The sequence below is a fragment of the Bidens hawaiensis genome, unplaced genomic scaffold, assembly GCF_021521415.1.
Source record: "Bidens hawaiensis isolate Kalapana, Puna unplaced genomic scaffold, B.hawaiensis_p1.1 tig00021361_1, whole genome shotgun sequence".
Taxonomy (NCBI): Eukaryota; Viridiplantae; Streptophyta; class Magnoliopsida; order Asterales; family Asteraceae; genus Bidens; species Bidens hawaiensis.
The window spans coordinates 186,615-258,703 of NW_027493312.1; the positions used below are offsets into that span (position 1 = coordinate 186,615).

Here is a 72,089-nt window from a genome sequence, read left to right on the forward strand (position 1 = left end):
CGGACATTCGCAGTGGATGAAAATATTTTCCATCTCTTCAAACCATTGCAGCAATTTGGTCGCGTTTTCCTCACCAAGAAAGGATGGGGGTTTAGTGCTCAGGAAGTTGCGGAAATCAGAATTGTTCGATACGGCTAAAGTAGCAGATCCATTGGAGTTGAGGCTTTGGATTTGAGTGATGATTGTGGGCATTGCAGCAGCAAATTCCTTTGTGATTCTAGCAGCCAAGCGGCGATCGCGTGAACCGGATGAACGTTGGTGACTACGGTGGTTTCTTAGAGACGACATTCTATAAGGATTAAAAAGAAATGAGGATTTATAAGATGAAGGATAAATTGAGGAAACCATAAGAATAGTAAAATGTTTAATTATAATAATGTCTTAAGAAGTATGGGGACTTGCACCACAAAGATTAAATGTAAAAGATTATAAGATGAGGGGTACATTGCGTAAATATTTGTTAAATGATGTAGTCAATAAGTTTAATGTGTGGTGACTACATGAGGAGTTAAGTCAGTTTAAAATTTAGATTATTAAGTTTACAATAAACTAACGAAAAATAAATTATGGATGTTGGCCTCCCATGAGCTTTCCATGGCAATTTGAATGGCCCAACGAACTAACGAAAAACAACTGAGTTAGACAGCCCATGAGCGTTACATGGCAATTCGATTGTCCCAACTAATTAACGAATTAACAATGCAATGAAGTTTGTCGGCCCAATGAGCGTTACACGGCGTTTTAACCGACCAAACTAAATAACGAACTATCGAAACAAAATATGGGTAGTCGGAGTATCTTGTGAACCACCACGTTTGATTGCTCCAACAAAAATGCGAAAATAAGGTAAAGAATGGATAGTAGGAGTGCCCATGGGTTCCATGGATTTTCCACCCAACTAACCATTTAAATAACGGAACACAATAATCGGGAAAACCAAGTTTAGCCATGAACCACCGTGAATTCGGTTAAAATCAATCTAAGGTGTCAGTCATATGGCATTTATTGGTCTCGCTCGGGTCCATAGGGTTGAGTACTGTGGTCAGGTTATCACCCAGGTAAGGAATAGCGTCTTACCTTTGGTTCTTGGAACCGTTTTGCCAATGCCCAACTCACAGTTTCTCTTCCCATTTCATTTATCATAGGGACATGCCACATAACCTAGCCTTAAGGTGTACGAGTGAAAACAACAGGTGGGAATCCTTAAGGAATTTCCCGAAAATAAAAGCAATCTAAAATTTGAAAAGTTTTATTTGAATGTTGAGGCATAGCCTTGGAGTTTGTGTGTGTGTGCATAAATATAAATAATAGGTAATGGTCTAAGAAAGCTGTAAACAATTTAAAACTGAACACATAAAGGTAAACAGATAGGCACGTATAGGGTTCCTAAACATGTGTCTAAGGTAATCTCTAACGACCTATCTTAAACCTTCGGCTCTGATACCAATCTGTCACACTCCAACCTAAGGCGGAAATGCCGGGGCAGACTGATTGCTCACAGCTTTTCAAAGGTTACTATCAAGCAATAATATAAGTTTTGATATCTATAAAATAAATTTGCAAGTAACAAACATCCATACAAAATCCAAATAAACAAGTACATATATCAATCAATAACAATATGTCTCCTTAAGTTTTCTTCTATTATAGATCCTTAAGTGGTCCTGCACTTCACATCAAACGAATACCTGCATATGCGTTGAAAATAATATAGTTTTGTCAACACAAGGTTGAGTGAGCAACACACCAGTTCAAAGTGTAAATAAAAATATGTATTTGCAACAAGTCATATGAGAATAACAAAATAACCAAATGAGCAAGTATAACTGAGATGTCGAGAAGCACAAAGCTATAACGACTGGCGTATGATCATACTAGACTGAGATTATGTTGGACCTCTCCGAATGCGGAAGCATACAAAGCAAATAAGCATATAAACAAGTAAGGTATAAGTTGTTAACACATAAGACAATAGTTGCAGTTTTTGAGTACAGGTATATACAAGAAATATAATTTACGCATATGTCCCCAAAACGTGAGAAAACGAGTAAAAAGAGAGGAATGTGGTACTCACCTCGATAGACGAACAAAGGTGATTGAGATAACAAGAATGCGGGAAAAGTCACACGCGAACGTTAAAGCTTAATGAGAAACAAGAGAAACGGATACGCAAAGTACAAGATTTAATTATGACAACTAGTTAAACAATAACAAAATATTATAATAATATAATATCATATATAAGATAAAATAATTAGTTTGTTTAATAAAAATATATCTTGAAAAATATTAATATTGAATATATAAATATGTATATATATATATATAGTTTACTTGGTTTTTATACGTATCCAAAATATTAGTTTTTAAGTTATTATATATACATACATATATGCTTGTATACGTATATACATGGACGAAAACGTGAGAAAAACGAGTATTAACAAGTCGGTTTTCATTAAAATAGTTTTAATTAATTAATTATTATTATTAATATGTTTATTAAATGTTTTAAAAGAAGATATAACAATAATAACCAAAAAACACGAGACCAGGGGATCAAACCCACGACCTGCCCCTGTGACTCAAGTGTGTTAACCAACTAGACTAAGCAGCAACTTACGACATAACCCATAACCAGTTAAGTATAAACAGAGGCAAGAATAACCAGATTTGACATAAACCCTAATAGATTCAATTGATAAAATCTATTGAGGTTAAACGAATCTAACCATAGGGCTTTGGATCTACAAGATAGCGCGAACCAAACCATATAAAACAATTACCTTAACTCGCTTGATTTGATGGTGAACGTGATCCAACAGATGTCGGCAAAAAAAGCTTACGAACGAGCAAGTAAACGTGAAATTTAATATAATTAAGTATAGGGCTAAAGAAGGCGACGGCTTAAGGAAGCTAGGTGTGAGTTCAATTGCAAAATTATCATCGTTTGTATAGAAAACGAGATTAGGGTTCATAGCGTGGATAATAAGCTACGGCCCAAGTTCTAGAACCTTCTAAACGTAATTGAATGAGGGATTAGGGCCGACTAGATGCGAATTAGGGTTTAGGAACACCTAATTAGGCGTTGGTTGATGGATTTGGGCTCAAGAACAAACTAGGTTTTGTATTAAACGTTTTGGGTTAGGGTTTGGTTTGGATCCAGATTCAAAAACGGGTTAAACTATATGATTTGGGCTATAAGTGTAAAAAAATAAATAAATAAATAAAGATTTAATTATATTAAAACAATTTTGCTCGATAAACGCCAATTATATTTATTTAATAAAAAGAAATAACTCGAGCATTGAACCGAGTCGGGTAAAAGAATAAGTTCGAAACCCGAGTTGTTACTGGGCGCGACAATATTTGAATCATAGCTTAAAGACACTAACAATAATAAGTGTCAATATCTAAGTTATTTATTCATAATAATCGTACATAAAGAAATAGAAAAAAGAAATAAATACAACATTTACTTTATAATTCTTATTTATTATCCTAAAGTCCAAACCAAATTCTTCACCTCGATTCACTTCATATAACAACCTGCATTATGGTTAAAATATTTTGTCAACAACACATGTGGAGCGAGTAACCACCGTTGGTATAAATATAATAATATTGATGATAAATAAAACAATTCCTTGTGTTAGTGAATAACATCAATTAACATAAACAAAATAGACGAGTCTTTTCAACATGTCATTAGATTCGTACATAAGGGTGGCAAACCCAACCCAAATGGATTGTTTTGGGTCAAGATGAATAAACTTTAAAAGTAAAATGGATTAGGATGGATCATAAAAGTTCTTCAAGTGGGTCAGGATGGGTTGGAAATATACAAGTGAGTTTCATTTATAGGTTTAAATGGGTCAAAACAAAATACCCAAGTTATCCAAAATTTATCTAATTCAAAATACCAAAACTATCACGTGCATCCGAAACCCAAAAAACGATCAAAACGAAACAAAAACCCCGAACCGACTAAAACGAAACTGAATCGAAATATAAAAACGACCAAAACGAAACAAGAAAAAACGGGAATGAAATCGAGAAATTGACCTAAACGAAACAAAAAAAAACTAAATGCAACTGAAAAGCTAACCAAAACTAGACAAAAACACCAAATCGACCAAACTAAAACAAAACTGAATCGAAATAGAAAACGATCAAAATGAAACAAAAAAACGATATAAAACCGAAAAGTTAACCAAAACGAAACAAAAAAAACGAAATGCAACTGAAAAGCGAACCAAAACAAAACAAAAACACCGAACCGACCAAAACGAAACAAAAACACCGAATCGACCGAAACAAAACAAAAAAAACAAAACGAAACTGAACCGAAATAGAAAAACGACCAAAACGAAACAAAAAAAACGAAATGCAACTGAAACCTGACCAAAACAAAACAAAACAAAACAAAAACACTGAACCGACTAAAGCGAAACAAAAAACCGAAACGAAACTGAACCGAAATAGAAAAACATCCGAAACGAAACAAAAAAAAACGAATTGAAACTGAAAAACTGACCAAAGGAAATATAAAAAAAACTAAATGCAATTTAAAACCGGACCAAAACGAATCAAAAACACTGAACGGACCAAACGAAACAAAAAAACTGAAACGAAACTGAACCGAAATAGAAAACGACCAAAACGATACAAAAAAACCGATATGAAACCGAAAAACTGACCAAAACGAAAAAAAAGCGAAATGCAATCAAAAAACTTACCAAAACGAAACAAAAAAAACTGAAACGTAGCCGACCAAAATAAAACAAATGAATCGGAACGAAACAAAAAAATGAAATGAAACCGAAAAAGCTGACTGAAACAAAACAACACTGAAACCGAAAAAACCGAGAAATCGAAACCGAAATCATTGAAATCGAGCAGATACCTAAACCGACTGAAATAAAAAAAAAACAAAACCGAACCGCAAAAAAACCCCCGAAAAACTCGAACCTGAACCGGTACAAAACGTTTTTTTTATGAACGATGATGATGGGGGAAACATTTTAGTTATTTTATATTTTGCGTTTTTTATTTATATTTTGAGATATTGTTTTTTTAATAGTTTTTTTGAACATTTTTTTGAGGGGTTTTTTAAACCCTTTGTATGTCAACACTCTCTTGGGTCAAGATGGGTTAGTTTTACCCATCTTGACCCATATTCATCCTAACCCTCTATTTTAAAAATCCATCATGACCCCATACCCATCCTGACACATCACCCAAATCCAACCCAACCCACTCCCATTGCCACCTCTATTCGTACATGTTTACTCGTATAAGTTCGCAACCAAAAAGTGTGTCCTTTTGAACAAGCCACTAGATTCGAACATATCTATTCGACGATGTATGATCATACTATGAGGATGAGGATGTGAAACCAACCAACCATAAAAACAGTAAACACATAAATCATATAGCAATCAACAATTAATCGAGCGATATCACCACAACGCAAATATGGGAATTGTGTTTGAGTAAAATAATAATAATAACAGTTTCTAGTACACATAATGCACCAAAAAATAAAGAAAAAGAGGATGTGATTACTCACCTTAGAAAATGTAAAGGCAGACGGTAATAGGAAAAGGGTTAACAAGTTTATCAGTTCCACAAGGAGTCTCGGCGATAAGTCCTAATTACAAAATTATGATAAAATACTTAGCCTAACGGCATAAACGAAACAAGACAAGATTGCAAGGGTTTTGTAACGGATTTGGGATAGAGAAGGCGTTGAATATATTTTACATTAATTTTATAAGGTTGTAAAATAATAACTAAAATATTATTACAAGTTACATGTTGATGTTAAATTAATAATAGTCATTTTAATATTACATATATGTTGAAAAAGAAATTAAACGAACATTCGTTTTGCAAGTTGAGCAAAGATCGGTTCATTTAGGCGAGTACAACTATCTAGTTTACTTATTTATTTATAAAAATATTGTTATGTTAAGACGGGAAATATATATTTATAAAAGAATAGAGTTAAATATAAATATATACGTACTAATAAATAAATATATATATATAATACATATTGGAAAGATGATGTTGAATTAAGAGTTTTATAAGAGGTCGTGCATAGGATACAACTGTTTGTTGCATACTAAACCCTAAATGTTAGAATTTATTTGAATCATGCACTCTTTCTTGTTCCTCAAAACCCACCCACTTATTATTTGAAATTCAAAATCGATCTGCACTCTCCTCACTCCCCTAATTCTAGCACTGCTCAGAAGAAACTCTCTCTAAACAAGGACGTTTTTCGATGGTTCACTGTCACTACCCCCAACAGTGGATCTGTTTAACGGAGGCAGGGAAGGAAGTTTATGGTAACAAACCAATGGCTAGAAGTAAGTTTTTCCCCCAACAGTGGATCTGTTTAACGGAGGCAGGGAAGGAAGTTTATGGTAACAAACCAATGGCTAGAAGTAAGTTTTTCTTCAACCAGTGATGGTTTTATTGCGACGGCTAGGGTTCTGATTTAACTCTATTTTTCCGACGTCCATCTCAGGCCACCAGTGAGGAACAAAAAAAGATCGGTGTAGATGAAACTGAAACATATGTATTTTGGAACTAACATGAAACATCACCAGGCAATGTAAGTGACATTTTAGAATTTCCACATTATAGTTTACCTCAATTGATGTTTTCAATAAGTCAAAATCACTAATAAAACCTTATTGCATTTTGATGTGGTGGTGTTCGTACTATTTTGGTGGACGGTACGATTTACCCAAATTTGTGAAGACACTTGTAGATGTTGGTTTGGTTTTAATTCTCCAGATCGAGCCACTCGTTGATTCCGAATAAATTCCCTTGTACATAAACTGGTATTGTACTGACATTGTGGCCGGGTAGAGTGCCGGCATACAGAACCAATATAGTAAATCTCAACGCATAACTATGTGACTTTTTAACCATGTGGCTTTTATTATTATTATTATTGTTATTATTGTTATTATTATTGTTGTTGTTGTTGTACGGAGTGTGGTTTTTTTAACTCATGTGGCTCTTTTAGTATCGTTTTTGTATTTAAGATACATAGTTTTGGATTTTCTGTTAAATCTTTTAATGTAGATGAATTGGATTTCTTTATATATATACTATTATCTTTTGGTTGATAATAACTTATACAATATGTCCAATACTACTTAGATTTTTCTCTTTCATTAACATAAAAGGAACTTTGTGGTTCATTGATTGAATTAGAATTCAATTGAAATCTTCTACCTTGTTTTAAAATGGCAAATGAAAGTTAGAGTCACACAAGTTACTTCTCTGCTAGAGTTAGGTTGTCAATGGAAACGAAAATGAAAGATAAGTGCTTCGATAACATTGTCAATATAAAAACAAGTCATAGTTTAGATTGTTATTATTCAATTTGCTTTAATATATAATGTTTTACATAATATTTGAAAACAACTTGTTAATTTATATCTATATTTTGACATTAACTGCCAATATAATTTCTTTAATCTAATGCAATACGAAATTATATGTAGCATAAATCGACATAACTGTTATAGAATCAACCAAGTTTTAAGTGGACCATTCCTATCCATCAAAATGGTGTGTAATTGTTCTCTATTAACCAAGCCTCTAGCCATGAAAACACAAGGATACAAGATCAATGTCAAAATGATAAAAGTCTCCACTTTGCAACATTGCCAATTCTACTAAACGAAAACGACACTGGTTTTTAAACCGACACATTAATGTAGTTCCAAACATCTTGGATCGCGCGTAGTGCAACAATTTTCTCAGCAACTTCCATGTCTTCGGGAAGAACATATCCAAACACAATGCACATGTTTTTCCACTATTCACGATTCGCTAAATTGATTTCGGGCCCGAATCGATCCATCCAACCGAGCCATGTTGGATAACCGGACATTCTTCGGTTGGTATGTTTTTATATGCAACTCATTCAGGTTCAAGTGTTGCTTGAATCAATGCAAATGAAAGTCCAAATAAAGCCTGCAAAAGAAAACGAAACAACCAAATGTGTTAGATTTTTTTATCAAACATGTATAAGTAATATGTAATTGTAGAAGATTGTTAAGTTTTACGAATTTTGAGTGGTTTCCTTTTGAATCTCAAGATTGATTGTGGCCTTTGGCGCGATAAAGCTGGCAACCCGTGTAATGACGCATGGTTAACAATTCAAGAAGGTACATGATTGTCCGTGGTGCACATTCGGGGTGAAGCTGCACGAAACCATGTGATTTTAGAATAACGTGAACCAAAAACAACATGAAAATATACATCACTTTTAAAAGTATCCAATTTTTATTATTAAGATATACATGTTAGACTCTTGAATACCAATATTTGAGGTTTTGAACTTATAAACCAACAAGCTTCCCGCAACCTTTTTATAAAACGACTAAATTGTATTTTGTATAGTACAAGCCTCACCAGCAGAGTTAAATTCAAACCGAAATAATAAGTGAAGTTTGGGCTAAAACCGAGATAACAAGTTCGTTTGGCTAAGTTTGGGCTCAACCCGAAATAATAAGCAAAATATAAATTTTAAAAACCTGGCCAGTTTGGTCTCGGTTTTTGGTTTCGTTTTGTTCAGTTTTTGGTTCGGTTTCGTTTTTTTGGTTTGGTTTGGTTTAGTTTTGTTTCAATTTTCCAGTTTTTGGTTACAGTTTGGTTTTAGTTTTTCCAGTTTTTGGTTTCAGTTTTTTATTTTATTCCAGCTTTTTTTTTTTCAGTTTTAGTTCAGTTCGTATAGACGAAGAGATGAAACATGCTCGTCATAACAAGTTAGTACCAAATGCCCATAACAATAAGATTTGACTTTCTAAAGTCAACTATAATATCACTGTAATATTATTTACATAACAATCTGGTTTGGCGAAGTTCGGGCTGAAACTGAAATAATAATCGAAATATCTGTTTGACTTTTAGAAAACTATACGTTTGGTTTCGTTTTGGTTTTGTTCAGTTTTTGGTTTTTGATCAGTTTCGTTTTCTTTTTGTTTTGTCTTGGTTTCAATTTGACAGTTTGGTTTTAGTTTTTCCAGTTGTTGGTTTTGTTTTGGTTTAAATATTTTTTATTTTTATCTCTTTCTTTTTTTGGTTTCATATCGGTTCAATTTTCTTTTTATTTCAGTTTTCTTTTTGTTCCATTGTTCACAGTTTCGTTTAGTTTTTTTTTTAGTTCCGTTTTAGTTCAGTTTCGATTTATTCAGTTTTGGTTTCGGTTTGAATGCTTCAAATGAGATTCATATATTAACCCTTGTAGTTTTTGGCTCACATGTCAATATATTCTGTTGACTGAAACTCTGCCTAATATGATGTTTTAACAATGAGAATAAGCGTTACAAGTGAATATGTAATCCAGATTTACACAACTTATAATAAGAATAATATTACTCCACATGAGTTTCCCACATTTGACTAATAGGAACTCCAAAGTTGTTGACTTTTACCTTAGTCAAATTCTTAGGTCAAGTGTCATACCTTAACCAAATATGTTGGATTTGCATCTATGCCTGCTTGAATTGCAGAAAGCATAACGAAGATTAATGTTGTATCTATCGCAAAAATACTGAACAACATAGATAATAGTTGCGGTTTCATCAGGACAACTAACAAAGTAAATAAAAAAGAGATTAGTCAAATATAGAACAAAATATACACGATCACATGTATATGTGGGCTATATAATGTTGATCAATCACCAAACGAACTGTTTGCATCTTTAGGTGGATTTGAAGGAATATAAACAATTATTTTGTCTCTCTTTTAAACCACCTAAGGCTGAAAAAAAAACAAAAAACTCATCATTAAACACACAAAATAAAAAACCATTTATTACTTGCATGCCTAATTAAACTTTCACAATTAAATGTTTCTTTTGTGTCAAATTTAACTTATAACTTAATATCAATAAATTAAACCAAAAACGGGAAAAAAATATTATTCCAACTCACGCTAGCTGGTTAATTGGTTGAATCATTAGTCCTAAAACATTGTAAAGCCTCATGTAATTTTGGCGACAGACTTCCACCCTAAAACCTAAGATCTCTTTTTACCTAAAAATTTCAATTACCACAAAGTCAACTATGAAGTTAATATGCATAAGGTTAGTAAACAACTCAATTGTTAGTGAACACCTTGATTCGTTCTTGGTTTGTAAGTAGTCTGGTTAAACCTTTTTAAAAAACTCTCCAATAAAATCAGAGGCCAGCATTTGTTCATAGAAAGCCCTAGCGGACACATCTAGATAAAAAAATCGGTAGCAATTATAGTATAACTAGTCAACACGAATACAAAGCACAATCGGTAATAAACATATACCTATATTTAATAGTAAGCCCCTATGCGTTGGTCTTAGACTTTGGTAAAACCATTTTTTAAACTCAATGCCGCCACTAAGCACACCATGGCCATGTTCTGTGTCAAATAGTGAACACCCAACAATTTCACGACTGCAATCAATTAAAAAAGTGAAATTAACAACAAATAGAATGATCGCCCAAAATTAATAAAAGATATTGTAAACAATAAAATTAAACAAAAACATACATACAATGATCGTCCAATTTACCAAAAAGAACACCGAAATTAAACAAAAAGACTCATGTTATCCAAATGAGGTTGATTCCTTTAGACCCAAGAGCTTACATAGTTTCTTAAGGACTGTCATGTTGTCTACCACTCAGAAACTGCCTTAGATAGTGTAGATTATTTTTAGCAGCAAACTTTATTGTAACCTTGAATTCATGTCTTGCCTGGAACACATAGCAACAAGTACATAAAACAATGGTTTTAAAAAACAAGAACAAAACACAAGTTAAAAGAGAATTAAGTATACCCATCCTGCTCAGTGATTTTAATAGTAAATTCATTTGACTCAAAGGTCAACGACCGAGCAGCAAATGCACTCTACTTTCCATCAAAAGCCAACCACAAATTCCTCATGTTTGAAGCCCGATACAAAGAGCTAAGATTTTTCATGATGTCCCTGCATTTAATCTTTTAGGTAACCTTAGGGGAAATTGCCACCTGAAAACAATATTGAAATAACATGAAACAAAGTCCATTATCATGAGCATAATAAACAACTCCATCAAAATGTGTACATGTACTTCATTAACTTTCGTTTATAATGACTCAAAATATTAGTGTGTTCGTTCGAATTAATACCTACATGATAACATTTTATTTCAAGGGTAGATGTTAAATTACCGAAATATTCTTAGCTTTAAAGAATGAATAATTTATATATTACCTTATTTGAGGATCTTCTATTCACCCACGCCCCATCACAACCTTCAGTCTACTCTATCAATAAACGCCCGTTCACGGTCAAATATGTCAATCTCGGGATCCGCAAATTCCCCATGAACCTTGCCATATCATCAACATAACCATACTAATATATTTTATAAAAAAATAATTAGAAGACACTTATTATTGGATGGTAAAGATGCAGCAACTATAAAATACCATAAGGGGCATAAAATATATATTTAACAATCAGCTCAAATCCAAGAGAACCCTCGTATATAACATGAAACGCAAAAAATAAAAGAAGTTAACCAACGAATAGATTACTGTAATGCATGAATTGTTGTCTGAGTTTACATTTTCACTGAGTTCATATATGAATTTTATTCAAGACCCCACCTGTTGTATATAGAGTTATGTATCTGCACAAAAAGAGTAGAAGTGAGTATTCGAATCACAGCTCACAATCTGGATCAAGGTATAATTCAATCTAATACTAATGAAAATTCATACTCTACTATTAAAAAACTTAAATGTTCACCTCATCAATTTGGCAGCACGAGCGATTTGCCCAGCTAGCTGCACACAGTATTTAGTCCAAGAATCATAAAATTGTAGAATAAAACATAAAAAGTTTTCAGCTTCTTTTAGTGAGGCTAATTGTCGAACTCAACAACGATATAATCAAAACACATATGAGCTTGAATAAAGTTTGGGCAGACTGCCAATCAAAAAGCTAAAAGTGAACACCTAATCAACAAAATTAAACCATAGGAAACACAATTCAAATTGAAACCATGGAACATATTGTAATCCGAAATAGAAAGGTGTGTAATTAGAATGAGATAAGTAAGTACCTGGATTCAATCGAATGGGTTGTGACTGCCAGAACCTATGAGATGATTGTCTCCCTCTTCAATTGCCGTCTCACACCCCCACCATTACATCAATTTATTCATTCGATAATCATTTAATGGTCGCAGTTACGAATTTAATGGGAGGGAAGGTGAGAGGAAGTGCAAGTGTAGAGGCGATGGCATTGAAGGAGAAAGCCAGATGGATTTTGTAAAGTTAGCATGGATAGTTGCTGGCTGGAGTTTAATGACCCATTTAATTTAACTTAACACGGAGATGAACATTGAATTCAACATTTGTAAAACACGTAATAAACCCTTTGCATGTCCAAAAGGAATTAAAAAGTAATTTCTGAAGCTTGAAATACAAATAGGGTTATTGGCAAATTACTTTTTATACCCTATTATGAAATGTCCGTCTTGTCCTCGTCCTTTAATTGTGAAATTATTGTTTCGTCCATCACTCTTCCTTAATAATATAATATAGATATAGATATTGACGATGAATTATTCAGGGATATTATGGGGTGTTTTGAACGTAAGTTTTCCTCTTCATAAATTTATGAAATCTACTTTGTTTTTTATTATTTTTTTTTTCTAAATGCTAATTTATGATCACTGCTTTTTTTTGTCCCATAGTTGACCTCGAAACACCTCAAGTCAATCATAGAAACTTTCTTAAAGAACATGTTCTTTTTAAGAAGTTATTGATGCTTAGTCTTCAAGATGCACGATATTCTTTTTTGTTATTAATCATGAATAATATCACAAATTGCATTTATAATTTCCGGTTGCAGTTCATAGTAACTGTTTTTATATCTATTTTGCCAACTTTATTGCAATTTTGCTCAATAATCCTCACTCTTTAGATCTTTGATAAATATAATGACGCTGAATTAATCATGGATATTATTGGGTGTTTTGAATGTAAGTTTTCCTCTTCATAAATTTATGAAATCTACTTTGTTTTCCTTTTTAAATGTTAATTTATGAACGCTCTTTTTGTCCCATAGTTGACCTGGAAACACCTCAAGTCGATCATAGAAACTTTCTTAAAGAACATGTTCTCTTTAAGAAGTTATTGATGCTTAGTCTAGGGATGCAAACAAGCCGGGCCAAGCCAGAGTTTAACCAGGCTGAAGCTCGTTGAAAGCTAGAAATTTATTGGAAAGAACTAAGTTATATATTAAAATGTTATTTGGCTTAGAGTTCTTAATGGGATGTGTTGGTAATGGGATCATTTTCCTAAAAATGAATATTATAGATATTTCAATTATATTTTTTACATGGGCATGTTTTGACCCATACTTATTTTTGTCCAAAGCCATTTAGTAAGGCTCTATTACCGGTGCCCTACATTGGACGTTGGATTTACTCATAAACGCAGTTCTAAATACTAGAGTTAATTAAAACTTTCGCGAAATAATATAAAACATCAACCATTCGTTACAAATATTCTTGTCTTTTTAAACATAACATAAATTATAACATTCAAAACATCATGACAAACTTCGAATGCCAGCCTCTTTAATCCTGCCATGTGTCCATCTCAAACCAGCTACCTCAATCTGTTAACCTGCGTGCATAATAAAAGTCAGTTACGCTGAGTGAGTTCTAGTTAATTATATAACTTACTTTACATACACAAATACGTGCCCGAAGGTACGCATTACATACATAACCTGTACCTCATTCGTCCATACATATTCATAGCTAACCTTACGTTATAAAGGGCATTTCACCCTACATACCTCGGATATTATTAGGGTCCGGTACCCTCCATCCTCGGATATTATTAGGGACCGGTCTCCCTTCATCCTCGGATATTATTAGGGTCCGGTCTCCCTTCATCCTCGGTTATTATAAGGGTCGGTACCCTCCATCCTTGGATATTATTAGGGTCCGGTCACCCTTCTTCCATACCTTCATACCATAGCTTTCTATATATATAATTGTAAGTTTCATACCTACATCATTCATTCTTCATATACAACAATGTTATCATCAAACCTTTACATGGCAATACACGCAATATCCGAAGATCGTTCATGTACCGACAAGCAGTCAATCATACCTTTCACATAAAACATATATGGCATACACTTATCACTTAGGATAAGTGTATTAACTAATCACATCGAGTATACACACAGCCCCGAAAACATAACAAGGAATAGGGCTAGAAACTCACCTGAACGCGGTTACGTTCACCGTTAATGGTTATTCCCCTCTTTAGTTGTGCACGACTAACTGTATAACAATTACGCATATTAATTACTATCACTATCCATATCATGTTTCAAGTCCAATTATAACCCTCAACGAACGGGGGTCCGGGGGCAACTGTGACAATCGTCAATTTCAGGTTAACTCCGTTAACTCAACTCCGTTAACTCAACTCCGTCAATTCAAACTTAAGATCACTGAATCTATAACGCACACTTCATTACATTTAAACTAGGGTTTAAATGACGCTTAACACTTACTACATGTGTAGTCTTTCGGGAATTGCACCGAAACACAAACGAGTTGACGCAAACGATTGATGAATAAACGAAAAACGTCAAAACAGTAATTATGTGATAATTATGTGATAGACTTATGTGTTATGTGATAACATGATTATAAACGTTAACTCAAGATGTAAACTAGTTAGTTAAGTTAGAAAAACAACAATTGAAAGTGGAGGGACTTGAGTGTAACTTATTATGTTTATAAATATATCATTAACTAAACCCTAACTTATTCTTCTTTCCCCCACAAGTCCGATCGGAACCCCACCCCCTTGCTCCCTTGGCTGCCGTCGACCTACACACACATATACATCATCAAATCAAGTGTTTGATTGAAGAATTAGGTGCTAGGAAGGTATAATTGATTATCCTATACATCTTTACTACTTGATTTTGATGTTTGTTGGGTTAATAACAAACCGTAAGCTGCCGATTTCATGTGTACATTTAACCAATATGATTGTTGTTGATTTGTTAATGATTTGATAACTAGATTGATATTGTAACATGTTGATTGTTGTGTCTTTGATTTGAGTTCAAAACAAAAACCCTAATCATGTATGTAATGTGTAATTGATGTGCATGGATGGTGTTTATGGAGTCTAGAATGTTATATGAATGCATGATAGTTCATAGATTGTTAATATGTTGAGTTTGGATGCAAACAGTTTCTGGACAGAATGTGTATTTGATGTTTAAGTGACTGTAACGAAGTGTAAATGTGAAAATTGGTTGAGATTATTGGTACTACAGTAATCTAGGTTGAGTCTAGTTTCTATAGAGTATAAATTTGTAATTTTTGGACAAGTAGAGGTTAACTTTTATGATTTTACAAAAACGTTGTGCAAAGCTGAGCTGTTAGACCTGCTGTTAGGTTGTTTTGTAAATGTTATATCTCATGAACTACGAGACCAATTGGGTTGGTTCCACTTCTGGAAGTTGACTTATTGAGTTAGGAACCTAACCCAAGTGGTCTTGCATTTATTGGATTTTTCGTTTAACGGGAATTTCAATTAACATTCTGTTGCGCATGAATTTGACTGTTGTGAGTTTGCTGTAATGATTTGATGATTGTGAGAAAACTATGTGGAATAAAAATATAATAAAATATGTTCTGGAAACCTAAGACATATATGCTTCTGTGATGATTTTTGATAAATTAATTGAGATGCTATGATCGGTGTAATAGTACAATCTTTTAAGTAGAATTTCTGTCTCGGTGAAACTAGCTGCTGAGTTTTGTGAAAATGCATGGAATATGATACTTGCTAATTTATTATCGTGTTTTGACCAAATTGTCCTTGAGGGGAATGATTGCAAGATAATTGTCGTGTTTTGACTAAAATGCCCTTGCGGGGAATAACTGCTAATTGATTGTCATAATTTGACCAAATTGCCCTCATGGGGAATAATGGCTAGTTAATTGTCATGATTTGACCAAAATGCCCTTACGGGGAATAATTGCTAGTGATGTACTTTATGAATACATGACACGTATATGATTGCTTACACATGTAATGTGTCACAAATACACTTGTTAAAGTCACACACGATTCACAAACGAAACACGAAACATGTTATGTGCATAGGTATTATGTGCCGGGTCTAGAGACTCGATAATATTCCGACACTTAGAAAAATCTCTTTGTTGTTTTAGAACGCTAGAGAGAGTTTTTCTGTGACGCGCATCTTGGTGATTTAATTTGGGAAATTCTTCGCAAACAGTGAGTTTCACTTACCCCTTTTAAACTGTTTTAAACGCTTTTCACTTGGGGGAGATAACATACTCCAATAAACGCATTTAAGATTTTGTTAGTAAATTATATATCACTTGTAAAGGCTAAGTGGCAAACGAAACAATTGAAGTCCTACACATCGAACCGGTTAATATTTGGAATAGCGAGTCACTGTTGAGTAGTACTACTGGGTTTGACAAACCCCACCCAACGCTAAACTCGACTGGAGGTCGAGCGGGTGTAATTTTGGCTAACACGTACCATGGTCTGGATGACCTGGTGACAAGGCACTTAATAAACAGTCAGCTTCGGTGTCGAACACTTAGTAATACTTGCTTTATAGGCTAGCTACCTATAGATATATAATTGACATAACACTATCTGGTAACGCAAAACGCTGTAACGCAAAACGCTGAACGCAAACGCTAAACATTTATTTTTATATAACTTGTGAGCTCACCAACCTTGTGTTGACACTTTTAGTATGTTATTCTCAGGTAGCCGAGGCGGGCGCGCGGTTTAGGAACATGCATTGCTTGAAAAACTTTTAACTATGCAAACTTACTTTTAACTGTTATCATTGGTTTTAAATCGTCCTGCGTGACGTAACATTGGTCTCTATGGTTTTACGCTTCCGCATTAAATTACTCGTAAACGTTTTTCATGGTTTTGAAACTTTGTTTTATGGTTTGATTATAACTGATGATTCTGATCTTGTTAGTTCACACCCTCTGACGGTAAAACTCCGTTAGTGGATTTTGAGGGTGTGACAGCAACGCCCCTGGCAATGGGGTCTAGGGGCGGCAGCCCCTAGCAGGGTCCAAGGGACAAAGCCTTTGGCTGGGGTCGAGCTGCCAGGTCAGCTTGGAAAAATTTTATTTCCATTAACTGTCTTATCACATTTTCCATTAGAATTTTGAATCATTAATTAATTTACTAAGTTAAAAGCTCAAGGGCTTATTTGTAATTAAATCATTCTTTACTAAGTCCAGAGACTGTTGTTTTCATTCCACTAAACTTCTAATTCGTTATTGGTTCATAACGAATTGGCTTATCTTAGCGAACTGGTTCCTATAACGAATTGAACCCTTTAACAAATTGGACTCCTTAAGGAATCAGTCCAGAGCGGACCAGTCCATATAACGAATTAGTCCATCTAATTCGTTAGCTCTTCTAACGAACTGGCTATAACGAATCAAGGGTGATTCGTTATCCATTTTCCCTTAACGAATTGAAGACGAACTAAAGCTAGTTCGTTATGTTTTCCTTTAACGAATCAACTAGCGAATCACCCCTAGCTCGTTAACTTCCCGTTAACGAATTAGGGTTAGGTCAGAGAATGTCAGAAACATTCTCTGACATTCCCTTACCTCGTATACTTTTCCGGCGCCATCGCCGGAAAAACGCGGTTTCGCCGGAAAAACAAGTTTTGACTCGTTTTTTTCACCGTTTTTCGCCCCGTTTGATCCAGATCTGAGCTAGGGTGATCCCTAAGCTCATCTTAGGCTCGGTTTATACCCGATTCCACCCAAATCTCGTGACTTAAACGGTTTAACGGTGTCGGCTCGTCGTTTCGTGATTATATCTAATGGGTTTAAGCTCAAACAACATCATACTATCATTACCTTGGATCGGGTTTGGTTTTCCTTGGTGATTTCGGCTAGAGAGAGAAATAGAGAGAGAGCTTAAGTGTGTGTTTTGGTGGTGTATGAAATATGTGTGAAATGAATGATTAATGGGTATTAATGACTTATATAATTATGGATCATGGGCTTAAGCCCATGGTCCTTTCCTCTTTCTTTCATAACCCAAGTCCATAACCCATATCCATTTAACCCAACACTAGCCCGACTCATAATAACTCGTATTTCATTTATTAACCGAAACTAGAAAACGAGATGTTACACGTTTTGACCCACATAAATTCACCTTTTTTTTAAAAATAACCCGTTGACTCAAACAAATTGATCCTTTTAATAATGGTCTGACTCAAATCACATTTCTTTAAAAATGATCGGTCTAACCCAACTCTGATTGACCCGAACAAATTGACCCTTATTAAAAAGTGGCCCATTTTACGTTTTGATCGAACTCGTTCTGTCTCAAAGAACACGAAGAACATGTTCACTTTTTAAACAAATGAACATGAACACAAATATTTCTATGATTAACAGTCTGTGTTCGTTCATTTAATAGTTCATGTTTTTCTTTGCAAAGAACATAAGGTTTCTCATGTTTTGGGATTAATAGTTTGTGTCTGATTAACAATCAAGTGTTTGTGTTCATTTAAAACTTAATTTAAAATAGTAAAGTAACATTATAAAAGAACTTGATTTTCAAAATCAAGATTGAATGTATCTATGTTCTTGTTGCATGAACAGTAGGTTTGTTGTAAATACACATTTAATTTAATTAAGGTTGTTTTGTTTTTCAGGTGCTATCTCAAACACTCGACGCTAGGAAACCTCTTCTTAAGTCTGAATAGACATCCTTCTTCAGCCTCTTTTTGGTATATAAGGTCTATCTACTTATGTATTCATAAATGAGTTTTGTTTTCAAAAAAAGTCGGGTTTGATCATATTGCTTGTTAATATATGTCGTGATCGTAATTACTATTTTGTGGAAAATACTCTATAGGATTTGAGTGGTCTTTCACATTTTGGTATTCTTATAGAGTAAGATCACTTTTGCTTTGGAGCATGAAGATGACTTACTTACATGAGTTAGATTTTTTCTTTTTGTGGGATATGGTTTGATTTTACTTTTTTTCTACCCTTTTTAAATGTAAGTTAGCAAGGGTAATAAACTCATTTAGTAGGAGAAATGGTTCAGATTCAGTTTACATAGGGGTAATAAAGTCAAATGTTAAAGATTCGTACATTATGTTTTGACAACTTTATTTTTATTATGAAAATGGTTAAAAGATTATTGGTTGGTTCTTATAATTCATTTTCGTTTGTTCAAAAGAAGAATAGCACGTAAAACACAACTTTTTTTTTGTATATTTCTTGTTTTCTTTTTCTCAATATCAAGCCAATATAAAAGGATACAGAAAATTGGGTCATGTTGCTCAAACCTCCCAAAATGTATTGTTGTGCAGTTCAAGTCTTTCAAGTCGTTTACACTATTCTAGGTCAGATTTTGGTGTTTAACATCAAGTTCATAAGCATTTCAATTGCATTTTGTTTATTTCTTCTTGTGCAATTTTGATTTCAGGATATAAGAAAGTGATTCCACATCACAGGTAAACACCCTTACAAATTAACTAATCATGCAGTTACTTTAAAAATGTATTTAGAACAAGGCGAGTGACTTGATAAATGTATCAATTCCATTCGGCTCAAAACGGGTCGTTTTTAAAATGTCATTTGATTTGGGTCAAAATGGGGTTTTTTTTAGTACCAACTTGCTTCGGGAAAAAACGACTTACAGTTAATACATCTATTAAGCAATGTGAATTTGGATCAAATCGAGTCATTTAGAAATGTATCTATTTTAGCCTGGTCAAAACATGTTCTGAACAAAAATATATGAAAAACTAATTAATGTAAAAAAGGGAAAATACCATAAAAAACCAACAAACTTTCTGTTTTTGCACGTTAAAGTCCCTCAACAATTTTTTGCATGTTAAAGTCCCTCAACATGTTAAATTTGAACAAAAATGTGACATAACTTATAAAAACATTTGAGATATAAATAATATTCTTTTTTCTGGTTGATAATTTTGACACAGCTCAATAACCTATTACAAATCCTCAATTTTGCAATGGAATTGTCTACTCAAGATCACATGGTGTGAGTTTTTTCTTTTGATGATGGAACACATATATTATACAATTACATCACATGTATCATTGTATGAAAATGGAGCATTATGAATCTGAATTATTTACTGTCATTTGCTGCAAGCTAGAACATATTAAAGTATTGGTAATAGTATTAGGAATTTTGAATGGTTCACCAATCATCTTAATTCAAGTTTCTTCAAAAAAGTAAAATAAAAAATAGAAAGAAAACAAAATGGAGTTAACAGTATAAATTCTTTTTGATTAATTAGGGATGGATTGGTTTGGAAATGGGCTATGAAGTTTGTGTGGGATGTTGAACTCAATTGCTATGCTCGATGTCACTGTTCAGAGTTCTTGTCAATTCCGGTTTTCACATTGTTTTAAATGGAACCTTAAAAGAATTTGATTATTTTTAATTTTTTTAGTCATATTTAATCAAAACAACGTGGCTTTGATGGGTTTTGCATATGAGTTAGATGTTTAAAAGCCACATATACACCTTCCCATATATATTACATAAGAAAAAATAACCGATAAGCAAAAAAAATCAGTTTCATATTGTTTTTAATTTTTATGAGTAATGTCACATTTTTGTTCAAATTTAACATGTTGAGAGACTTTAACGTGCAAAATATTGTTAAGGGACTTTAACGAGCAAAAACAAAAAGTAAGTTGGTTTTTTATGGTATTTAATCATAAAAGGTTCAAGCCAAAATAAGTTAAGTTTTAAGGTAATATCAGTTTGATTTGTTTTATAAATGTAAAAAATTCAGTCGCATTAAAATGGTCTGTTTTAAAAAAAAAATATTAGATACAACTTAGGTTACATCTGTATGTTTTGCAAATCATTAATGAATGTATGTATCTGCATTAAGATGGTGACTGCGGGTGTTTGTATCTGCCGACAAATTAACAAGTCACAAAAAGGTTTTTGGGTCAGTCGGATCAAACTTCGGCTGCTAACAATTTATAAGTCCAATGCGCTATTGATTACAGTCAACTAACGGGTCAGATTTCATTAACCGGTTAAGTAATTTCTCAGGGGCATTTTGGAGATTAAATAATTTATTAGGGGCATTTATAAGTCGCCATTTAAAATAAGAACAAGGTATACACTTTGATTTTGTTATTTGACCTTCGATGATAAATCTATAACACAAACATATAAACGAACCGACCAATTTTTATATTTTTTTTATTTGTCATTACCCGCCCAACCTCTGGTTAGAACTTTATTGATTGAACGTTACATGTTTTTTTATTACTGAGAGAAGTACATAATTTTTTAGGGGTGTTTCGTGTTGGTATTTCCTGTTGGTGGTGTCATTGCTTTTGCTGCGGGGATCTACACAACGTGGTATACACTAATACACTTTGATATATATATATATATATATATATATATATATATATATACTAGTCTATAAGCCCGTGTATTACACGGGATTGAATATATAAAGTTCATTTTGTAAATTTCCAATGTTTATTACTATAAAGTCCAATACCAATATATGGTAAGTAGAATTTTAATTTATAAAACTACTGCAAAACATTTTAAAAGGAAGATTGAAACAACGGGTCAAGTTATTCTACAAAAGGTAACAAAAATGAGAAGTGTGAGAAGCTATAAATAATTTGACATGTGACAAGTGTGGACCAAAAGGAAAAGGGTATAGAGGTAATTGTACATATTTTCTCTCTCCACATGCATGGCACATGTTAATACCCACATCATTTTAGAACGTCTATAACTTTTTCATATGATATTTTTTTTAAAAAAAAATCATCATAATAACAATCGTTTTTTTATCTTTAATATGAGTATGATTTTGTTATATAAAATTTAAAACAAAAATTACGTCATTGTGTCTTTTCGCACACCATTGTGTCTTTTCGCTTATCATTGTGTCTTTTCGCACACCATTGTGTCTTTTTTCGTCATTATGTCTTTTCGCACACCATTGTGTCTTTTCGCTTATCATTGTGTCTTTTTTCGTCATCGTGTCTTTTCGCACACCATTGTGTCTTTTCGCTTATCATTGTGTCTTTTTTCGTCATCGTGTCTTTTCGCACACCATTGTGTCTTTTCGCACACCATTGTGTCTTTTCGTACACTGTTGTGTCTTTTCGCTTATCATTGTGTCTTTTTTCGTCATTGTGTCTTTTCGCTTATAATTGTGTCTTTTTTCGTCATTGTGTCTTTTCGCTTATCATTGTGTCTTTTCGCACACCATTGTGTTTTTTCGGTTATCATTGTGTCTTTTTTCGTCATTGTGTCTTTTCGCGCACAATTGCGTCTTTTCGCTTATCATTGTTTTTTTTTTCGTCATTGTGTCTTTTCGCACACCATTGTGTCTTTTCGTACACCATTGTGTCTTTTCGTTTATCATTGTGTCTTTTTTCGTCATTGTGTTTTTTCGCACACCATTGTGTCTTTTTTCTTCATTGTGTCTTTTCGTTTATCATTGTGTCTTTTTTTCGTCATTGTGTCTTTTCGCACACCGTTGTGTCTTTTCGCTTATCATTGTGTCTTTTTTCGTCATTGTGTCTTTTCGCACACCGGTGTGTCTTTTCGCTTATCATTGTGTCTTTTTTCGTCATTGTGTCTTTTCGCACACCATTGTGTCTTTTGGCTTATCATTGTGTCTTTTTTCGTCATTGTGTATTTCAACTCATCATTATGTTTTTTAAATATTAATAACACCGTTGTGTAATAATTATATGTAAAAATAATGATAAAATAACAACAAATTATCTAATACATAAAACACAATGATTAATACATGTTACACAATAACTTGAAAGGTAACACGATGGTGAGTATAACACAATGACCTAAAACATAAGACACAATGGTGAATACGTATAATACAATGGCCTAAAAGGTAAGACATAATGGTGAATATCTATAACACAATGACTTGAAACATAAAATACAATGGAAACAACATATTACACAATGACACAATGAACAACAAAAAACACAATTAAAAAAAACCCATTAATTTTTTTTATTTTTATATAACATATGATACTCATAATAAAGATAAAAAAAAGCTTATTATTATGGTGAATTTTTTTTAAAAATAATGTCGTATGAAAAAGTTATGAAAATTTTAAAATGATGGGGGAATTGACTTGTGTCTTGCATGTGGAGAGAAAAAGTCAACAAAAGTGAGTTATTACCTTCATGCCCTTTCTATCAATTTTTATTTATTAAATTAATCTCAACCATTCAAATATAAGATTAATGGACTAGATTTCTTCTTACCCTTCTCATTTTTATTGTCCTTTGTATTTTAACTTTACCCTTTACCCTTCAAACAATATCAATATATAATTAAAACCAATTATATTTAAATATAATATAGATGAGTGGAAACAGATCTCCCCTAACCAACATACAGGCTCAAAGAAAGTTGAATTGCACCTGATATCAGAGTTTAATACAAATCAAGTATGCCAAACTTGAAATCTATTTGGTAAAACCCCTCTCCTTGCAAACATATTTTTGCAAGATGATTAAGAATAAAATATTACCAAACAGATGTAGAAAACTAACATCCTTAAAACAATACTATAAATGTCAGAAAATCATTTTTGTATAGATACATGAATCATGAAAGTAGTTCAACCAGCGCCCCAAAAGCCTTGAAAGAAAATGAAGACCAAAATAGGCACCCAAAGAAGGTATACCAGCCTTACGACTGGCCCAAACTGCAGAAAAATTGGTCAAAAAATATTAAAACTTGTCTTTGAAAACAATATGCAATTACAAACATCTAACATTAAAAGTTACAATAATAAATTTGTAAGTGTCACCAATGCAGTCACGCTTTCGTGGTCATTCAATACAGACTCTTCCATGTTCTCATGTCTTTGTATAATGCTAAGGAAGATAAAGAAACAAATTTGAGATACAATTTATAAAATACTGATAGGCATATTGCAAAGACATATTTTGACTATGCAGGTCAAACGAAGTACAATTTAATCAAATTTTACATGATATATCACCTGCCATAAAAGTTAATGGTGCAGCCGGCCCAATATTACGCCCTTGCATAGAAATATAAAATAAGTAAACATGGATAAACAACTAACAATCATATGGGTAAAAAAAAACCTAATTTAGCATATAAGGTGTGTAGGTTAAGAGAAATAAAAAAAATATATATCAAACTATCATTGGTGACCATAGAATGAATTAAAAGTCTACATCAGTATGAAAAATGGCTGCTTTGACAGACTCTCCAAACCAACGCCCACGTGTAATACCAAACTATCATTACATACATAATTTAGAATCAAATCGTGAATGGTCATATAGTATATATATTAAAAGTCTACCAATAGATATATTAACACATATTCAATATACTGAATTATTGATTCAAACATGCCAATATTACTTTTTGATTCCCACATGATACCCAAGAAGGTTCCGGTTCTATCAATTGTTTCCACTTAATATGAATTCATGAGAAAAAAAGCTTACATATAAATTAAGAACTTATAACCATCAAGAGTAAAGAATGAATATTACCTCTGCATAATCTTGTGTCTTATAAAAACCTTTTGTTCTCTCTCTGTGCAAAACATATTCCATATAAAAAGGCATTAAACATTTTATGTAATCAAACACATTATTTGCTTTCCGTTTCAATGTAGCAAAAATCAAACTCAAACTTAAAAAATGTTTAAATAATATAAATCGAGCTGTGCTTTTCCTTTTAAAAACAGAAAAAAAAATTTATACCAGCAGAGGATGTTAATACACCCACTTTAAACCCCTCATTAAAATGTTTCTTGCATGAGTTGACATTAGAGTGAGTTGACATGGGCAAATAAACCGGTTAAGTGAACCGGCCCTAAAATCAAATCGAACCAGTTTGAAACCAATAATGTAGAAACCGATTTGGAACGACTGAAACCGCAGGTTTGGAACTGGTTTGTAATTTTCTCCACCAAAACCGGTTAACCGAGCAAAACTCGAATCGAAACCGGTTGTAACGGGTTAAAGACCGGTTTCAATCGGAAATGAAACCGATCATAAATCGGTATTGACTTTTGTTGACCAAACTGGTTTTGAATTTTAAACCGGTTTGTGAGCCTCTAGTTAATAAACAGGATAAACTAAAGAAAAATTTAACACAAATTTATTGACAAGGCATCCGCCTGCATTGTTACAATCAAAGTAATTAACTAACAACGTGGATGATAAAATTAAGATTATGCTGAAATCGGAAGTAAATAATCATTTGAATGTAACCCTAGATCTATAGAATTTAAAACTAACTCTACAAAAGGTGCAACAATTTTGTCATCCAAAACACAAATAAATGGGTTAATCGAGTTATTAAATTGTAGGAATTCGTTGATTTATGATGAAAAAGTGCGAAAAAGATAGAAGACTAATGTACCTGAGTGGTTGCACTGAGAGATTAAATATCGGAAGTGAAGATCAGCCTTCAGCACACATGTCGCAGACAAATGATATGAAGAACTAGATCCACGGAATCGATTATTAGGGGGTGTTTGGTAGAGGGAATTGAGGGGTGAGAAATGGAATTGGAAATAATTCTCTTGTTTGTTTATGAAAGAAAGAGGTGAGAAATGGAAATAAACCATTTCCATTTCTCTGATTTTGTTTCTCTAAAAAAAGCGGAGAATTGGATTTCTCGACGTTCATTTCTCCCATTTTCCTCCTTTTCCTTTCAAACTCTTTCTTCTGCAAATGAAAGGCTCTCTCGACGTTCATCTCTTCCGATGACGGTCGTTGCCGGCTTCCATTTTTGAATCCTAGGCAACAGAGATGACGGAGGTAAGATGGTGATGTTTCATTGGACTTCTAAATCTGCTTTCTCCATCGATGATGGCCGTTGCCGGGTTTCGTTTTGGAGCTCTAATCAACGGCGGTGGTGGTCTCGGGTAAGCAGTTAGTTCTTAGTTTTGCCTTTTTTTCTTTGATTTGTTTGTTGATATTTAAAAGACATTTCTACGGTTTATGGACTCGCTGATGATTTTGTTTGCAAGGTCGCGGACCTGGTTTCGGTGGACATTCACCTTCAAATCTGTTATTGTGGATATGGATCACGTAATGGTAACCAACTCTGTTGAATCAAACTGATAAGATGGTTAGTGTTTGTAGTTTTATATTGGTTTTCGTTTTTACTTTGGGATTTGATCGAACAGGTGACGAGGCAAGTTCTAATTTGGCGAATGTGTGTATTTGTTGGAGTTTCTCTTATTACGTACTGAAATGATGAGATTAATCTCATTATAGTGCTGATTTTTGGATGTTTATGGATTCAATGGTGGTCGGATCCGTTTGCTTTGGGTACTTTAAGGGGCGTTTATGTGGTTGCTTCCGCGGTATGGCTATTTTTGGCCTTTTTAAGTGTTTCTACACTTTGTTTCCACCTATGCACGCGATTACTTGATGGTCCGTTTCTTGAAAACGTTTTCGGTTTGTTGTGATGATGAACCTGGCCTCATCTGAGCTTCATCATAGTGGTAGACAATGGCCTTCGAAACTTAGATTTGGGTTAATTTGATTAGATAAATTGGTTTGTGGATGTGATGATGATTCAGTCTTTGGCTTGTCGACTTTTATTGTACTCATGATATGGTTCTGAGCCTTTTTTTATTACACCTTTCGACAGTAATTTTGCGGCTATGATGATACTTTGTGAGCGACTTGGCTTTGTTGTATATGGTTTATTAATTGTTGTGCAAGTTGTGTGCAAACAAATGATATGTTGTTTGTTAAGTCCATTGTTTATATATTATTTTTAAGTTTGGTTGTCACTCACTCACGATTGTACCATCTCTTCACATTGGTGCTTAAACAGTTATATGGAGTGCATTGTTGTTTGTACTTATTTCGTTGTATTCTTTGGCTTACACGTTCATTTACATGTACAACCGACGAGAATTTGACTGTCATGATGATCTGAGTATGGAATTATTTGATAAACGGTTATGATGATCATGTTTCCGTCGTCTGAAACTCCATAGCTTTCGTATGTATCAGTTAGTTTTGACTCTTGAAAGTTTGATGAACATCAGTTTTATCGTTGATGTGACTGTGATGATGATGTGCCTGTATCTGTGTATCTGTTTGATAGTCATTCATTTAACATTGGGATCAATATCCTATCCATGACCAGGCATGTCTTGGTTTCAGGATAATGTTTGTACGTGATTAAATTCGGGCATGTATTAGTTCCTAAATATTGTAGCATCTAATTTCAGTACTTATGTAACCTCTGATTAGAGCTAATGTTTTCCTTATCAGTTTGATTTTTTTATATTGCAGATTTGCGAAGCTTTTCTGATGACTGTCAGGCCGTGCATGTCTTAATTTCAGGATAGTTTTGGTTCATGCTACGATTCGAGTATGCATTTGTTCCTAAATATCGCGTCGTCTAATTTCAGTACTTATATACCTCTAATTTGAAGATACTTTAATCACATTTATTGGATCATACCTTTTAGGCAGATTAACTTTATTTGTTGCTGATCAGAAGCATTTTTTTAAATTAAAGGCTGTTATTTGGTGTTTTTTAAACAAAAAATAGGTTAAATAACAGCCCAAATTGATTAAAGATAGTCAAAATTGTTGCAGTAGACTTTTGATGATCAAAGTTGATCACTGCAGGTTTACTTTTGTTATTTAAACTACTAGAGTTAAATTGAAATAGATTACATTTGTAATGGTTTACTTTTGTAATTTAAACTACTAGAGTTAAATTGAAATAGATTATGTTTGTAATTCAAATGAGGTTTAGACTGCTAGACGTTATTTGAAATTGGGTCAGATCCACAGAAACTTACAAATATAAATTGCATATTGTTAAGGGCATATTTGGTATTTCTCTTAAAAAGTTGAGTTGAAGTAAAATGTCAACTTTGAGATTGAATTGGTCAAATGATAATGTGGTAGCCTAAAAATAGTCAGTGATGTGTTATATAAGTTTTAACATTGACATAAACGTTACACCAAATATAGGGATCTAAATGGGTTTGAGACTTTGAGTTAGCTTTGATTCAAATGAAACCTATCTCACAAAAGACTTTTTTGCACAGGTTGGCATGAAAGTGAAAAAATAATGAGATAGCCAATGACATCCAAGTAGTACAGGATAGGAAATCCTTTGGTCGATAGGGACTCTTTTAGCATGCAAAAAAAGCATTAGCATGGGTTATAAACTCTTCTGGTGTTTACTTGAAATTCATTGTGTAACAACTGATATTGTGAGTTATGATAAAAACGGTTCAAAGCAGCTCATTTGATTGGTAAAGATGTGGATCTAGGACGTTCTTTTCTTGCGTTGACAATAGAAGAGAAAATTGAGATGGTCGAGTTGTATACCGATGGTTCAATGGGATAGTTGTGTATGGTTGAAGTATGTTTTGTATGTGAATTGGTTTTAACTATGGTTGATGTTTTTTGCTTAAAAACTATGTTTTGTATGTGAATTGGTTTGATCAATGCATATTTTGGTTGGAATTTATGCATCTTTTTATATGTTTTTTATTTTTTAATAAATATTTGTTATGAAAAAAATACTTGTGCTAATGATAAAGTTGATATAATTCTCTGTTTATTTTCTATGTACCAAACAAGAGAAATGATTCTCAGCTATATTTCTCTACTGAAATCTCTGTACTACCAAACAGAACAGTCAATTCTCATTTTCCATACCAATTCCCTTTCTCTGCAATTCCATTTCTCTACAATTCCATTCTCTGTACCAAACACCCCCTTAGTTTCTTTTATGAAGCAGAGAGAGAGAGAGACGATGTAGTTGCTTTTATGGTTTTTCTTATTAAAGCTTTCATAAAGCTTCTTCGGGAAGATTTTCAAAACGCTTCTTCAGAAAGATTGATAAGAAAAAAGCAGTAGACAGTCTTTATGAATGACACATAAGCCAAGTGGTCTCTTTAGCTGACACGTATGCAGTTGTTGTGTATGGTTGACAAGTGTGTAAAAGGATTTTCTTTTATTATATAGAAAAATATATATATATATTCTTGGTTCAAATTAGTTTCATGACATTTAAAAATATTAACATATTATACACTTTGATATATTATTGTTTTTATTAATTATTTTGTAGTTTACTGTTTGAACATGATCTTTTGTTGCTATTCACATCCTGTGTGTTACAGTCAACATAAAACCCACACCTGATTAATGTTATTATTGCTAAGTAAAAAAAGCAATCCTGCAACATTGCTGGCGTTATGCTAGTAGTGGGCGTATGGTGATGTAGGACTAAAGGTAATTACTGATCAATGTTGTTTTCAAATATACATTGAGACTTTTAAGCTATTTGTGTGGTTCGAAAAATCAATATTTTGTTTTTTGAAGTTTCAACAGGATATGGTGGTAGTTCCTTACAAGGGCAACCTTTTGTTATTTGGCAGTTATATGCATCAATTGGTCATGGAATTCCTTGGGAAGAGATTTGACGTTAATGATGTTAGGATGCACTTCATCATATGTACTAGCTAATGTGTTTGAAGAAGACACTATGATTGGGATAGTAGGTCGTTAACTTTTTGAAAGACTTTATAATAATATGAAAAGGAGAAATGTAGTGTGATAGTTGAGATATAGTTTCTCTGACTTATGTCGAAAATAGATGGTTTTAATGCAGCATTAGATAACCAATCTTACTGCACGTTTTATCATAATTCTAATAAAAATCAAAATTTTCTTATTCAAAAATAAAAAAGTAATTGTTACTACCGGTTGAAATAATATGGCCTTTAGACTATCCACTATGGTGACCATTTCTCACAACCGGTTGCAAGGTGGCACAAAATGACAAAAAAACATTTAATTAAATAATTGTAAATTCATTTTTGTCCACAACCGGTTGCAACCTAGGTTGTTCTAGCAACCCAAGTTTGCAACCAAACTTTTACATCTAACTTGGTTTTTTCATAAAAATTACAATTTTTAACATTTTTTTAAAAAATGTAACAGCATGGTTTTATTTATAAAAAAATATTGAACATTTTGATATAAATTTGATAAAAAATGAAGCATATTTTTTTAATAAAATATTGGTTTAGGTTGGGTTGTGATAGTGAATGAAATATTGAATTGGGTTGGGTTGTATAGGTAGAAGAGAAAGAAATTAGTTTTTTAATAAATGATTGGGTTGGTTTGGGTTGTGGTAGCAGATAGTCTTACAAAACTAAATACCTTGTTTCGCGTTAAAAGTGGAATAAGTCAAAAACATTTATTGTGCAATATGTAAAGTCAAAGAATAACAAACGCTTTTTATTCAAATGTTAATGCCGAGAAGACAGACTTAGAAGTTTTAGCTCTATAAAAGCTTGTTCTTGATGTACTCAATGAAGCTATTATGTATCCTAAGGGTATTCGTAGTGGAGCGACAAATGCACACAAATTGATTGATTTTATGTTTGAACATCGCTCCCAAGGCGATGGTGGGGGGAGGGGGCAAGTGTTTTCGTCGCTGGATCTTTTGAATATTATTATTATTATTATTATTATTATATTGTGTTGTGTGTGGTGTGTGTATATATATTGGACTACAACAGCACTACACATTTATAACAAAAAGCCACTATTTTTAATTGGGAGTCACATGGCACAAAATGACACATTTTGTAGCCCCTTCACTACACATAGCATAATGTTTAATTCCTTAATCATCAATAATTCATTTGTTTCGGGAGCCTCATTTTAGATATAGTGTGAAGAAATATGAATACATCATTATGGATTTATGGCTATGACAATGTTAAAGTGGTTGCCAAGATGCATGTTAAAGTGGTTGCCAAGATGCCCACAAGCAAGATATACACTCAAGGTGGTCTCCTTTTTATAAATTTCCACCTAAATCTCAAGTTTTTTTTTTTTTTTTGTAATATTTAATTTGTTAAACATGTTTTTAAAACAAGTATTTTATAACAGTGATTCAAATGTTCGAAAATTATGATTTGAGTTTGTATCCCGTTGTAATATTTCATTACACCGGTTGGTTGTTCATTGTAAATATTTTGATAACAATGGTTAATACCACGTTGTATTTGGTTCTTTACAACGGTTAAGAGCCCGTTGTAAATAAAGCTTTATAACAATCACCAGCCCGTTGTGATTATATTATATATACCGGTTACAACCATTTTTAATATCTTCTAGGATACACGCCGGTGTTGAAACCATTTTAATTATATTTTGCAACGCTTCGTTTATAACGGTTTTGAAACCGTTGTGTTTACACTATTTAACTGTTTTAAAATAGTCATTTTCTGTAATAGTGCTTAACCTTTGCATTTTAAGATTAAGTCTTCGCAGTTAAAATTTCAATAATTATTTGAAATTCAAATAATATTTATTTATACATACTAGACGGGTGCCCGCGCGATGTAGCGGGTGTTTAAACCTGTTAATCACGTACAAATATAAGTGTTTATGGTTCGGTTAAAACCTTGCAATCGTTTAAATCGGTCATTGGTTTGACTTCTTTTTTCTTTTTCTTTTTTACTTTCGGTTTGTTGTTCGGTTTCAAAATTTTCAAAACGTAGTGAACGGTTGGTTCGCGGTTTATATCGGCAACCGGCCATATGTAACCAGAAAAGACTGTAATTAACTTAATTGCAATATGATTTCTTTTGTAATCTTTGTTGTTATTATTTCACGTCCTAGATCTTCCATTAATATTTACCATTTATGTGGCTAAAATTATCATTTTTTATTTATGATCATCTAAATTATTAATTATTTGTTTAGTTAAAATTGATGGTACATTTAAATTATTAATTTTTTTAAACTAAATTTATTATTAAATTTTAAACTATGAAACCAAACTGGAACCAGGCCGTTAGAAACGATTAGGTTTTAACTTTCAATGGTTGAGTTTGGTTTTGGACGACAAAAAATCAGTATTAACGGTTGGACTCACAAGTTTAACTTAAAAACCATCAAAACCGACACTGAACACCCCTATGTAACATATTAATTTATTTAAAATGAAAAAAAAATTACAACAATATCATATCCAAATTAAAGAGAATAAAATGTTCGTTTTTATAGTGCAATTTGTTTATAAAAATATTAACGCATGAAAAGGCTATAGTCGTTTAAAAATCATGGGTGAGAAGTTAGTTTACAAGTTAAATTAAAAACATAATATGGTTAAAGATGAGGGACCAAACTTGTAAGTTGAATGAATTGTGTTTAAAAAACATGTTTACCCTTACTAACACATGTACCTCATGCTTTAGGTGTTGTAAATTACTTAAAAATGGGTGTCTTAATTTGCCCTTGTTTGATGTATTATATATAGTATAGATTTTTTTAAATAAGTTATAACTTTTTCACAAATTTATATTAAAATAACCTTTATTTATAAAATAAAGTTGTTCTAATCTTTAACTTGTAATCTCATCAACTTCATTCTTTGATTTAGGTTATTTATTAATCACTTTGTTGATTTAACTATATTTTTAGGGACTAATAATGATTACTAAAACAATTTGGACGAATCACGAAAATGACCAAACCATATGACAAAAATGGTAACTTACCCTAAATGAAAATTACAAAATAACCATTCCACCATCGACTTTGAAATATATTCCAAAATCTTTTTGAATATGTAATTGATATAATCCAAACGAATTGCGGGGTAGCAAGTAGATCACTGACCTTTTTTCATATCACTTTACAGTTTGAAATCATGGTGATTAAATAAAATAAAACATATTTTATCTCAATTATAATGAGCCAATTAATAAAAACACATTCAAATTATTACAATGAAGTGACAGGTAAACGGGCAATAAGTTGTGCCACAACTCCTTTTAGATAACAAACTCAATCCTACAAAAAACAAAGTTTTGGTTCTTAGGATCCGAAGAATTACTATGCACAACTCGTTGAACCCTCTTCGGAAAATGTAAGGTCTCGTTACCGGTGCTCTACATCTGACGTTGGATTTACTCATAAACACAGTTTTAAATATCAGAGCTAATTAAAACTTTCGCGGAATAATAATAATAGTCAACCATTCATTACAAATATTCATAACTTGTCTTTTTAAAACATAAATAAAACATAATATCAAAACATCATGACAAATCTTCAGATGTTAGCCTCTTCAATCTTGCCATGTGTCCTGCTCAAACCAGCTGTCTCAGTCTGTTAACCTGCGTGCATACTAAATGTCAGCTACGCTGAGTGAGTTATAGTTAATCAGACGAAATACAATACATCCACATATTTACATATGCACCCGAATGTACGCACCTTCATATTTACTTACATACTTACATACATACGTACTTTCATTCTTTCTTTCATACTTACACACATACTTTCATTCATACATATACGTTTTAAAGAGTATTCCGCCATATAACATTTGCCAATATTATTAGGGTCGGTTCCCTACATTCGCCGATATTATTAGGGTCGGTTCCTTACATTTGCTGACATTATTAGGGTCGGTTCCCTACATTCGCCGACATTATTAGGGTCGGTTCCCAACATTCATCGACGTTATTAGGGCCGGTTCCTTTTCTAACTATGCCTTCCATACCTTTCTATACATTCATAATTCTAACTTCCATACGTTCATACATCACTTATACATCATATATATACCAACCATATCTTTAAACCATCCCTTGACAATACATGCAATATCCGAAGATTGTTCACGTACTATCAATATAACATACATACATACATACATACATACATACATACATACATCATTGATACATCATATATATCAATCATATCTTTAACTACCACCTGGCGGTACATGCAATATCCGAAGATCGTTCACAGCACCGTCAAGCATTCATCATACATGAATCATACAAGGCATACACTTACCACTTAAAGTAAGTGTATTAGCTATCACATCGAGTATGCACACAGCCCCGAAAACATAACAAGGAAGCGGGGCTAGAAACTCACCTGAACTCGGTTACGTTCACCGTTTATGGTTATTCCATTCTTGAGCTGTGCACGACTAACTATATAACAATTACACGTATCAATTAACTATCACTACCCATATCGTGTTTCTAGTTTAATTCTTACCTTCAACGAACGGGGGTCCGGGGGCAGCGCCCCTGGCAGCGGGGTTCAAGGGGCAGCAGCCCCTAGCGGGGTCCAAGGGGCAGAGCCCCTAGCTGGGTAGGGGTGTTCAAGAAATCCGAAATCCGAAAAAAACCGAAATCCGATCCGAAATCGAAACCCAAATAAACCTATCCGAATTCTTATTTGGATATTCGGATCGGATCAATCCGAATATCCGAATAATTAATTCGGAACGGATACGGATATGGAATTTTAAAAAATTCGAATTGTTCGGATATCCGTTTAATCCGAATAAAATACATGTTTTTAGTGGTATTTCCGGTTTGGTATATTTATTAGACCATTATTTGAAGTTTAAACTTTAAATTTGTGTTAATAGTAATTCGTATTTTCCGGTTTGTATGTTTATTGTGATTCTAAACTATTAAATATTATGAACAAAAAAAATAGAAATATGATTTTGGTTTATTTTGGATTATTCGGATAATTTCGGATTATTCGGATATTATCCGAATCCGATCCTAATTGAATTCGGATAGATTCGAATCGGATAGGAATATTCCTTATTCGGATCGGATCGGATTTCGGATAGGATCCAAAATTTTCAAATCCGAATAACCCGAATAATCCGTTATCCGATCCGATGAAGGTCTATGGCTGGGGTTAAGCTGCCAGGTCACCTTGGAAAATTTTTTTTTCGTATACTGTCTTAACACATTTTCCATTAGGATTTTAAGTTATTATTAAATTTGCTTACTTAAAAGTTCGAGGGCTTCTTTGTAATTAAATCATTCTTTTATAAGTCCAGGGACCATTCTGTCATTTTATTAAACTTCTAGTTCGTTACCCAGTTCTTAACGAAGTGGGTTCATAACGAATGAACCCATAACAAACTGATTATTATAACGAATATGTCTTCATGACGAATTGGCTACAGTAACGAATTGGATCTTATAACGAATTTGAACTTATTCGTTTGGCCTAGTTAACGAATTGAACTTCATAGCGAATGACCCCTCCCTTGCAACGAATTGAACCTTCTAATTCGTTATCTCCTTTATAACGAATGGTCATAACGAATTGGGGTTAATTCGTTATCTTTTGCCTTAACGAATTTGGATACGAACTAGGGCTAGTTCGTTAAGCTTCCGTTGACGAATTACCTCTAGTTCGTTAACTCTCGTTAACGAATTAGGGTTAGGTCAGAGAATGTCAGAAACATTCTCTGACATTCCCTTACCTCGTATACATATTCTCTAGCGCCGTCATTGCCGAAAAACAGAAAAACGCATTTTCGCACTATTTTCACCGTTTTCGTCCCATTCGATCCAAATCTGAGCTAGGGTGACCCTTAAACTCATATTTTGATCGGTTGATACCCGATTCCATCGGGATCTCGTGATTTTAACGGTTTATGGTGTCGGTTCGTCGTATCGCGACTAGATATAGCGGGTTTGGATCTATACAATATCATACTATCATTACCTTGGATCGGGATCGGTTTTCCTTCTTGGTTCGGCTAGAGAAAAGAGAGAAACTAGAGAGAGAGCTTAAGTGTGTGTTTTGGGTGGTGTATGGAATATGTGTAGAATGAATGAATTAATTAGTGATTAAGGTTTATATATTATGGATCATGGGCTTAAGCCCATGGTCTTTCCTTCTTAATCCAAGTCCATAACCCATATTAATTTAACCCAACACTAGCCCGGCTCATAATACTCATGTTTTCATTTTATTAACCGAATGAGAAAACGGGATGTTACAGAAAATCCACGACCTCCAGGGCTAAAAAACCAAATGTGTCAAAGGCAAAAGGGATCAACACGTGTTGATTCTCTAAATAAGCTTCCTTGTGTTTAGCAAACTTACCTGATGCCGCCCTCATCGCAACCTGACCTGCCACAAACCCGGTGTCCCTAAGCCCAACAAAAGAGGACACCCCCGTTTGGGTCCATACAAGCGTGTTTCCCTCCTACCCACCTAAAAACATGACCGGCTGGTCGCAAATGGGATAAAACATATAAATTATGGGGTTTTTAATCTTTCTAACAATTCGATGAAATGTTTTGAAAACCTTCTATTATTATGGCTGGAATCCCATGTAAAATCCATTAAATGAAGGAAAGTTATGCAATTTAAATTTCTTAATCCACTAACCAAAACAGAAAATTTTAATTGAAAGTTTTAGAATTTCAATTCCGATAACTCCATAAACCAAACAGATTCTTTTGTAATAAAAGGTTGTTAAAATATCAACAAGTGTATAAATTGGGACAGGCTAAGCTTTCTTCTAAACTTTCAATTCCTAAACTTTCAATTCCTTATAACAATTTTATTTAACATGTTACTTCACTGTAACATTTTTTTTCAATTTATAGTTTACTAGGTTAGGATCCCGTGTGCAACACGGGTTAAAATAAATAAATTTCAATGACGACACAATGTAAAACACAAATAATGTGTTAAATTGTTTATATAAATATGTAGTTTACAGTATAATAAATTACATATTAAACGACATGGTGTGTTTATATATACATGCATACATGTATATATATATATAGCTTTATATTCCTAAATCTCTAAATATTTATATGTATATAACATTTGTAGTTTTGTATGTAACTTATCCGTATTTGTCTCTGCATGTATTTCATGTCATCCGTTTTATTATTGTGTTCTTAACAACAGATATAGGATATCAAACTGTACAACGTTTATAGTCCGGATAACATGAAATATTTTTAAAACTAAGCAATCATACACAATATATCATGAAAGGGCTAATGACAAGTTTAATGACAAATGCATTTTTAAGGTCATTGGGTATACTCTAACCCCAACTTAAATTAAGATTACATGGCACTTTAAAAACGGATTAAACCACTCCTCACTTGTGTTAAATTTGTTAAAAAGAGGTCATGGATTATATGTTTTTAACGGGTTAAATTGCAAAGAAGAATATATTAAATTAACAATTAATAGGAGTGAGATGGAGTTAAAAGGATTAAACCATTTAATTTGGGTGAGATGGAGTGAAAGAGAGAAAAATAAGTGATGTGGTGTTTATATGGAGTTAAGAGGGGTTAGAGTAAACCAATGACCTAATAGTTGGTTTCCTTATTGATTTCTTCCTTCATATGGGATGGCATTAATATAGTTTTTTTTAAATGTATCAAGTGACATAAAATGGTCTAATTAGATGCTGACACCACCACATTTTTATTTATTATGCTAAGGATTAATTATAAAGAATACAGAATTGTTGAAATGATAAAAACCGAGTGCTTATTCTTTAAGCTAAAGTTCTTTTATTTTGTTACTAGGTTATTAACCCGTGTACGACACGGGTGAAAATATTGATATTTACGAACAAACACATTCATTTGAAAGGACAACATAAGTTGTTATATGTTATTCGGGAGGACAACATACTTAAAGTTGTAAATGATATTTGTACGAAAATAAAGGATTGTGATATACAAAGATAAACCCAAATAACATTCAAATTACAATATTTGAAAACATAATAAAAGGTTAAAAATGTAAAATTTATAAGCTACAAAAAAAAAAACATCATTATAAACTATATTTATTCTTTATTTGTAACTTTGTCTTACTTGTTTAATATAAGAATTTTAACACCACTATTCGCTATTGATAAATCTACATAGAGTTGTCTATGTGTAAACATTGGGTCTTTGAGATATATGTCAACTCTTGCTAGAGATTGACCTTGAATTTTGTTAATGTTAATTGCAAAACAAACTACAACTAGAAAAAACTGCATTCTCTTCAATTTAACCGAAAGTTTCTTATCTGAAGGTGTTAGACCACAACGAATTATATAAGTACGATAACCAGTATTAGTACCTGAAATAACTTTTGCTTCAACAAAACGCCTACCCAAATTAATTACTCGCAATTTAGTTTCATTACACAAACCGTTATTCTGATTCATATTGCTTAGTAACACTATTGGCACACCGACTTTTAGAACCAATCTATGAGTCAAAATAATTTCGGTCTTTTTGATTTTATTTAGCATAATGTGTTTATGAAAGTTTTAGTTCAAGTTAAAATATAAAAAAATAATTGGTATGATCTTACTTAAAAACCAAAAAACTGTTTTTTTTATAGACCACAACTAAATTTGTGAATTTTGTTACTAAGTATGAAAACAATATAAATTGAGTAAACCAAATATAAGTAAACAAATAATGGAGAAATATCTTTGCGCTTCTAATTAACATAAACTGATTCGTATACACATCTTAATTAAAACACATATTTTAACTGGTTTTTAAGAAAATAAAATAGTATTGAATAACTGAAAATTATGTTTCGTATCATTTCTAAAAAAATAGAAAAAAGAAATGTGTAAACATACATTCAATGTTATTAAAACTTTGTTTATCAAAAAGGTATAATGTAGTTAATAATAAATATATTAACAATCGTTAATAATTTTTTTGTTACAAGTGCCTAATTTTTAGTTAATAACATATTAATTTTTATTTACTATATTTTAGTTAACAAAAAAATTATATTAACACAACATAGTGTATTAAAACGTTTAAAATAAAACGTTACCGTTCAAAATGCTAATAAGTATTTCTCTTGGGGTTGAAGCTGCACGTTTAAAAAATGCATTCTTAAAAAACATTTAAAGGGTAACTAAAAAAAATATTAAAATGGCTAACCGTTTGAATAACTCCTCTTATTGGAACACGTTGTTTGACCCCAAAAATTCCGTTTCCTTTAATTTTGAACAAATCTACAATATAATATAATATGGTTAGCATATGAAAACGATGAACAACATAAATATAAAAACAGAATTTTATAGAGCATGATGTTTCAATTTTGCTGACTTAATGAAGAATTTTAATACATAAAATAGAAAAATTAGAAAATTTGGAAACCAAATACTATTAACTTTAGTGACAATTGTAGGTTATTTATATTTGGTGTTCATAAAGATATTAAATACATGGAAATTAAAAATATTGCATAGGAAACAACAATAACACAACTTGCTCTACTGGATATGTAGACTATCGGCTAACTTGAATCAACATAAATGATCAGAGATTCACTTATGTAAAAGTATCTAACCCACCAATATATTTCTAGAATAGTAGCCCATGTTAGACATGGGTTGAAAACATATAAACAACAATAAAATTTCATAACAAACATTTTAAATCAACACAAATAGTTAACATAAGTTTGTAACCAAAATATTAAGCATTTAACTTGTGTACATAAAAAGTTAATACTTGCACAAACTTACTATACACCTAAATTAAAAAACCAAACGAAGACATGAACATGTTATAATCATATTAGCCCACCATCAACTTCTTCGACATTTCACAAAAAAAAAAGAGTCATTTTGCTTCACAATCTAAAAAACAAAATAAACCATAACAGCCTAATTAAATATACAATTAAAGTCTTAAGGTATTATGAGTTTCATTTCAACATTAATAAATAAATAAAGTTATATTTTATTATAAATCATTTTGTAATTAATTTTTTTTATTTTGATTCAAAGACTTTTTAGTTAAATGTATTAAATTAAATCGAAACAATAAAGTTTTATTCTACTAATTTCACTAATTAAGTATAATTAAAATAATATATAGATAATTATAATTAATCCGGTTAATTTTAATTTTATTACATAGAGGTCATTCCCTAATTAAAATTTAATTAAAGTGACTGTAATCTGCAGTAAATTATGTTTCAAACTCTTTAACATCATTACTTTATATAAAATCAATTTCATTATATAATTCTTTTTTCAATTGTATACATTAATCTTGACATTTATACGTAATTAGAAATTTGGTAAATATGAAAGATGGAAAGTTTGATGACATTGAATACTATTAAGAACTACCAAAGATTGTTGCAAAAGTCGTCAATTTCGGTTTTGTAAAAACAAAAATAAATAAATCTAAATATTATTATAAAAAAACTTTCCATTTTTCTTGAAAATTCAATAACTAAACATTATACTATTAATTTTTTTAATTATCACGAAATTATTGTCAACACTTTAGCATCATTAACTTATTTAACAATAAATTCATTAGATAATTATTTTTTCAATTTTATACATTAATCTTGACATTTATGCTTAATAAAAAATTGGTCAAATATAAAAGATGGAAAGTTTTTAATTTCTATTTAGTTTATTAAGTTTTTTTTTTTAATTTGGCTGGAATAATTTAGACGAATAGGTAATTCTTGATATTTATGCCTAATTAAAAATTGGTCAAATATAAATATGTAAAGTTTATTGAGATCGAAGAATATTAAAACTAAAAAAGAGTGATCAAATTCAGTTCTTAAAAACAAATATAAATTAATGTACAAATGATTGAAATGTATCAGTAAAATTAAAGATGATGAATATTTTAAAATAAATAAGCAATTATAGTAAATATCTAAGATTTTTTAAATGTAAATTTGAAATAAGTAATACACTACATATTAAATTGGTTAAATAAATTAATGAGTTTTTAATACAAAACTTATTAACTTTCGAGTATAATCAAAAGCAATTTATTTAAAATTTCCAGCTACATTAAATTTGTCATTTATGCTAATTAAAATTTGATCAAATATAAAAGATGAAAAGTTTGTTGAGGTTGAATACCACTAAAAACAACAAAAGATTGTTGCAATAGTGGTCAGCTTTGAATTTTAAAAATAAAAATAAATAATTGTAAATATTATTATAAAAAAACGTTACAATTTTTTGAAAGTTCAATAACTAATTGTTAAAACTTTCAAGATAAGATTCAGAATTTTTAACATAGAAAATAAAGATTGTTGTTCATATAAAATGAATTAATTTACATGAATTGTCTAAGCTACTTAAAAAAAAATGATAGATAATTAACAACTAAAATACATTCGTAATGACCAAAATAAACATAATCAACCTAATGTCCTACAAATACTTTTTCCATGCAATTAGCCAATCTACAAAGTTGGACGGCCATAAATTGAAATTACTAAAAATAAATTAATGTTAGATACACTGAACTATTAAAAAAATAGTAAGAACTATCAATGGATGTAATCGAAATAATTATCATAATAAAATTTCGATAAGGAAATAAATCAATAATATTTTCGCATATCTCAAAACCTTCAACATGTTTATTGAATCTTGGAAGGAGCAGGTGGAACTTTGGTGACCTAGTCCTACCATGGCTAGAGTTAGTTCCAAATGGTCCTTAAACTATAAATATGAATAGAGGGAGGTCTCAACATATAAAAATAAAACCGTAAATATGAATTTTAAGAAATCTTACATCAATAAGAACACGCATTTGGTGACCAGGTCCTACCATAGCTCGAGCTAGTCTCTGAATGGTCATCAAACTTCATGATCTGACCTACCTAAGTAGCAGCAAGATGCGTGCAACATATAAGATGAACTGCAAATAATACCAACAATTAAAATAATTAAGTTTCATTCAAGGTACACTAACAATAAAAACAAAAGAAATATATTTAAGTAGAACTGATAATACAAAAATTTTAACATGAATCATTCACCTAACCAGTTTGCATACATCTAATTCTCAAGCTAACCTTCCTGCATAACAACCAAAAGACCAAATAAGGACAACATAATTAAATTAATATGTGAATTTTCACTTACAAACAATAACAAACGATAGAAATTTGAATACAAAGTCGTAGTTGTAAGTTATAACAGCTTCAAAGAGTGAAAATGATGATATAAACAAATGAATATGGAATACCGAATTTATAGAAATGATTTTCGAATTATAAGACGATGTCAAATAAGTAGTGGAAATTTGAAATTTTAAAAATTGGACATCTAATACTTGAGGGTTTGACAATAGTTATTACACGGTTTTTATTTTTACATGATTTACATTTAAGGTAAATACATTTAGTAAGGATATGAATTAATTATGTTGCTAGTTTTGATCTAAATTTGAATATTAAAATTGAAAATTTATTGTGTTAGTTTCGGTTTAAGTTTGAAATTTAAATTTGAATATTAAAATTGTCGGTTTTAGCTAAAAAATAGTTTATAGATGATTTAAATATCTTAGTATGTGAATTAATTGTAGGTTATTGATTAATTTAATTAATTTTTGAATTATTTAATTGTTAAGAAAATCATAGAATTGATTGTTATATATGGAAACAATAGAGTTTGTTCAATAAAACTCAATTGTTTTAATCTATATATATATATATATATATGTAGATTTAAATAATAATAACAAGTAAACAGAGTATTTCATTTTCTTATACATGAAACAATAATATGCACTCTTACATGTCCATGGAGATAAAAGTCTTAAAATTTAAAAATTACAATTTACAACAACACACATTTATTACTAATTACTAATTAATTAACTCATAATAATAGGAGAAACATATTTAAAAAAGGTTAAGTTACCATTTAACAATTTTAATTATTCTTTTTTTAAATAAATAATAAAAGTTTTAATGATTGAGATAAAACTTGCCAAGTGACACAACCATGGTAAAATTAGATGTCAAGTGACACAAATAGGTTTTTGTTTATTATAATAGTAGATTTATTAACAACACTAAAAAATTTGTTTTAAAAAATTGCAAACTATCTCCAAACACTATTAAAAAAAGAAAGCACTCTCTAAACAATGAAAATATTATAGAAAAAAAAGTGTATTTCTAAATTATAAAAATGTTTATTTTAATTAAGAAAAAAAAATTTATTTAAAAAAAAACAAAAATTGTTTTAAAATTATAAAAAGTAGTAAAATATATTCTTAAAAAATGTTTTGAAGACAATAATAATAAAATATAACAAAATAACAAAGAAAAAGAAATTAAAAAGGTTTGAATTATATAAATTTAAAATTTGAGAGAAGAGCCTGTTTAATAAAAATGCAAACAGAAACGCCAACAAGAAAGACAATCTTAATGCAATACTCCTAAATTTGCATGTCGTATATATTCAAGTTCAAAATTTACACTAGATCGATAAAATAATAGAAATAATAATAATAATAATAATAATAACCATTAATAAGAAAAATCTAGCCATTAATAAAAAACCAAAAACTTAAAATCAACCAGAAATTTGCACGTCAGTGAAAAGTGAAAATAAACCATGAAAGCATAAAAAGAAAAACATAAATTTGATCACCTAAAATGCAACCAAAACTATTCAATCTTAAAAGCAAGCATCAAACAATTTCAAACTTAATTTGTGACCTCCATGATAGCATGGACAAGATCCCCCTCGCAAGCCTTCAAAGCCTTGACAGCTTTCACCCTCGATACACCAGCCTGTGTCATAACCAACTCGATGTCGTTTGGCTCAACACCAGTCTCATCAACCTCCTCCTCTTCCTCTTCTTCATCTGCCTTGGCAGTTGCAACATCACCAGCATTCGCTTTTGCCATAATTGAACTCATATCGGGCATCCTAAAACGTTGAGCGGCTTGAGTTTGCAAAAGATCGTCCATCTTTGCCTCCCCGAATACTACATATGTTTCAGAATTGGAGCTTTTGTACACATCAGGGTTCGAGATGGAAAACACCACCTGCTGCATCACCATACAAATCATATATTTAAATTAATCACAAAACGACGTAACCAAAAACAGTTGGTTTGGTTGTGTTTTCTCAAAGCTGAATTGAATTAACAAAAGCAAAAGCAAAATTGAATTAACAGTTACCTCTTTTGTTTTCTTGATGGTGACTCTGCTAACGCCAACAACCGCCGTCATCCCGAGCTTCAACATTGCCTTACGATTCTTTTTCTCACTTCTGCTCATTATAGAATTATCAGCCCCACCTGCAATCACAATAAACAATATCAATCATTCATAAAATTCTTTCAAATTTAAACACTAACCGCCTTCTTCTTTGTCATCTTCATCGACTTTAACGTCCTCAATGATTGGGTCCTCTTCATGCTGGTTTTCGATTTCTTCAACGACGGCAGGCATGTTTGATTGATTTGATGATACGTGCGTCAAAGATAGACTAATTGTTGTATTGGATAATAATAATATTAATTTTAATTGGAGTTACTATAGTTAGGGTTATTAGGTTACTGTGGTTTTTATATGGGCCGGGACTATCCCTGTTTATTATAATACTTTGTTATACACGTACGTTAATTAAGATAATTAGGTCCAAAATTTCATTATTAAATTATTAAATCTAACCCATATAATAAAGGAACTACAATCACTAAAGAATTTTATTTTCCCGCCTATACAATATATAGGGTTTTTCTTTTCCCCACAAAACTTTTTCACTATTAGGTTTATCTACACTCTGAATTCATATTCTTCAACCAAGAGTTTTTCATGGTTCATCGGCCATAATTCATTAATTCATTGGTACCAAAGAGGAAACTGAAGTGTATGTTATTGAAAGAGAAAATAGAATTGGAGAGATACCCAGTAGGTTTAAAGAATTCATTATGTTGGAACTATATATTGCATTGATCCTTAACAAATACATGAATGTTACAGAGGACAAAAAAAAAAGATAAATAGCATTTGGTGGCCACTATGGTCGACCATTCGGCATGGATGCTGTCCAGATTTAAATTTGAGGATTAAAGTACGTTTATTTATTCTCTGATTCGATTATTTGTTTTTGTATGTTATTTTGATTGTTATGATACTGATTTCACAAGATTGAAGATGTGATTGTTACTTTATATTTAGTGAGCTTTATGCACTTTATGTTACAAACAATAATAATATTATGGACTTGAGGTTTTTAAAAAGATAGTGTTACATATTCAAAACATTCTTTGTAAAGCAGATCCATGAATGTTGCAGTATTGTTTATTTCAAGTTTTGTTTAAAGTCAACTTACTATTTTTATGTTTAATGAGTTGTGTGTTGGTTTTAAAGCTTGAGTTTGGTGTTAAATTTAAACCATATTATGTTTTAAATCTGATTCGTGTGCTGGTTATTATAAATGCCTCATTTTTTTATTTAGTCGATGAATGTTTTTGTAGTTTTGTAGGTGTTAGTATGAACTGATGGTAGAACTTAGTTTTGTAAAATAGGCAAACATATATTATGCAACAAAATTTTGATAAACAATTGAGGAAAATGCCGGCTCCTGTTGCTGATAAATAATTAGGAACATATTATTTGATCCCTAATTTGCCAACATGATATCATGGCAGTATGCTACCCTTTCTTTGTGTGTTAATGATGTTTAACGTTTTAATCTGTCACGAAGTTACTAAAATAGGAAAATGATCACCTACAAAAACAACTGTCTCAACTTGTATGCGAGAACGGTTATATATGCCTAAATTTTAATTAAAACAATAGAACTTTTTGTGCTTTTCATGGTTCTGCAGCTACAGATGCAACTTGTGAGGGGTCAGGATGACGTTTGTCAGCCATCGTCGAGGTTTAATCGAAAAGCAAACGGGCCAGGAGGTATTGGCAGCACGCGAAGCCGCAATGACATAAGCTTTTCAAAATCTGTTGGCGTATGAAATACAGTTAACTTCTTTATTGTTTGGTATAAATATAATACGTTGTTTATCTTTTGTTTAATCGTATATGCTTATAACCATAAACTTGATCAATAATGGTTATTTTTTTGTTCTAATCTTGCAGGTTAGCAATGTGTTTACTCGTGCCATTGAGTATAAATAACAATGATATGTTGTAACTGAAAGTAAGAAAGAAGTACAATAAATGTAGGATTTTTTTTATTATTCTATGTGCACGGTATTTATTATAAGAATTATTAAAAAAATTTGTTATTATATAAATTTAATTGTTTAATCCGTGTTGTACACGGGTACCTAACCTAGTTAATAGTAAAATAACAACTTTGGTTGTTTTCAAACCATATGGAAAGGACATCCTACAAAATCTAAATCTAAATAATAAATAAACTAGATTCCAAAAAATAATTTTTTTAATCTTAATTCTACAAAATATAGTATCAATTTCTTATATCAATATTTTATTTTAGTTTTTCTAGTATAAGTAGGTTTTTTTAATCTATGTTAAGGAATCTCTGTCAAACACGAATTATAATTTAACTAGAATTAAAAGATCACATAAATATAACGACTAATTATAAGCCCGTTTTTCTTTAATCTTACCTCGATAAGACAAGACATGTTGTATCCAGTTTTATTTTGTATGTTATGATAGCAATATCGTTACATAGATCACATAACTAACTTTTGTACTTAAGACAAACTTGGTTCTCTTGGAAGACCAGTTATGATAGGGTATTTGTAATTAGCAATTTGTTTTGCTATGATCGGTGCAACGACAAAGGGAGTTAGATAACCTCATGCAAATATGACTATTTGTAACTTATCATTAACAACATAACGATTATTTGTAATTGCCTAATTAATAATTCTTATAAATTGTTTACGTGTGAACATGAGCTGCTAGAGGTTCAAGATTTATATAGATAGGCAGGTCATAGTTGGTAAAAGGCTTAACCTCATCTAAACAACATACGACTCTCACTATATTTTACATTGTGCCCAACAATGATTCTTCTAATAGTTTGGTCCAAGTGCAATGTTAATCATATCAAAGAACAACATTTTGTATCGTATGGAAAACTAGCTATATTTTGGTAGTTAATGGACTAGTGACGAATCCAAAAATTTTAGCCGGTGTATGCTAAAAAGGTCAAATGACTTAGTCATCCAGAATGGTGGTCAAGGTAATGAACTACTGAATTTTTATGTACCACTTTATGTTTCATGTCACAACTGTTTGTTTTTTGCAGAGGTGGAAGACCACTATTGCTATTGCAGCCCTCGCTTGAGGGTATAAAGATCCTCTTCCGGCGGGAACTGGGTTTTCGGGAAGAGCCTATCCTTACAAGGACTTCTTCTAACTTTGTGTTTCCTCTTTCTATGGGGCAGTCATTGCCGCCGCGGCCGCTGCCACCTTCCAGCTTTGTTAACCCAAAAGAGGGTAAGCTAGCATTCTTTTTATATTAAAAAAAAACCCTTTTTGCTTCCTTATACTTCGCAAGTAAACGGTCTCATATCGTGCGCCTTCCTAAATGCGGCGGGAAAGCGGCATAAGGTAGTGGGTTAAAAGGCGGTTGCGCCTCCGAGAGGTTCTTCCAAAAGAGCTCCCGGGCATGATGACGACGATGTTGTCCTCCTGTCTGATGTGCCTTTTGAGCCTCATGTCGCTTCTTCGGTGACATTACTAGGTTCATCTGGTGCTGCTGTCGGCGTACCTTTACTCCCAACCACTAGTAGCCAGGCTACTGGAGGCATCCCATTTCCTTTAGTCTTTCAGCCTGGAACTATTCTAGACGCTAGTCCATTCGCCGCCGTCCCAACTCAGGCTATTGAAGGTCTTGTGACGCCTTCAGTTTCCTAGCCTGGAGCCATTGTGGATACCAACGTATCCCATGGTTCGTCAAGTGTCTCCGCCGTGAACACCGGAACGTTCACTGTGCCACACCACATGGGGTTTACGGCGGTGGAAGATGATAAGGAAGAAGAGGAAGTTCCTCTCTTCAAGAAGCCCCGCCTCAGCGGGTTTGTGAAGCTAAGTGGGCTGGTTAAGTCTCCAGGTATCTAAAATCATACATTCTCCTTACCTGTTGGATATCCGTTATCTGATTTACTTTTATTTCAGAGCTCATGAAGGCGCTTGCTGCGACGGAAGGGCAATCTGCTGGAGTGTTGTCTGCCGACATTTCTTTGGCGACAAGCGCTATAATTAGTTTGCTTATGATGACAAGTGTGGGCAACTTGTCTGAGTCGATGCCCGTACTCCAATCGGTGACTTTGCTGATGATGACGGGTGTGGTTGGCCTGTCTAAGGCCGAAACCATAGTGACGTCTTTGCCTCTGAAGGCGGAATTGGTTGTTCCGTCTGAGGCCCAAACTATAGTGTTGATTTTTGAACCAGTGAAGGAAACTATGGATAAGTTTCCTGGGGTTTCAGTTGGGAAGCCAGTGGGCGGGGTATCTGGTCCCAAACATTTGCTGACTTCCTGAAATCCAAGGAGTCCTCGCCACGCAAGACATTTGTTCTTGACGGCGATGAGGATGTTCAACCGCCTCCTTTTGACGTTGGGGCGGTTGTTAGCGGTAAATTTTTTGATTTCATAGGTGGTAGCAGTGGCATGCCGGCAGTGTAACGGGGAATGTAGATTTGAATCCCCGCGATTCCATTGAAGCCAATTAGGCTTACCAACCTAAATGGAAGATTACCCGTGGCGCCAATTTTGAGGATCCTGCCACCTGCCTCAATTTTTTGGAACATGTGTTCCCCCTGGTGAGCACATTGCTCGCAATTTCTAAACCCGTGACAGTTTGGCGTCTGATGCCATTTATGATCATGTCCGGGTTCTCTCTAGTGTGGGCGAGCTTATTCATGATAACGAGCTCTCCATGCTGAGAAGATTGAGGTTGTTGCCTCCATGAGAGAGATGGAACTTGCTGTGAAGAACGGTGAGGAGGCCGCTTGGAGGGCGGGCCGGGAAGTAGTAGAGAACCGCCAGGCTCAGGCTGATGTCGAAGGGAAATTTTCCAATGCTGAGGCAGTCTATCCATGAGTGCGCTGAGCGCTATAAATAGTTTCAGGCGGTGTGCAATAAGTCTAATGAAGATCTTGCTGATGAGCGCAGCCGGGCTCATGCTGCAAAGGAAGCCGCTGCCAAGTACGAGTGGGAGAACGTTAATCTGCGCAAGCAGATTGACGAATTAGAGGCTGAAGCAACATTAAGGAATGCGGATACGGGGAAGTTGGTTGATGCGATCGCCACTCGTGAGCTGACTATTAAGTCTCTGACTGCTTAGTGTGCCGCTGCTGCCAACGACCGCAATTGGCTGCGAAGCAAGCAATCCACAAGGTATTTCCCTTTTCCTTTTACTTATTACATTTCTAATTCTGTACTTAAGATTTTTCTTTCAGATTTCCCAACGCATTATTACTGACGATGATATGACCAAGAGCGTTGGCGGTCTTGTCACTGCTGCGCAACAACTGGGGCACAAGTCTGGTTTCCAGGAGGCGGTAACGCATTTGCGGGATCACCTTCCTTTTGAAGCTTATGTGCTCCATGGAATTGATGTAGAAGCGGAGTATCAAGCTGCTGAGGTTGAATATGATACACTCTCGTTCCCCATCTTGTCTGTCATTTCTCAATATGCCAAGGAGGAGGATTGTCTGAAGTTGCTGTGATGATGTTGTAGCGCCGTAGGATCCAGTGGAGGTGAATTTGGACGACATCGTTGATTATGAAGTCTCTCCCCTCGTGGATTAAATTTGTATATATTAGTCTAGGAGTACTTAGACTTCATATTTTGTTTGGCGGATGTTGGTATCCACTTTTTGTAATACTTACTATTAATTTAATGAAAAAGGACTTTCTTGAATCGTGTCCCGCTATATACTTGTTTCCCATTTTGTTTTGCTAAGAATGCAGGGTATCGTTTTCATTCATTGTCAATGGCTCTTGGCCCGTTTTTACCAGATGAACTCGATTTACATGTAACACCTTCGCAGCTACGCTGCGTTCCAAGTTCTAGGGAACGACGAGCCATTGAGTTGCATCAGCGCATACACGCCTTTGCCTAGGAAATTTTCTATTAGATAAGGTCCTTCACATGTTGGTGAAAATTTTCCTTGAACGTGCGCTCTTGATGCGTCGTTGTTGTGAAGGACGTAATCTCCTGCATTGAACTTGCAGAATTTTACTTTTGCATCATAATAATTCTAAAGTTGGCGCTTGTAATTCTGTTCAAGCAATGCGGCCAACTCCCTTCTTTCTTCCAGAAGCACTAAATCTAGGCGCCTTTGCCTTTCATTGTTGTTTGGTAATAGAATCCTTGGGGACGGTAAGCTAAATTCTGCCGGGATCATTGCTTCTGTTCCATAAGTCAGACTGAACGGTGTTTCCGCATTACCTGTGTTTTTTTGTGTGCAGATGGCCTGGTCGATCCATCCTTACTTGTATCCTTCCAACCATCATTTTTTTGCCATCAGCGATGCTATGATTAGCGCGTTCCACTTCGCTATTCCCTTGTGGGTGTGCCACATAAGTGAATGTTTGGCTTATGTTTAACTCTGCAAGCCAAGCCCTAATGCGCTGATCCGTGAATTGTGTTCCGTTATCGCTGACCACGTTCATTGGAAATCCAAAATGACATATGATGAATTCCAAAATGAATTTCTTGATGATGGCGGCGTTGATTATGGCCACAGGTTTTTCCTCGATCCACTGGGTGAAATAGTCTGTTACAACTATTAAGAATTTCTTCCGCCCTTGCTCTTCAGGGAATAGACCTATTATGTCGATTGCCCATTTCTGAAATGGCCACTCAAACGTCTCTGGTATCATCATGTTTTTTGGCTAGAAGGTATTTGGTGCATGGGGTTGGCATGCACTGCACCGGCGTATTTATTTTTCTGCGTCCACGTGCATGCCAGGCCAATAGTATCCTGCATTCATAATTTTGCCCACTACCATTCTTGGGCCTACGTGAATCTCACAAATTCCTTCGTCTATTTCTCGCAACAAGTAGTTAGCGTCCTGCGGATCCACGCATCGGAGGAGTGGTCCTAGGTAAGATCGCATGTATAAAATACCATTTAGCAACTTATAATTGAGGGCTTTGTGGCGTATATTCCTAGCAAGTTCCTTGCTGTTCGGTAGGAAACCTGATGAAAAAAAGTTGATGATTGGGGTAATCCAGCTGGTCATGTTTGTGGAGATTACACAAACTTCTCTAGCAGTGACGTAGGGATTTGCCAGGACTTACACCCGAACATCCTTCACCAGGTGATCGAATCTGACCGATGCCAATTTGCTGAGGGCGTTTTCTTGTTTATTTTCACTTCTCTTTATATGTTTGATTTTGCATGTAGTGAAATTCATCATCAGCGCTTTAGCCTGCACCAAGTATGAGGCCATCCTGTCATCTTTTGCCTCATATGAGCCCTCAATCTGGTTTGCCACTATCATTGAGTCAAAATGGGCTTCTAAATGCTTGGCTCCCAACCTTTTATTCTAGACCTGCCAAAAATGCCTCGTACTCTGCCTCATTGTTCATGCTTTTAAAACCTAGGCGTATTGCGTACGTGAATTCAAGGCCATCTGGGTCTTTGAGTTTCAATCCTGCACCTGATCCTTTGTCATTGTATGCCCTGTCTGTGTACAGTTGCCAGACTTGTTCCCTCTGGTGTTGGGGGGGATCTCTTTGACATTTGGCTTCTCGTGTTGTCGGCACTTCTGCCATGAAGTCCGTCAAAACTTGTCCCTTGATCACCGGTCTTGGTTTGTACTCGATTGCGTATTCTCCCAATTCTATTGCCCATTTGGCTAATCTGCCTGAGAGCTCTGGCTTGCTTAGCACATTTTGCAGCCGGTAAATGGTGAGAACATGAATTGGATGTCCTTGGAAGTATCTCCTGTAACATCCCAAATTTCAAATAAAAACATTTAATATATTATTTGTTCTATGGAAAAGTTTACTCGAGTTAGTAAATAAATAATATAATAATGAAGGAAAGACAAGTAGGCTAAATAGATGGAAATTAATCATTGACCAAAAAGGAAAGATGGGCCTTAGGTCTCTGGGCTTAGGGGAGTATAAATACCCCCTTAAACCCTGAATCTTTCCATTTCCATCCATCTTATCCATAATATTCCCTACACACCTTAAAAACACACACTTAAGCAAAATACACCTCCCATAGCCGTCTGCAATCATCCTAGCCATAAACCGATCATAGTACCTTAAATCTTCGATCATGCAAGCAAGCTAACAAGTCCAAGATCACGCGACAAGCTAACCGTAGTCGGAGGGAACCATAAAGGTATGTTCTTGATCCTAAAGGTTACGTTTTTATGAACGAATAATCATGAACTCAAACCTAGAGTAGATCGGGTCTAGACAAACCATAAAGTTGCAAACTTGATGGTTAAATAGACTTAATAGACCTATGGTTAGATACGGTTCATGAAGGAAACCCTAGATGTAGCCTAGAATGTTTTAAATATGTAAAGTTTAAACTTTATACTAAAAAGGGGCTAGATCTTGGTGATGAACTAATAGGGGGTGCAAATGATTATGAATGGTAGAAAAGGTTGTAGAGATTAATGAAATGGGTACCTAAAGCGGGTTAAGGGTGTTAAGATAGGAAATCAAGCTGAAAGCATCAAACCTAGGCGTTCTCGGTCAAACCTGGGCGTTCTCGGTCAATACGAGGGTTCTCTGCCTGGAGTTCTCGGCCATCCCATTTCTGTTGGGTTTGGGCCTGAACCCAGCCGGGTCCGAATGCTTTACTGGACAGTTGGGCCTGGTCTAAATTAAAGTCCACAAGTTGCTAAGCCCTTGTCTAAATTAAACAAACAAGCCCAATTTAGAAAATACATTGGTTAACTAAATACCAACTTAATTAATTATACGACTAATTAACACACACACACACACACACACACACACACACACACACACACACACACACACACACATATATATAAAACTGTTAGCCGGGCACAATTAAAGAAGGGGATAACGATTAACGGTGAACACAACAGGATCCATGTGAGTTTCGAGCCCCATTTCTGGGTTATGTTTTTTGGGGCTGTGTCCATACTCGATGTTTTTGTTAATACATTTATCCTAAGTGATAAGTGTATGCCTTATGCGATTATGTGAAAGGTATGAATGATTGCTACTTTTAACTCTGTGGTCGAGCTTGCAGGGATGGTTTATGCAAACCTGGCTGCGGATGATGTTGTGGTGGAAGAAGAAAAGAAAGATAAAAAGTGGGTCAATCATGTCAAACGACCCGGTACTCAGTTGTGGAACTCAAAAGATAAGAAACAGAAGGTATGGGAGAACATGTCGTGCAAGAGTTGTGGCAAAGCACACGGTGGTGACTGCAGGTGGGTTAAGGGTTCGGACGTTTGTTATAAGTGTGGAAAGATGCATGCAGGGGAGTGCAGAGTTGGATCAAATGTTTGCTATAAATGTGGAAAGGCCGGTCATTATGCTCATGAGTGCAGTGCTAAGCCTGCATGTTACAAGTGCGGTAAGACGGGCCACCTTGCTAAGGAATGCACTGAGGGCGAAACTGGAGGAAGTGGGAAGAAAGATGCTGAACCGACAAGACCAAAGACCAGAGCATACTGACGTGAGGTCGAAGACTCACTCAAAAATAAACCAAATACAACTAGTTAGATAGCGGTAGCGGGTATCGAACACAGGGATTTTGTGGAAAATGCGTTATTAAGTAGCACAGTAATTACTCTATATTAAACTAAATGCACAAATTAAATTCAATGATTTGGTTGTTTGATTTGAATAACAAAAATAACTAAAGCAAATAAACGAGTTTTAATCAATATGAGAAAATATGTCTTCCCTCGGTTTCAGGTTTTCATGAATGTTACAGTTAATGTTTAAACTGAGATGAACAATAGATAAAGTTCGTGTTTATGTAAATGATTGTGATAAGTGAGGATCAAGTACTTGGATTATATAACGCAAGGTAATCACTCAAAAACCAATTAGTTTATCCAACCCTATATCCCTCCCGATTAATCTCGATTACTTAAAGCACCAAGAACTGACAGTTTAGAACACAAAATTGATAAACTAACAATCTATCAACCAATACACAAACACCATAATAACAAAATCAATAAGATCAAGTATTATCTCAGAAATTGTCTAAACATTCAACCAAACAAACATAGTAAACCTTACAATCCGATGGAAAACACGAAAGAGTTTAGCTGAGCATGATTCGGTTCGTCATCCCTTTAATTATAATTGTCATACGAATTAAAAAAAAGTGTCTAATGATTACCACACTCACAATTGATCAATACTCTCCAAAAATCGCCCTTGGGTCGTCTCTAGATGAAAATATGTGATAATCATCCCAAAAGCCGTCCAAAATATAAGTAAATATGGCAGTTACGAAGTGCAACGATGCGTCCACCATAAGTAAGCCCTACGGTAGCTGTTAACTGCCTTACGCCAGTCTTTTTACTCCAGCACTCACCGTAGATTACGGTGGCTACCGTAAGCTACGGTGCCTTCAATTTTTTTCATCTTGTTTTCTTCATAATTCCTTCATTCCAAGTCCGTTTTCTTCACCGTTTTTGCCCACATTCTCGTAATTCCATCTTCTACTTCTCATACCTGCCATTATAAGAGTAAACGTACTTATCTAATTCAACAAGATAAACCGATTAAACCCATAATTATTAACGAACTTAAACCACTTAAGGGTTGTCCCATGGACCACCCGTCACATACATGCTGACCCAAGAACAAGCTAAGCAGATTCCTGATGTCGTGACAGGTACGTTTCTAGTAAATGCTATTTCCGCTTCAATATTATTTGATTTAGGTGCGAACAAAAGTTTCATAGCCACGCCCTTAAGTAGATTAGCTAAAACAAAATGTTGCCGAGTGTCCGAAATTTTTATAGTAGAAACCGCAAATGACACTTCGGTTAAAATAATAAAAATGGGTAAGGACTGTAAGATAGAATTAGAGGGACATGAGTTCCCTGTTACCTTGTACGTAATGACCTTAGGAGGGTTCGATGTGGTTTTGGGAATGGATTGGTTGTCTGAGTACGAAGCTCAGATAGTGTGTAAGAGTAGGATGATAAGGTAAAGTCCTTGGATGGTAGTGCGGTGATGGTTTATGGTTAAGGAAAGTTCTGCGCTTAATGTCATTTCGATGATAAAAGCCGAGGGTTTGTTAAGGCAAGGGTGCGGTGCCTACCTGGCGTATGTTGTCAACGCTACGATAGAGACGAAAGAATTGTAAGATGTTCCTATTATGTGCGACTACCAGGAGTTTTCCCAGAGGAACTTCCGGGGTTGCCACCGGAGCGAGAGATAGAATTTCAGATAGATTTAGTACCAGGAGCCCAACCCGTCGCGAAAGCACCTTACAGTCTAGCATCTTCCGAGATGAAAGAATTGATGTCCCAACTGCAAGAACTCCTCTACAAGGGTTTTATTAGACCAAGTGTTTCCCCGTGGGACGCGCCAATGTTATTCGTGAAGAAGAAGGATGGAAGCACGAGAATGTGCATAGACTATCGCGAGTTGAACAAACTTACGGTAAAGAATAGATACCCTTTGCCAAGGATTGATGATCTGTTTGACCAACTGCAAGGTTCAATTTGGTTCTCACAAATAGATCTCAGACTGGGCTATCATAAGCTAAAGGTAAAAGAGGCATACATCCCTAAAACAACGTTTCGGACGTGGTATGTAAACTACGAGTTCCTCGTGATGTCATTCGGTCTAACGAAAGCCCTCGCAGCATTTATGGACATGATGAATAGGGTGTGTCGGCCGATGTTGGATAAATCGGTAATCGTCTTTATTGATGACATATTGATTTATTCAAAGAACGAGACTGATCATGCTTAGCATTTGAGAGAGGTATTGGAGACTCTGAAGGAAGAGAAGTTGTATGCTAAGTTTTCGAAATGTGCGTTCTGGTTGCGAGAAGTGTAATTTCTAGGTCATGTGATTAATCCTGAAGGGATTATGGTGGACCCAGCAAAGGTTGAGGCGATAACGAATTGGAAGACTCCATAGAATCCGACTGATATACGAAGCTTCTTAGGGTTAGCTGGCTACTATAGGAGATTCATCGAAGGTTTCTCCAAGATAGCTACACCATTGACCAGTATGTCCCGAAAGACGGTAGTATTCAGTTGGGATAAGTTCCAAGAAGAAACTTTTGAGGAATTAAAGAAAAGACTCACACAAGCTCCAATCCTTGCTCTACCCGATGGTGATGAGGATTTGGTTGTCTGTACTGATGCTTCGTATCGTGGGTTAGGTTGCGTGTTGATGCAACGTGGAAAAGTGATAGCTTACGCATCTAGACAGTTGAAAGTACATGAGAGTACTTATCCGACGCATGATTTGGAGCTAGTAGTAGTAGTGAACGCTCTTAAGATTTGGAGACACTACTTGTATGGTACTAAGTGTACCATCTACACCGATCATAAGAGTTTGAAGTATTTCTTCGAGCAGAAAGAACTGAATATGAGACAGAGAAGATGGTTAGAGTTGATTAAAGATTATGATTGCGACATTAAGTACTATCCTGGTAAAGCTAATATGGTCGCTGACGCTCTAAGTCGTAAAAATGAGGAAGTCCTTGCAACAGTAAAGTCATACCAGCTGATTATGAATTCAAGTCTTTTTGAAGAAATCATCAAAGTACAGTCAGAGGTGTTAGTAGATGAAGGGTTAGTGAAGAAAGAGAGAGTTTACGGCCAACAAGATGAGTTGATGGAAAACACTCATGGCGTTAAGACTAGATTTGACCGTATGTGGATTCCACGCCATTGAGATCTTAGAGGTCGAATATTAGATGAAGCTCATAAGTCAAGATAATCGATTCATCTTGGAGCTATAAAGATGTACCATGATTTGAATAGAGACTACTGGTGGCCAGGAATGAAGAATGAGGTGGTGGATTATGTTAGTAAGTGCTTAACTTGTTTACAAGTCAAAGCCGAACATCAGAAGCCTTATGGGAAAATGCAACCGCTTGAGATACCTGAATGGAAATGGGAACACATCATAACTAAGCTATCTCGTACAGCTAAGCATCATGATACCATCTGGGTGATTGTGGACCGTTTGACCAAGAGTGCTCACTTTCTGCCTATACGAGAGGCTATCTCGTCAGAAACGTTAGCAAGCTTGTTCATAAAAGAGGTTGTATCTAAGCATGGAGTACCATTATCAATCATGTCCTATAGAGATACACGGTTTACTTCGAGGTTTTGGAAGAAGTTCCATGAAGCTATGGGAACGAGATTAAACATCAGTATCGCGTATCTTCCTCAAACAGATGGCCAGTCTGAAAGGATGATCCAAACCCTTGAGGATATGCTACGTGCTTGTGTTTTAGACTTTGGTGGAAGTTGGGATGATCATCTGTATCTGGTAGAGTTCTCCTATAACAACAGTTACCATTCAAGTATTGGATGCCGCCATTTGAAATGCTTTATGGAAGAGGTTGTAGAACTCCCGTATGCTGGGGGAGATTGGTCAGAAAGAAATGGGAAGCCTAGAAGTTGTTCAAGAAACGTCTTCAAAGTTCGATCAGATTAAAGCAAGAATGAATGCTGCTCAAGACAGACAGAAGTCGTATGCTGATAAGTGGCGGCGACCGATTTTGTTCAACGTTGGTGACAATGGATGCTCAAGGTCTCGCTTTGGAAAGGAATCATCCGATACAGAAAGAGAGGAAAGTTGAGTCCGAGGTACATCAGGCCGTTTAAGATTATAGATCATGTGGGTGAAGTATCCTATAAGCTGGATTTACCCGATGAGTTAGAAGGAATTCATTCAACCTTCCATGTTTCTCATTTAAGAAAATGCCTAGCCGATGACACGTCGCACGTGCCATTGATGGACATTGAGGTTAATGAACAGTTGAACTACATTGAACAGCCGATTGAGATAGTGGATCATAAGGAAAAGCAACTTCGTCATAAGGTTATACCCTTAGTGAAAGTGATATGGAAGCACCGCAAGGGATCGGATGCCACTTGGGAAGTCGAGGAAGAGATGCGCAAGTTTTACACTAATCTGTTCATGTAATAGGTAGGTTTCGGGGATGAAACCTCTTTAAGGAGGGAAGACTTGTAACATCCAAAATTTCAAATAAAAACATTTAATATATTATTTGTTCTATGGAAAAGTTTACTCGAGTTAGTAAATAAATAATATAATAATGAGGGAAAGACAAGTAGGCTAAATAGATGGAAATTAATCATGGACCAAAAAGGAAAGATGGGCCTTAGGTCAATGGGCTTATGGGAGTATAAATACCCCCTTAAACCCTAAATCTTTCTATTTCCATCCATCTTATCCATAATATTCCCTACACACCTTAAAAACACACTTAAGCCAAATACACCTCCCATAGCCGTCGACCATCATCCAAGCTATAAACCGATCATAGTAACCTTAAATCTTCGATCATACAAGCAAGCTAAAAAGTCCAAGATCACACGAAAAGCTAATGGTAGTTGGAGGGAATCATAAAGGTATGTTCTTGATCCTAAAGGTTACGTTTTTATGAACGAATAATCATGAAACTCAAACCTAGAGTAGATCGGGTCTAGACAAACCATAAAGTTGCAAACTTGATGGTTAAATGGACTTAATGGACCTATGGTTAGATACGGTTCATGAAGGAAACCCTAGATGTAGCCTAGAATATTTTAAATCCGTAAAGGTTTATACGTTATACAAAAAAGGGGCTATATCTTGGTGATGAACTATAGGGGGTGCAAAATGATTATGAATGGTAGAAAAGGTTGTAGAGATTAATGAAATGGGTACCTAAAGCTGGGTTAAGGGTGTTAAGATAGGAAATCAAGCTGAAAGCATCAAACCTGGGCGTTCTCGGTCACACCTGGGGGTTCTCGGTCAATACGAGGGTTCTCTGCCTGGAGTTCTCGACCATCCCATTTCTGTTGGGTTTGGGCCTGAACCCAGCCGGGTCCAGGTGCTTTACTGGACAGTTGGGTCTGGTCTAAATTAAAGTCCACAAGTTGCTAAGCCATTGTCTAAACTAAAAAAACAAGCCCAATTTAGAAAATACATTGGTTAACTAAATACCAACTTAATTAATTATACGGCTAATAAACATATATATATATATATCAGTTAGTCGGGCACAATTAAAGAAGGGGATAACGATTAACAGCGAATGCAACAGGATCCAGGTGAGTTTCTAGCTCCATTTCTGTGTTATGTTTTCGGGGCTGTGTGCATACTCGATGCGTTTGTTAATACATTTATCCTAAGTGATAAGTGTATGCCTTATGCGATTATGTGAAAGGTATGAATGATTGCTTGTCGGTACGTGAACGATCTTCAGATATTGCACGTACTGTCAGGTTGTAATGCTATGTATAATGTAAGTATGATATGTATGCTTATATGTATGAATGTTATAAAGTAAATAAAAGAAGGTTAATGTATGGTTGTACGGTACGAAGAGGGAATCGAACCCTATTAATATTCGAGAACTAGGGAACCGAACCCTACTAATATTCGAGGAAAGAGGGAACCGGGCCCTAATTATACTCGAGGAAGGAGGGAACCGGGCCCTAATAATACTCGAGGAAGGAGGGAACCGGGCCTCAATAATACCCGAGGAAAGAGGGAACCGGGCCCTAATAATACTCGAGGAAGTAGGGCGTAATGCTCTTTATAACGAAATATATGAAGGTAAGTAAGTATGAATGAAAGTATGTAAGTATGAATGTATTGTATGATGTATGTTTAACTAAACTCACTCAACGTAGCTGACTTTTAGTATGCACGCAGGTGAGTAGGATGAGACAACTCGCTTGAGGGGAACACTTGGCATTGAATAATAGGCTGGCATCGGAAGACCCAAGACGTTTATTAGTTATGTTTTAAAGACAGTATGTTTATCAAGACAAGTTATGGATTAATATGTATGTTTTATTGAAAGTTTAATATTCCGTGAATGTTTTTATTAACTCTGATTATTAGAACTATGTTATTGAGTAAATCCAATGTCCAAATGTGAGGCACCGGTAACGGGGCCTTACACATCTTCGCAACCTGCACGCCGCTTGAACTAATGCCAATACTAGTTTTTCCAAGGTGGAGTACCTGGTTTCCGCATCTGTTAATGTGCGGCTGATGTAATAGATAAGTTTTTGAAGGTTATCTCTATCTACTAGTACTACCACGCTGATTTCTCTGTCAAACGCGGCCATGTACATTATTAGCTGTTCTTTGGGCTTCGGTGCCGTTAACATTGGAAGTTCTACCAGTCGGGCTTTGATTTCTCGAAACTCACTTTCTGCTTCAATCGTCCACCGAGACTGTGTCTTTTTGAGGTAGTTTCTTAAGGTCCAAACGAACAGGAAGGATTTATCGGCATGGTTTGACAAAAATCTGTTCAACGCAACTAACCATCCGTTCAATGAATGCACCTGCTTTATGTTTGTGCTTTATGTTTGCTGGAGAGGGCATTTTGACGGATGCTCCAATCTTTTCTAGATTCGCTTTGAATCCTCCATTGGTGACGATGACCCCCAAGAATTTTTCTTCTTCCACCCCAAATGAACACTTTCCTGGGTTAATTTTCATGCTTATTTTTCGTAGTGTCTTGAAGGTTTCTTCAATATGTTTCAACATAGCTGATTCGGCATCACTCTTGATTACCAAGTCATCCATGTAGACCTCCAAGTTTCTCCAAATTTGATCTTTGAATTCTTGATCCGTCAGGCGCTGGTATGTGGACCCAGAGTTTTTTAATCCGAATGGCATCATTTTGTAATAGTATGTGCCGTTGTCTGTTCGAAGCACCATTTTGTCTTGGTCCCCTACCGCCATGTGAATCTGATGATATCCCTTGTAAGCATTTAAGAAGCATTTGTACTGGAAGGGTACCGGCGCATCCACATTTAGATCTATTTCTGGTAAGGGATAGCAGTCTTTCGAGCACACTTTGGTGAGATCTTTGAAATCAATGCACATCCGCCATTGACCATACGTTTTGATACCATGATTGGGTTTTCCACCCATGTTTGGTATTGGATTATGCGTATGATTCCAGCATCTATAAGTTGTTTCACTTGTTCATGACAAGCTTTTGTCTGTTCCGGACACATCTTCCTTCGCTTTTGTACTACTGGTACGAAGGCTGGGTTCACTTTCAACCAATGCTTGGCTTTTGATCTTGGCACCCACGTCATGTCCGCTGGTGTCCATGCGAACATATCGATGTTGTTGATGAGTAACCTTTTCAATGCCACTCGTGTGGGATTTGAGAGAGTTGAACCAATGGTGACTATCTACTCTAGGAACTTCCCATTAGGGACCCAATTCTCTGGCTCCCTCGGGTTGTCTGATCTTATCATTTTCTTTGGCCGGAACCGTTTTGTCCGCTAAATGACATTCCCTGTTAGCATGGATCATCGCCACTCTCGTGGGGGTTGGCACTTCTAGTATCTCGTGAGAAGTTGACGGGTTAGCATTAAAATATTATATTGCTTCTCTTCCCAGGATAATATCGTAGTGTGGGAGCAAGGTTTCCATGATGAGGAAATCCAAATATTCCGTTCTTGAATGCTTTCCATCACTAAGCGTCACTGGGAATGTTAACTGTCCCAACGGGTATTCAATGCTCTGATTGAAACCAGTTATTGGTGGGCTAATAGGGACTAGATGGCGCTTTCCATTATCTTCTAGGAGGTTAAAACATTGGCGATACATTATGTCAGATGTGGCTGTAGCACCCCGGCTAAAGCGGTATACGCCCGGGTGCGACGTACAAATTGTTCAAAACACATGTGACACTATTAAGTGACAATATTATCATTAACTCATTCAAGAGCATCAAGTAGACAAGTTTATCAAATAAACAAACATAAGGGGAAAGGAATAAAACAAACATCTTCTTGATTATTATTTAGATAACCTAACTTGTAGTATCTTCGTCATTTCATCCTCTAATGAAAGTAATTTTAGCATATATATATATATATATAATAAAGTCAACTAATTGAATTGTTGGTGAGTTCACATAGTTTAAATAATATATAAAAACCATACAATTCCATGAAAACTTGTGAAAAGCACATAAGGGTTCTTTACACTAGAATCAAAGGTCCTGGTATAAAGAATAAATGAAGGTCTTTTCCAGTTGGGATTGTGCACCAACATACTCAGATCGGAGTCCATTTTCCACTAGAAACAATGGTCCTAAGTGCAAAGGGGGGCGTATGATCATACTTATCGAAGAAATCCATGCACGTAATATTTGAGCAAGTAACAAGTAAACACACAAGTCCATGATACGAATTGTAGTTTGTATATAATAAATAAACGAAATTTAATTTTTGATAGGATATATGCCACCCCCAAGGTAGTTAAAAAGGGTAAAAAGGGGTGAACCTCGAATGCGGTTTAAAATAGAAGTCATTGCTTTACGTCACAAAAATGTTCTAGTGCCTAAATCATACAAGCACTATAAGTATTTGCTAACCGATTCATAGAATCCTTAGTATCCAAACAATCCCACAGATTATTAAAAGTTTGACCAAAGTTTGACTTTCCGTTGACTTTTGACCAAAAGGTCCAAGTTGTTGACCGTTGATTAAAAATATTGTCCATTGACCCAAATATTGACTGTTGACCCTAAATGTTGACCGACGTCCAAAATATTGACCGTTGACCCTAAATGTTGATCGACGACCCGTTGGTGACTTTTGACCAATATCTAAACTTAAAATAGTCATAAGATATTCATAGTCGCAACCTAACAATCAATCATGTAATTTGCACTTAATCATTTTTCATGAAACTCTATGACTAAGTCACACTTTTATCAGTTTCATTTCTCATAAGTAAGACCAAACTTTTAGTCAAATAATTTAAAGCTGACCAATAAAGTCAAATTTCAAAATGACACAATAATCTTTGTACAAACTACAACTATTTTTACCAAATAGCATGCTGGACAAATTTGGGCAGGTTTTAAGTCACCAAAACCTATTTTTCTAACAAGCCAAAACATGCAAATAATTTACCAAATAATTCCCACTGATACGTTCAAGTATTAGGTATAACATAAAATTTTCTCGTAATTTTCCAACACACACAAAAATCATGAAAATTCATACACCATAGCAACCTATTTTCAGCTACATTTTCAGCACAACAGAATGTAAATGTTTGCAAATATTTCCATATATGTCAAATTTATGCAACACCAATTGGATTGAATTTATAGTTCAATTATAACATTCCAGAAGTGGAACTACACAATTATCCATTTTCCATTACAAGTTACACAATTTACAAAACGAATCCGAAAATTACTTTTTCAATCAGAATTGCAACCCGACTTTGTAAATTCATAAAAACTAATCAAACAGAGGCAAAAATTTTGATTTTTGACGTTTTGAAAACTAGACCCAAAGTACTTGACTATAGAATCAAGAATCAACACAAAACACTAAGATATCAACAAGTTATACAATTAACAACCTAGGTTACAGAATGTGTCAGCAAACAGATCTAAATCTATATGCACAACAATTATGATTTTTGTATCTATATGATCCTAAATCACCAATAAATCATTTTATAAAATCAAAACACATGTTTTTCCATTATTTATATAAATCCATAAAGAACAAATATATATATATATATATATATATATATATATATATATATATATATATATAAGATTCGAACTTTATACCAAGACACAACAACCACTTTTAACCAAATTAAACTTTGATCATTCTTTATTTATCTCTATAATCTAAATCATTTGGATAAAAATATCAGTTTCTAAGAGAAAAACATAAAGAAAAACATAAATCAAATATATTTTAAATATAATTTCATAGTTGTTTAATCCAAAGAGTCAATCCCTTTGCTTCCAAAAATCACCAAAACAATACTTGTGTATGAGGATAATTTGAGAGAGTTTTTGCAAAAGTGTTTTGTGTGTGTGTGTGAGTGATAGATTTCAGCAAAGAGGGACAAAAAGAAAAGGGAAAAGTTTGATTACCAAGAGTTTTTAACTCCTTGTTAAATTAATAACAAACCTTTAATCTCACTTTAATAAAATTCAACCTTAGGTAATTGTTATATTAAAATAGGTGTCATGATACAACTTTTTAAACCATTTCTATGTATTATATTGTCTAAGGTTTATTGGTCTAGCTAGGCAACATAACATGTAACATATCATATAATGTAACAAGTTTAATCATATATCTTTATTATAACTCACATAAGTATGTAACAACTAGTCATGTAACATATTGATCATATAACACATTATACCTATCGTATAAGGTACATGTAACATATTATTATTATAACATGTGTAACAAGTTAGTTTTGTTTAGGTCACCAACGACACGACTAACTTAAATTTATGCATACATGACACTACATGCATGAGAGTTCATTAACATAGTTAACAGAACTAACTGGGTTTACTGACACAGTCAACATGGGTTTACTGATACAGTCAACAGAATTTAACTAGGTTTAGTTAACGGAGTTAACCTGAAAATGCCGGGTGTCAAATCGGGGATTAGAAATGTTGAATGTATATTTTATTATGGAGTTGGATATTATAATATGTTTTATAAATATATTTATAAATAAAAACCAAAAATTTGAAAACAGGTCGGATTTTTGGGTTTGAAAAGTAACGAATGTTACAGGAGTTACAACTTTTGGAAATTTCGTCCCGAAATTAAAATAAAAATAAAAATTATAAACGAGAACAACTAATACACAAAAGTTTTTAGAATTTTTAACAATTTTATACATACATAATTAAAATAAAATAACGTCGATCTTTGAATGACCCGAAAGAACGCCACAAACATAAAATATGACAAGGACACTTATATATAGGAAGTACCAACGGTGTATCCACCATGCCCTTATCATATTGTATTTGTCCCGTTACCCTAAATCATTCCAAGTTCCGAGTTATTTCACACAACTAGAATTATTATATTTTCCATGCGATGACTTTGATAATTACGTGTGGACTCATAATTACCTCTATCGTCGGATGGTCCATATAACATGCCCTATTGTGTGGTTTTAAGACATTGACGTTAGATAAATAAATAAAATTCTCATGTATAATGTTAAATATAAAAAAATAATGAATTAAAAGGGTAAAAACGTTACAAAGCACATTGTTATACCATTCAGACCATGGACAACGCGAAAACACTAATTTAAGTAAAAGAAATCGTCGAAGTATGAACCAAGTAACGATGTTGAAAACAAAATAAAAGAGGTAATGGAATTAAAGAATGAAAAGATTTGAATTATGAACATCGTGACATGTAATTGAAATAATGGGGTTGATAATAACGTGGTAGGTAAAAATAGCATTTAACCAACGAAATATGAACATGTAAATTGATAACGCATTTGGTTTGAGAATAACTTAGATAGACGAAACTTTTAAATATTAAAATTCAAGATGTTTAACAAATGGGAAACTCTGAACCAATTTCAACGCAACTAGCGGCAACATTGAGATGAAATGAGGTGAGCATTACATCTGACAAACATATAAATTGATAATAACTTGAAATGAAATGGATAACGAAATTTTAATATTAGAATATTGAAATCGATTAACTTTCTGAAAAGAAACATTCCAGTAGTAACCTTGAGTTTATCAAAGTAAACAATTGAAATTTCCAAATTAAAATAAAACATTTGTTCCAGATTAATGAAATCAAGAACAAAAAAACGGTTTAAATAAAACATCGAGTGAAAGAGAAGTACACGAATAAACAAAACAATTTGTGTAAAAATATAACATAATATAAACTCGGCATGTACATGGGACACAGTCCCAGTTCAAAGTAAACAAATTCGTTTGGAGAGAACCGATTACCGATAGTAAAATGTAGAAATAAAATGAAAATACGGTTTCTATTAGGTAACTATATACACATATATGTTCATAGTCCCAATTTCCACTTAACGGTTATGTTGATGGGAAATTGGTCATAGATCCCGAGGTTATAAACGTAAACCAATTCACAAAATGCAACTAAGGATGATGTATGAATTTGCGTTTCGTAAAATACAAACGAATATGGATCAAAGATCAATGAACAATCGAAATAAACTTGGTAAACAATATTCTAAAGAAGTGGATATAAAAGTCGCTTTGGGTTCGTCCGAAAAATATACGTGAAGGAGAAGTTAAAGAAAAAATGCAGCTTGTGACGTTTGTCTTCTCGAGTGTTTTTTTGTGGTATGAAAGTTGACGTGGGAGGTGGTGCCATAATTTCTTTAGCCGAAACTCATTGGCGTTAACAAAGGGAAAATAAAGGAAGGGATACAACATATATTTTAATTTACAAAAATCGTTGTAAATCGTGGTGTTTTTATATCTCATGGTGAAGTAAGATTTATTCTATTTTAGTTAGGCAAAACGTTCTTATCTAGCGCTAAAACTTGATAATTTTATGAAATCTTTAACGTAAAAATAAATGTTTTTTTTGGCCAGCGGCCTAGGAAAAAGATTGTCAAATAATGATATACATCTATTTATACATCTCGAATCCCTTGTAAAGTTGTGTTTATTTAATGGTTTGAGTTCGGTTTAGTTCGTGTTTCGTTTATCTTTTATTAATTTAGGTCTTGAGTCAAGTTTATTATATATTTATCGTGTTTTATATCTTTTGGTGTCTTGCATGTTAAATCTAATTCTTTCTATCATTTCATGTAAAGTTTAAGTTCGTTTTGCTCGTTAATGATTACATGATTACTCCACCTAGTGTGTTGATTTTTTTTCATATAGATGGTGGCTTTGGAGTCAATGAAAAGAAGTTCTAGAAGTTTCTCATCATTTCTTGGAGTTCAAGGAAGAGATCTAGTTTGATTTAGAAATAAAATAACAAAAAAATTCGGATTTTCCTCATGGTGTGCGCCGCGCCGCGCGACGGGGAGGCCAAGGGAGGCCGCGCGGCGCCTAGCCTCTCTGACCAGCCATATTTTGCAAAGTTTAGGCCCAGCTCGTTTTATATAGAGAGGATTATAAACCTAAACGAGTTAACAAGTTGTTGTATCCGTTTTTGGAGATAGAAGAGCCAATATTGAAGGTGTTTTAGAGGCTAGGAAAAGAGAAGATTATCAAGCTTTCATACGAGTTTTCAAGGGTCGATTAAGACGGGTTCTCTCGTCCTTTTTCATTGTTCTTGTTCACTATCTATCATGATTTTTCTCTTTGTTCTTGGTTCTAGTTATTTGTCTTTAATTATAACTATTATAGGCTAGACTTCATGTTTACCTAGGTTTGATGAACATGTTTTGATTTGATTTTTGCTTTGGATAGTGATTTGATTATGGTTTTGTTTATTTAATAGTAAAGACTTGATATTGTTTTCATGATGCATATGAATGTTTATTATCTTGATTAATTGTTAACTATTGCTTCACATAGATATTTTATCTCTTGATTGAGTTCTTTAGATATTAGGGTTTATGTTTAATCATTACTTGGTGTTTTGATTATTGTGATTGATTAGGAATATTAGATCATAAAAGCTTGTTGATAGTTGATTTAGAATTTTGAATGTTCTGCTAAATTCCAATAGCTGTATAGGGTTTATGTTTAATCATTACTTGGTGTTTTGATTATTGTGATTGATTAGGAATATTAGATCATAAAAGCTTGTTGATAGTTGATTTAGAATTTTGAATGTTCTGCTAAATTCCAATAGCTGTAAGGTGAGGAGTTGTTCATGTATCTTGGTTAATCGCATTCTAGGTTAGATTAGTGACAATATTCTTTCTTGGTTATTGTGTTGATACTTGTTTATGATGTCTTGTTTAGTTTATCAAGTTATCTAGGGTTTAGTGTTTCGTAAGATTGCTTGCTTTAGATACTATTAATTAACCCTAATTGATGATTATGAAGAAATCAATCCAACTGATTGCTTAATAATCTAATATTCATTCTTTAGGATTTTACTTGATGCAATTGAGGGTCCTTTAGGGTTTGTTAGATGAATATATTTAGAAATCAGTTACCATATCATATTGATTGTCAATTGCTTGATGATTGTTGATACATGGGATTCTTACCTAGGTAGATTCCTTCTCTTATTGGTTTCGATCCTGAAATTAATTGCTTGTTTTCTAGTTTACTTGTTTATTTACTTTCTTAGTTTAATATTAGTTTAAAAACCCCGTTAAAACATTAATAATAAATAGTCGTGTCGTAAGTCGAGTCAAATTAGTTAATTAATGTAATTTATAGAGTCCTGTGGGTTCGATATTCCGGACTTACTTTGCTTTAGTACAATTGATTGTTTCACTTGCCGTTTAGTAGTTTAAGTTAAGTTTAAGAGTCTATAATTATTACTTAGTGTCTATATTAGCTTATTTTTAGTTAATAAATATTTGACTACTTTTAGCACATCAAGTTTTTGGCACCGTTACCCGGGGACACTTGGCAATTGTGTTACTAACACTGATTGGACTTACTTGCTATACACGTGCTATTGTGTTTTTGATTTTGAGTTTTTAGGGTTTTAGTTAATCAGATAATTACGTGTTTATTTTTTTCCTTTGAGTCGTAGGTGTCTAATTGTCCGTGTCTTTTGCTAGTTTAGATTCTTGTAATTATGTGTGAAATTTGTAATGGACCTCACTTTACCATTAATTATCTATACTACAATAACCTTAATTGTGATACGTGTGGTGATCCTCATTTACACTATGATTGTCTATACAAGGGTTCTCGCTTTATTTGTTATAGATGCGCTGGTTGTCATATGACTCGTGCATGTCCAGATAATCGTACTAACCCCTATGTGCAGCAACAGTATTATCTTTCACAGGGGTCCTTGTCATATTTTTATAACGAACCGGTTCAGGGATATCAATACAAACATGGGCAAGATAATGGTCAAAATTTCGAGAGCAACCCCAACAGGGGTGACAAAGCGTATTTGATCGAGGAGTTGTTGACCCAACCATTGGAGAGGATGCCCAATACCAATAAACATTAGTTGAACATGATGCTATACTAAGAAATCAAATATCTGTTTTTGCAGGTCTCCAAGATGCAGTTAATGAAATCTCCAGAAAACTGACAAAGGTGGAAGAAGGGCCAAAGCAGATCTCCCAATGCGTGTGCAAGTCTGATAGCGAATTTATTCGAGAAACTGAAAAGGAGAGTGTGCAGTTGGAGCAACCGACACCTGATTATAAGTATGATGCGGAAGGCAATTATTTGGGATACATGAATCGGTTGGGCGAGTTGTTCCCGATGTTTCCAGAAGAAGGGAAAAAGCCAATCATGGAATATGTAGATGAAGAAGAGGAGCTCATCTCGGATACGGAGACACGAGTCGCTAATGAAATCCCACTTCGGGTTTCACAGGTATGTGTTGTTAGTTGTACTGAGTTTTGTAGTGACTCCGATGATGATTGTAACGAGGAGGAGTGGGCTGCATATCTGAGATCAGTTATGGTGAAACCTGTGTTTGAGGAAGAGATAGAATTGGGAGAATCACTCGAGCTAATGTTTGGCGTTGAGGATATGGTTAAGGTTGATAATGAGCTTAACGAGGAAGATGAATTCTTGAATCTGGAGTTGGATGGATTTTCGGATTATGACAGGGGAGACACATTGGACGTTAATGAGGATGTTGCTTTTTTCGAGGCCCTACTTGTAGATGACAGTGTAGATGAGGATGTGGTGTTAGAGGAATAACACCATTATCGGCCCGTGGACTGTGTTTTGAATGCTTATCGGGAATTAAAACCACGGGAGAAGGTCGAGGATGATAGGTTACCTGAAAACCGAAGTTGCGTATACTTTAGAAGATGGTCTACGGGAGTGAAAAAGCCATTAAAAGTCAAACACGACCAGTCTTCTCGATACTTACAACGCATTCGGCTCTTTCTAGGTAAGTTTAAATATAGGTGGTCTGACCCATTACTGATTTTAAATGCTAATTTAATATTTTGCGGTTCCATCATTGATATATTAATGTTTGATAAGTTCAAGTGTGGGGAGGTTTCACGGAGTCTGTATATTTAATCGAGTCACTAACGTAGTTTTTGTAGTTCGACTTTGTTTTCGCATTTTTAAGTTTTGCTAGTTTGAAGAAAGATTGAGCTAGAGACGATCCCCAAGTAAGAATTTAATGAAAAAGACAAGTGTGGGGATCGAGCAGCTGAGCCGTATACTTTATATTTATTTATTTGCTCCTGATTATTATATTTTTTGTCGAAGTATTTTGAATGCTTAATTTCTATCAATTTGATAAGATATATTTCTAGATATTTCTGTTCAATTTTTGCCGCTTATGTTCGTGTGTGAGAGAAAGAGTTACCATTTGCTGAGCACGTTCATAGTTGGAGGGCATACATGGAAGAAGACCTTGGCATCATGTTTAATGCGCATATTACCAGCTAAGTCTTTTCCATTATCTAGCTTGTTAACTTTTTAAATTGCTTTTACTTTTTAAGTTTTTGTAGTCCGACTTTATTTTTTATTTTATTTTTGTTTTAAGTCGTCCTTATCCTTGCATTGAGGACAATGCAAATTTTAAGTGCGGGGATAGGATATTTGAGTCATAGTCTTCTATGAATCATAATTTAATTTTAAATAAATAAATAAAAATTTGTAAAAATGTTTCAAAAATGTCCCTTGAATATAGTTTTTTGCGTTAAAGTGGGAGATGATGATATTTATCGGAAATCGGTTTTTCAAACTACTAATAATATGAGATAATATAAAAGAAAACACACTTAACTTGGGATGTGTCGGTAGGCTCAGCCTTGAAAATGAAACGGCAATTTGATAAAATGGTTAAAACGGAAATCTTTTGTGGGTAAAGCGTTTTGTCCGTGGAAGATAAGTAATTAAAGGTCGGGCCATACTCAAGCCTCAATTATTGGTATGAAAAGTGGACATGTTATAAGTTTGAAAATCTGAATACGTTATCATATGATGCTTGGGTAGGTTTAACGTTAGAGTATGCCGTGTAGCCTGTGATATAAATCTTAAACTGCTTAGTTTTAGTGTTTTACACTTCATTGGCGTATGGTTTTATAACCTTAAATATTGTATTTATGAGATGCTTCGGGTCCGGAGACCATGGGTCTGTATGCAATCTAATTATCTGGGTATTCACAATTCCTAAGTGGGGTTGTGGATATTTAAAATAAAGCCAAAAAGAGCAAACCCTTCTAAGTCTTTAAACATGATCACAAAAGTATAATACACTACAGACTTGATCATCCACGCTGTTAGCCATGTGGGGTCCCCTTGCTCGCGTCTCATTACCATTAAGAAACGGACCACAAGGGACACGCTACATGTAAGCCCTACAGATGAAATTTTGCATGCTCACCTATGGTGATGGTTCGGGATATTGCTTGATAACGGGGGTATGTCATGTTGTGGGGAACACTAGCTATTAATTAATTGTACCTTAATCGTATCTAATGGCTGCTTGATAGACTTTGATGCTTAAGCTTAGGTGGATAAACAATACCCTTGATCGTCTTAACTATTCGTGTAAAAATAGAGCTACAAAAGTTTTAATTCTGGGGTGGTCTGGTCTGATAAAAGCTGACAATAAGCGGGTCTTAATTGTGTAAACCATTGAGTAATATTATTGTCGGATCTTATTTGTCCTGGTAAAGATTAAGGCATGGGTTTAAGTGGACAACAATATCGGTGATCGCGGTTTTTGCATTCTTCTAAGCTTTAAAAATTAACCTATATGTTTGTAAGACTGTAATTTTCCGATTATAATCCAACTGCATCAGACTTTTTCAAGGATGAAAAAAGAGTAAGTGTGGGGATATTTGATATACATCTATTTATACATCTCTAATCCCTTGTAAAGTTGTGTTTATTTATTGTTTTGAGTTCGGTTTAGTTCGTGTTTCGTTTATCTTTTATTTATTTTGGTCTTGAGTCAAGTTTATTATATATTTATCGTGTTTTATATCTTTTGGTGTCTTGCATGTTAAATCTAACTCTTTCTATCATTTCATGTAAAGTTTAAGTTCGTTTTGCTCGTTAATGATTACATGATTACTTCACTTAGTGTGTTGCTTTGTTTTCATATAGATGGAGGCTTTGGAGTCAAGGAAAAGAAGTTCTAGAAGTTTCTCATCGTTGCTTGGAGTTCAAGGAAGAGATCTAGTTTGATTTAGAAATAAAATAACAAGG

At 34.0% G+C, this 72,089-nt stretch overlaps 3 protein-coding genes across 3 annotated transcripts; all 3 read right to left on the bottom strand.

The window, feature by feature from the left end:
- Positions 1-43,472: 43,472 nt before the first annotated feature.
- Positions 43,473-44,277, bottom strand: LOC143563316 (nascent polypeptide-associated complex subunit alpha-like protein 2). Its single transcript, XM_077050880.1, has 3 exons — positions 44,181-44,277; positions 44,002-44,120; positions 43,473-43,866 (listed from the first exon to the last, which is right to left on the bottom strand). Exons 1-3 carry the CDS (start codon positions 44,272-44,274, stop codon positions 43,522-43,524), a joined length of 558 nt encoding a protein of 185 aa, XP_076906995.1. The 5' UTR covers positions 44,275-44,277; the 3' UTR covers positions 43,473-43,521.
- Positions 44,278-50,218: 5,941 nt separating this feature from the next.
- On the bottom strand, positions 50,219-50,659 carry LOC143563320 (uncharacterized). Its single transcript, XM_077050883.1, has one exon. It carries the CDS (start codon positions 50,657-50,659, stop codon positions 50,219-50,221), a length of 441 nt encoding a protein of 146 aa, XP_076906998.1.
- Positions 50,660-51,320: 661 nt separating this feature from the next.
- On the bottom strand, positions 51,321-60,087 carry LOC143563321 (uncharacterized). The gene is made up of 2 exons (XM_077050884.1): positions 59,981-60,087; positions 51,321-51,726 (listed from the first exon to the last, which is right to left on the bottom strand). The coding sequence occupies exons 1-2, from the start codon at positions 60,085-60,087 to the stop codon at positions 51,321-51,323; spliced, it is 513 nt and encodes a 170-aa protein (XP_076906999.1).
- Positions 60,088-72,089: the final 12,002 nt, after the last annotated feature.

Bases quoted from the DNA above. Each gene is read 5' to 3' on its own strand.
- LOC143563320 (XM_077050883.1), bottom strand. From the start codon at position 50,659: ATGATGATACCAGAGACGTTTGAGTGGCCATTTCAGAAATGGGCAATC.
- LOC143563321 (XM_077050884.1), bottom strand. From the start codon at position 60,087: ATGGCCGCGTTTGACAGAGAAATCAGCGTGGTAGTACTAGTAGATAGA. The intron at 51,727-59,980 runs GTACTCCACCTT...GGGATGTTACAG, and splicing joins TTAACAGATGCGGAAACCAG to GAGATACTTCCAAGGACATC.
- LOC143563316 (XM_077050880.1), bottom strand. From the start codon at position 44,274: ATGCCTGCCGTCGTTGAAGAAATCGAAAACCAGCATGAAGAGGACCCA. The intron at 44,121-44,180 runs GTTAGTGTTTAA...TTGTGATTGCAG, and splicing joins AGATGACAAAGAAGAAGGCG to GTGGGGCTGATAATTCTATA. The intron at 43,867-44,001 runs GTAACTGTTAAT...GTGATGCAGCAG, and splicing joins CCATCAAGAAAACAAAAGAG to GTGGTGTTTTCCATCTCGAA.